The sequence below is a fragment of the Hibiscus syriacus genome, unplaced genomic scaffold (genome assembly GCF_006381635.1).
Source record: "Hibiscus syriacus cultivar Baekdansim isolate YM2019G1 unplaced genomic scaffold, ASM638163v2 tig00016212_pilon, whole genome shotgun sequence".
NCBI classification, from domain to species: Eukaryota; Viridiplantae; Streptophyta; class Magnoliopsida; order Malvales; family Malvaceae; genus Hibiscus; species Hibiscus syriacus.
The window spans coordinates 339123-411211 of record NW_024062384.1 but is presented as its reverse complement, the minus strand read 5'-3'; the positions used below and the strand labels follow the sequence as shown (position 1 = coordinate 411211).

At 33.5% G+C, this 72089-nt stretch overlaps 1 pseudogene; it reads left to right on the top strand.

The window, feature by feature from the left end:
* The first annotated feature begins 61440 nt into the window (after nucleotides 1–61440).
* LOC120208302 lies at nucleotides 61441–64885 on the top strand (annotated as a pseudogene).
* Nucleotides 64886–72089: the final 7204 nt, after the last annotated feature.

The window sequence follows — 72089 nt, the reverse complement described above, 5'->3', positions numbered from 1 at the left end:
ATTTTATGTGTGTATATATATATATGTACTTTATATACTTTAAAGTATATATACCTTATAGTTTATATATATAATATATACTTTATACTTTATATATATATACTTATACTTTTTTATATATATTTAAACAAGTATATATATGTATATATACTTATAATGTATTAATGTATTAATCTATACATAAGTATAATGTACATTATATATACATGCATCATATTATCATAACATTCATTATACATATTATATATATATATTATAATTTTTTTAATTTTCCCCAACTTTTGAAATTAATGCTATTTAGTCCATTTTACAATTTTTCCTCACATTTTTACAATTTTTTTGATTTGATCGTTTTATGTTGTCTATTGTATTTAAATTTCAATTTGTAATTTAATATTTGTTCAATTTAGTCCTTCAAATTATATTTGTATATGAAATTGACATATACTTATTTATATTTTTGTAATTTACTTCAAACCCTATAAAATGTAAATCACATAATAAACTTCATTTCAAATTATGTTCGCCAACTTTTTAAATTATGCAATTTAATCCATTTTATATTAATATCAGCTTCACATTTTATAATTAATTCAATTTCATCGCTCATCAATTCGTGTTGTTTAATTTATTTAATTTTTTTTTTATATTAATATCAGCTTCACATTTTATAATTAATTCAATTTCATCGCTCATCAATTCGTGTTGTTTAATTTATTTAATTTTTTATTTCCAATTTCATGTTTGTTCAATTTGGTACTTCAAATTATATTTTTATCAAAATTGACACATAATTATTAATATTTTTGTAATTTATTCTAAATAATATACAATTACGAATTACAATTCAACGTTCTCACTCACGTTCATTAAACATTGAAATACAAAAAATAATTAACCAAAAAATGATCCGACATGAAGTCAATCTGTATCCGGTAAGATCCGACATGAACTTTATATGTCAATGATGTCACCCGATCTGAACGAGATCTTAATGAAATCCATCTGAACTTGAATTAACCTGGTATTTATGTCATACCCCAAAATAGGGCCTAAAATGCTCTTAAAATTTATTTCAGGGACTAAAGTGAAATTTTGATTAAATTCATATCCAAATTCAAAAAGAAACTAAAGATAGAGGACCTATGGCATGATTTTGTCATTTCCTTTTTTTAGGATTTATATAACCCCAAATCTAGAAAATTTTCTTTTAGAAACCAAAATTTTATCTCTTTTCAAATATTTCCTCTTATAGAAGGAAAACTTTGATCGTCGATTCGTCATCTACCCTTGCTCCATTTTCGACACCTCTCACACCATCGTGTTCCTTGTGTCGTCCCGAGTCCACCGGTGTCCTTCTTGTCTTCATTATCGTCGGCGTGTGAGGGGTGAGGAAAATAAAGTTTTTGACGTTTCGAAATCGAACTCTCTGTCATTCACCTTTGTGAACCGAGCTTGGTAAGTGTCTCAAAAACCATTAAAACGCACTTAGGAATTTTTTCAAAAACATTTTCGACTCCCTACAGCCCTACACGAGCCCCCACGCGTCGCCCTTGCGCGTGGGGAAAGTTCACCGCCTAGTGTATTGCTTAGAAATGGGTTGATCCGACCCGACCCGCTGACCCATGTCTGACCTGCCTGCCCGACCCGACCCATTGACTTACCGTTGACCGTTGACCTACCGTTGATTATTAGCTTTGAGCAAAAAGTTAAAATTTTCGAAAAGTTATATTTTATGTTTTTCAACGCCCTGAGTCTGATTCTGAAGTCTGTTTTGCCAAATTTTTACCCCGAAAGCCCCGGATCGAGCTCGTTAACCAAAAAATACTTAGTATTTTTAGCATTTTTGCTTTTTTATTTTAGATTTGGTTATGGAATTAATCCAAGAAGATATTTTTATGAAGGTACTAGTGTTTCACCTGACCGATGATCAGTTAGGTCCGGTGTTTTCCGTCCGTCAGACTCGCTCGATCCGCGTTCTACGAGAGTTACCCATAGGTTTCTGTAAATTATTTAAATAAAGGTTAATATTATTCATATTAGGATTCTGATATGGATTTTTTGATTCGTAAGATCTAGCACTGCCGCTAATCGTGATCGACAGACTCAGTAGTAGACTTCCTTATTAGATTACTCAGATTGATACATGTGTGTTTCATGTTGGTGTTACATTATTGTTTTCAACTATCTGTCTGAACTGTTTGAGATTTCTGATAATACTGAATATTCTTACGACGTAATACCTGATTTTCTAAACACGGTTTATCTGATATCTTATTTACTTTATATTTATGATATTATCTCTGGATTACCGTATTTTCGTATCTGATACTGAAAATGAAATATTTTCATGTTTTAATGGATTAAACTACAGTTTTCATTCGACTACATACATGTTATTTCTATCATTGGGGGTTTATTGGATGAAGTATCTCAGGACTAATCTATGACTTATAAGACCTTATCGCTTTCCGTAGGCTCCTCAGCTTTGTGCTCAGGGTAAGTCCTTACTGCAGGCTCCTCGGCTTTGTACTCAGGATAAAATATTATTGCAGGCTCCTCTGCTTTGTGCATAAGATAAGACCTTATTGCAGGCTCCTCTGCTTTGTGCACAGGGTAAGCCCTTACTGGGTGTACATGTGAGTGTATGGTTCTGGGGAACCTACATATTCTGGTGATTGGACGGGGATAGTGTTCATGTTTTAAAACATGTTTGATAAACTGATTTTACTGAAATATTTTATCTGTACGTTTTTATACACCGTAAGGAGCACACTGAGCTTTTTAACTCATTCCGTAAATTTTAACCTTTTCAGATAATAGCAAACTAGACTAACAGACTTGGCATCAGGAGGAGTGACTTCTCCTAATTTTGTACCACTGTATATTTCTATATTTCTTTCTGTTATATTTTGGTGACATGTGTTTTTCTATCGTCTTGATATATTTGTATTGCCGGTATTTTGTTCCGTAAATGTTTTATACAGTTTTTTGATATATGTATATATATGTTTATAGTATGAACCCTTATAATGGATAAATTTCATATTATACTATTATATAGATTTTAACATTGTTTCAAATATGAAAATAATCTTTGAATGCGATATGTGACCACCTAGATTTGGGCATAACGTCCAGGATGGGTCTAGGGGTTTACACTTGGTGGTATCAGAGCTTTCGATTTTAAACACTCGGATTGTGGATGAGTCTAAAAATCTGGATTTTCAAGATATTTTTCAAAAACTATATTACCTTATTTTATGAGTTTAAATATATTTGAAATCCCTAATGCTAGTGTGACTTAGGTTCAAAATTTTTGTAAAGCCTTATAGATTTATCCGATGAGTGCGACTAGAGGTCGTAGGCTAGGCCGTGGCCATGGTCGAGGGTAAGCGACTCGACTTTCTGTTATGATAGATAATCATATGTCACCTCGAGATCCTTTTGTCCCACATATAGATCCATATATTTCTAGAGATGATCCGGTTACTCCTGCAAGAGACCCTCCGTCACTGAGGACGAGGATATTGATATGGATAAGTATGTTATTAATAGATATGTCTTTCGTATGTTAAGGAAGAGTTGCTAGAGTCCCTGATAATATATCTACGGTCGACATTTCGAAGTTTTTGGTATTTCTGGAGTAGTTCTATTTCTGAGGGTCTTAATATCCCTATTGAGAATACTGAGGTGATGGTTCAAAGTCTCGTATGTAAGTACATAGAGTTAGATCATATTTATAGGGGGTGTCCTATAGAGATCCATGGAGAGATCTTTCTGGCAGACCTGATTGAGTTACCTTTGGAGGAGTTTGACTTGGTTATTGTCATGAATTGGTTGAACAAGCATCGAGTTAATCTCGATTGTGAGACCAATAGAGTTATTCTGAAGACTCTGTATAACTAAAAGATTGTGATGATCGAGGAACATCATGGATTCCTTACGAATATTGTGTCGGTATTGGTAGCTGAGAGAATGATCAAGAAGGGTTGCGAGGCATTTCTTGCTTATATTATGGACATTATGAGTTCCCGATTTGATATTGAATGCATCCAGATTGTTTATAAATTTATCGATGTTTTTCCTGAAGAGTTGCCTAGATTGCCGCCGGATAGAGAAGTTGAGTTTGAGATTGAAGCCTATTCCAGTTCCACCCTAGTTTCGATGGCTCCTTACCGTATGGCCCCAAAAGAGCTTAAGGAACTGAAAGTTCAACTCCAGGAGTTGTTGGATAGAGGATCTATTCAACCTAGTGTATCACCGTGGGGAGCCTAGTTCTCTTTATCAAGAAGAAAGATGAGACATTTAGACTCTGTATTGATTATAGGAAACTGAACAAGCTCACGGTTAAAAATAAATACCCTGTGCCCAAGATCGATGATCTGTTTGACCAATTTCGAGAGACTTCTATATTTTCAAAGATAGACTTGAGGTATGGTTATTACCAACTCAAGGTGAAAGATTCTGATGTCCCAAAGACTACTTTTCGTACTCGGTATGGGTATTACGAGATTTTAATGATGTCATTCGGGTTAACTAATGCCCCTGTTGCTTTTATGGATATGATGAATCGAATGTTTCAACCTTACTTGGACCAATTTGTAGTTGTGTTCATCGATGACATACTGGTGTATTCTCAAACTGAAGTAGAGCATGATGAGCATTTAAGGATTGTTCTATAGACTCTAAGAGAAAATAAGTTATACGCCAAGTTGAGCAACTGTGAGTTCTAGCTCAGTGAAGTGACTTTTCTTGGACATATCATTTTTGCTGAGGGTATTTGGGTGGATTTGAGTAAAGTGGAGGCTATTCTGATCTGGAAGCAACCCAAGAACGTCTCTGAGATCTGTAGTTTCTTGGGCTTAGCTAGTTACTACCGTCGTTTCGTTGAGGGGTTCTCCATTATTGCAGCTCCTCTAACAAAATTATTAAGGAAAGATGTTTCATTTGTCTGGTCTGAGAACCAACAAGCTAGCTTTGAGAAATTCAAGATTGTTCTGACTCAAGCCCCAGTGTTCATTCAGCCTGAGTCTGGGAAAGATTTTTTTGTATACAGTGATGTTTCTCACTCTAGATTAGGATGTGTTTTGATGCAAGATGGGAAGGTTGTCACTTATGCGTCACGTCAGTTAAAGCCGCACCGCATAAACGTAACTATCCCACTCACGATATGGAATTACATCACTGGTTAGAGCTTCTAAAGGACTATGATTGTGAGATAGAGTATCATCCAGGGAAGGCTAATGTGGTGGCCGACGCCTTGAGCCGTAAGATGATATCTGATTTGAGAGCCTTGTTTTCCAGCTTGAGTTTATTTGATGACGACATTCAGTTAGCAGAGTTACAAGTTAAACCCACATTGGCCGAGGAGATTAAAGCAAAACAGCTCATTGGTAGCTCTTTGCTTCCCATTATTGAACAAGTTTAGCAGGGATCGAGTTCAGAGTATACTTTGGATCAGGATGGTATTTTGTGCTTTCACGGTCATTATTGCGTCCCTAAAGATGATGAGTTAAGACGAACTATTCTTCAGGAGGCTCATAGTAGTCCTTATGCTATGCATCATGGCGGGAACAAAATATAAAAGAATCTCAAGGAGCGCTACTTTTGGACTGGTATGAAGAAGAATATTTCTGATTTTGTGGCGAGGTGTCTGACTTGTCAGCAGGTTAAGGTAGAGAACCAGCATCCATCTGGATTATTACAGTCAATTAAAATTCCTGAGTGGAAATGGAGCGTATTACGATGGACTTCGTTAATGGTCTTCCTCTGACTCTTTCAAAAAGGATTTTGCTTGGGTGATTGTTGATCGACTCACCAAGTCAGCTTACTTCATCTTTGTTCGGGTTAATTATTCTTTAGACAAGCTAGCTAGATTATACATTTATGAGATCATTAAATTTCATGGTGTTCTGTTGTCTATCATATCTGAACCGAGATCCAAGGTTCACTTTCAGGTTCTGGAAGGCTTTGCCGAGGCTTTGGGTACTCGTTTGAATTTTAGTACAGCTTTTGACAAGAAGACTGATGGTCAGTCTGAGTGAGTGATCTAGGTGTTGAAATATATGTTACGGGGTTGTGTGATTGAATTCCGTGGTAGTTGGGAAGATTTCTTATCCTTAGCCGAGTTTGCTTACAATAACAGTTACCAGGCAAGTATTTGCATGACACCGTACAAGGCTCTGTATGGACTCATTGTCGTAGTCCTATATATTAGACAAAGTTACACGATAGAAAGACTTTGGGTCCAGAGTTAGTTCAAGAGACTGAGGATACTATCTGATTGATCTATGATTGCTTGAGAGAGGTATTTGATAGGCAGAATCATAAACAGATCAACGACGGAAGGATATCGAGTTTGAGATTGGGGATCAAGTTTTTCTCAAGGTATCTCTGTAGAAGAAAGTGTTGAGATTTGGACGTAAGGGCAAATTGAGCCCGATATTTATTGGGTCCTAACGTATTTTGAAGAAAGTCGGTCGGACCTGTTACTTATCATCTTGAGTTGCCTCCCCAGCTCAGTCGCATTCAAGATGTTTTCCATGTATCCATGTTAAGACGATATCGTCCAGATCTAGGTCACATCATTTATGTGGAGGAGGTAGAGTTGTGACCTGATTTGTCCTATGAGGAGGAGCTCATACATATTTTTGATCGGGATGAGAGAGTTCTTCGGAATAGGCATATTCCGATGGTCAAAGTTCAATGGAGAAACCGTGAACCCCTCAGAATCTACTTGGGAGACATTGGAGTCAATAGTGGCTCAATTTTCGCATCTGTTTACATTAGGTAAATTTTGAGGACACAATTTCTTTTAACGGGGAGAGTTGTCACACCCCAAAATAGGGCCTAAAATTCTCTTGAAATTTATTTCCAGGACCAAAGTGAAATTTTAATTAAATTCATATCCAAATTCAAAAAGCAACTAAAGATGGAGGAACTATGGCATGATTTTACCATTTTTTGGGTTTATATAACCCTAAATCTAGAAAATTTTCTTTTGAAAACCAAAATTTTCTTTCTTTTCAAATATTTCCTCTTATAGAAGGAAAATTTTGATTGTTGATTCGTTGTCGACCCTTGTTCTATTTTTGACACCTCCCCCACCATCGTGTTCTTTGCGTCGTCCCGAGTCCACCTGTGTCCTTCTTGTCTCCATTATTGCCGACGTTAGAGGGGGTTAAGGAAGATGAAGTTTTCAACGTTTCGAAATCGAGCTCTCGCCATTCACCGTTGTGAACCGAGCTTGGTAAGTGTATCAAAAACCTTAAAATGCAGTTAAGAATTTTTTAGAATTCTTTTCTACCCCCTATAGCCCCGTAAGCGCCCCCACGCGCCGTCCTGCGTATGAGGAAAGTCCACCGCCTGGTGGACTGCTTGGAAATGGGTCAATCCGACCCGACCCACTGACCCGACCCGCTGACCCGTGTCTGACCTGCCTGCCCGAACAGACTCAACCCGATCCGACCCAGTCTGACCATTGACCGAATGTTGACCATTGACTGACCGTTGATCGTTAACTTTGACCAAAAAGTCAAAATTTTTGAATAGTCATATTTTATTTTATTTGACGTCCTGAGTCCGATTTTGAAGTCCTTTTTTTTTTTCCCAAATTCTGGCCCAAAAGCCCTGAATAGAGCTTGTTACCAAAAAGTGCTTAGTATTTTTTAGCATTTTTGCTTATTTATTTGAGATTTGGTTATGGAATTGATCCAAGTAGATATTTTTATAAAGGTACTAGTGTTTGACCTGACCAAGGGTTAGTTAGGTCCGGTGTTTTCCATCCATCAGACCTGCTCGATCCGCGTTCTACGAGAGTTACCCGTAGGTTTCCGTAAATTATTTAAATAAAGGTTAATATTATTCATATTAGGATTCCAATATGGATTTTTCGATTCGTAAGATCTAGCGCTGCACCTAATCGTGATCTACAGACTCAATAGGTGACTTCCCTATCAGATTACTCAAATCGATACATGTGTGTTTCCTGTTGGTGTTACATTATTGTTTTCAACTATCTGTCTGAACTGTTTGAGATTTCTGATAATACTGAATATTTTTACGACAAAATACCTGATTTTCTGAACACGATTTATCTGATATCTGATTTACAATATATTTATGATATTATCTCTAGATTATCGTATTTTTGTATTTGATTTTTTAAAATGAAATATTTTCATGTTTTATTGGATTAAACTACCATTGTCATTCGACTACATACACGTTATTTCTGTCATTGGGGGTTTTATTAGATGAAGTATCTCAGGCCTAGTCTATGACTTGTAAGATCTTACCGGTTTTCGTAGACTCCTCAACTTTGTGCTCATGGTAAGTCCTTACTGCAGGCTCCTTGGCTTTGTGCTCAGGATAAGACCTTACTGTAGGCTCCTCGGCTTTATGCTCAGGATAAGACCTTAATGTATGCTCATCTGCTTTGTGCACAGGATAAGACCTTACTGCAGGCTCCTCTGCTTTGTGCACATGGTAAGCCCTTACTGGTGTACAGGTGAGTGTATGGTTATGGGGAACCTACACATTCTGGTGATCGGGCGGGGGTAGTGTTCATGTTTTTAAAACATGTTTGATAAACCGATTTTACTGAAATATTTTATCTGTATGTTTTTATACACCGTAAGGAGCACAATGAGCTTTTAGCTCATTCCATAAATTTTAACATTTTCAGATAATAGCAGACTAGGCTAGAACACTTGGCATCAGGAGGATCGACTTCTCCTAATTTTGTATCACTGTAAATTTCTATGTCTTTCTGTTATATTTTGGTGACATGTTTTTTCTACCGTCTTGATATATCTGTATTACCGGTATTTTGTTCCGTAAATGTTTTATGTGGTTTTCTGATATATATACATATATGTTTATCGTATGAATCCTTACTATGGATAAATTTCATATTATAATGTTATATGGATTTTAACGTTGTTTTAAATATGAAAAGAATCTCTGAATGTGATATGTAACCGCATAGATTTGGGCATAACGTCCAGGCCGAGTCTAGGGGTTACAATTTAACTACTTTGAACCTGAACCGTTTTGGCCTGAACTGAAATCGATCTGAACTGAAATTAACCTGGCCTAAACCCGAACTAATATGATATCAAATCAACCTTAAAATGACCTGAACTGATTTGACATGAACACGACCTGATCCTAGTCGAACCATTAAATTGATATGAATCAACATGTATCTGATTTGACATGATCTGACAGGATCTGACTGAAACCTGAACGATTACCTAATTTACATCCCTAATTTTTATATCTCTTTTTGTTGTTTGTTGTTTGTATCTAGATTAGGTTTTTTAACGGAATAATATATGATGCACTTATAATTTATAATTTTATGTATAGCCAATTATTCAGACAATGACAAGGTGATAAAATAAATTTTAGAAAATTTTATTTTAAGATATTTTGGATTGTGTTTCATTATCGCGTTCAATAGTTATACATACAAAATTTATATATTGTCGATACATAAAATTAAATCATTTTTACTTATAAAAAACAAGTTATAACATTTTTTATGTGTTTCATTTTTAAAGATTGAGCTCTATGCAAGAATCAAACAGTTGAACTCACTCGATTAAACTTTATTTATTTAATAAAAAAAACTTAAATTTTTATTGTTGAAATTATCTTTCTGTGTACTACAAGAAAATGCATTTTTAATGACACAAAAATTATCATTAAAAGCATCATATTTAGTTATTGAACATTACAGTGATAAAATGTTTGAGTCGTCACTATTATATTAATGTCAGCTTTAATGAATTTTGTCACAATTACTTTTGTTTTTTTGTGACTACATTTTTTGACACAAAATTAATAATAGTGACGAAAGTTTAGACACTAATATTATCCTTATTATTGATAAATATTTTTATCACAATTACATAATTAAATTGATTAATTAAAAAAATCATTATGAAATCAATTATAATAGATATTAATTTTTAGTTGTATCAATCTTTTTTTAGGAACTTGCATTAAAATTATTGTCATCACTCACTTAGTTACTAGTTAACAATAAATAATGTAACGTCTCCACATGTTAATCTTTTGTATTCTCACCAATATCAAGCATTTTATTAGTGACCAAATAGAAATAGAACACAATTATTCACTTCAATAGTGACAAAATTAATTGTTGTCACAAATCACCAACTAAAACTAGTGATAAAATATTTTCATCACAATTATGAATAATAATAGTTACTACTTAATATGTTGTCATTATTATAATTTTCCCATGAAAAATAAATTAACTCCAATTTGAAGATTTTATTAATAACTAATTGATAATGACAACTTATTTAGGTCACTTTTAGTTACTTATAATGTGCCTTAAAATTGTCACATTTATTACCTAAAGAATAATCAAATAAAAATAAGTTGAATTACTCATTTTAAAAATGATAAATTAATTTTCATCACAAATAACGTATTTTTTGTTACAAAATTCTTCATTTTCACAATTAAATGATTACGAAAGATCTTACTCCTTGTAGCGGTGGTTCGAATATATTCAGTCTTTGAAGAGCTCGTCTCGTGGATGAAATTACTATCAATCATTTTAGCTGGATACAACCAAACATCCTTCTTCACCAGAATTATAATTAAATTCAAGAATAAGCTATACATGCCAAAAAGTTGAAACATCTCACCGCTAAACAAATGATGACATTAAAACAAAAATAATAGAGAAAATAACCTCAGTGACCAAAAATCTTAGATAATATACGATTTTGACCAACTTTTTTTGGATTTACGAAAATGACCAACAAAATCACAATGCGATCTCTAATTCGCATTGCGATCTCCACTATCGCAAATTCACGTTGCATTTCGCATTGCGATAGTTGAAAATCGCGTTGCGTTTTTTCATTTCGCGTTGCGATAGTTGGAGATTGCGTTGCGATTTTCCATTTCGCGTTGCGATAGTTGAAATCGCAACGCGATCTCCATCATCGCAAATTCGTGTTGCATTTCGCGTTGCGATAGTTGAAAATCGCGTTGTGATTTTCCATTTCGCGTTGCGATAGTTGAAAATCGCGTTGCGATTTTCCATTTCGCGTTGCGATAGTTGAAAATCGCGTTGCGATTTTCCATTTCGCGTTGCGATAGTTGAAAATCGCGTTGCGATTTTCCATTTCGCGTTGCGATAGTCTACAGTCGCGTTGCGATTTTCCATTTCGCGTTGCGATAGTCTACAGTCGCGTTGCGATTTTCCGTTTCGCGTTGCGATAGTCTACAGTTGTCGTTGCGATTTTCCAAATTCGTTGCGATAGTCTACAGTTGTCGTTGCGATTTTCCAAATTCGTTGTGATAGTTAAAAAAAGATTTTGTTTCTTAAGAATTTTCTCTAAAAAGATAGTATCCGCGCGGACGTGTCGAAGACACGTATTACCACGACCACGACCACGACCACGACCCGAGACGAGACGAGACGAGACGGACGGCAGCGGCGGTGCGCGAGAGTCCCCCTTGTTCTCTATCACTCAACAAGGAAGTGAGAAAGCCAAGCCTTAAATACCATTCCCAATAGTGTTTCCAATACAATGTGGGATTGAGCATTACCAACACTTGTTTCCAATACAATGTGATTATTCTGAATCAACAACCAATTACATTAGTATATACGATTAAATATGTCATATTAAAAGTCAATCTACAATCAATCGCAATTATTGCAATTTAACAAAACATTCAAAAATAATATCACTATTTTAAGGCTCAATCCCACATAGTATTGGGAACAAGTGTGGTAATGCTCAAATCCCACATAGTATTAAACACTATTGGGAATGGTATTTAAGGCTTGGCTTTCCCACTTCCTTGTTGAGTGATAGAGAACAAGGGGGACTCGCGCGCCGCCGCGTCGTCTCTCGTCGTCTCGGGGTCGGTCGTGGTCGTGGTAATACGTGTCTTCGACACGTCGCGCGGATACTATCTTTTTAGAGAAATTCTTAAGAAACAAAAGCTTTTTTTTAACTATCACAACGAATTTGGAAAATCGCAACGACAACTGTAGTCTATCGTAACACGAAACGGAAAATCGCAACGCGACTGTAGACTATCGCAACGCGAAATGAAAAATCGCAACGCGATTTTCAACTATCGCAACGCGAAATGAAAAATCGCAACGCGATTTTCAACTATCGCAATGCGAAATGGAAAATCGCAACACGATTTTCAACTATCGCAACGCGAAATACAACGCGAATTTGTGCGATAGTGGAGATCGCGAATTAGAGATAGCATACGATTTTTGGTCATTTTCGCAAATCCAAAAAAAATTGGTTAAAATCATATATTATCTGATATTTTTGGTAACTGAGGTTATTTTCTCAAAATAATATACAACAATTAATCATGCATGTAATCACCAATTTTCACCCCTATATATATATATATATTATACTATTTTTATTATTTACATAAAATAATAATACAAAAAAGTTCAACAAAAAGCAAACAAAACAAAAGAATGGGAAATCGCTTAATATCTGTTCCCACCACTGCTGCTACCCGTCTGACTCGCCGATCCACGACAGCACCAGCACCAAACGCGCCGACCACCACCAAGCTTCACGCCAACTCCTCTGATATAACCTGCAAGAAAAGAGGAGAAAAAGGGAGAGGAACATTTTTCTCATCAACCAAAAAAAAACAAAAGAGAGAGCACTTTGAAAACCTTTTTTCAGACGAGAAATCAACAAAAAAAAATCAGCAACGATTAGAACGAAAAAAAAGAAATCAAGAGCATGAAATACCCACACGGAGAAAAGATAGAAAAAAATAACCCAAAAAAAAAATCCTACCTTTTGCTGTGAAATCCCTCGCCGTTATCTTCATCGAAGCAAAGGGGAACCTTCTCTTCAACTGAAGGTATCCTTCCCTTCCTTTTAAACCTAGATCGAACCTTTATGTGACTAAAAAAGGGGGGCTGTTTTGAATTATTTTTCGAAAGAGATTTTTATCGTTTTAGGTTCGAAGTTCATGGGTCTAAAAGATGCTGTCTAGGGGAAGTTTACCTGTCATAGGCGTTGAGAACAACGGAGGGGAGGGCCTTTAGTTGGCCTTCTCTCCAAAGTGGAGGAGAGAGAGCATAGTAAGATTTTATTTTTATCTATTACAGAGAAAACTTCTCTTCAACTGAAGGTATCCTTCCTTCCTTTTAAACCTAGATCGAACCTTTATGTGACTAAAAAGGGGGGCTGTTGAATTATTTTCGAAGAGATTTTATATCGTTTAGGTTCGAAGTTCATGGGTCTAAGATGCTGTCTAGGGGAAAGTTACCTGTCATAGGCGTTGAGAACAACGGAGGGGAGGGCCTTTAGTTGGCCTTCTCTCCAAAGTGGAGGAGAGAGAGCATAGTAAGATTTTATTTTATCTATTACAGAGAAAAGCGGCGAGAGTGAAGAAAATATAGGGTTAGGTTTAAGTTAATTCGAAAAGTAGGTTAATTGCCTCTTAAGGGTTTAAAGTATTGTCTTGTGTTTTAGTCACCTATATTATTAATGAAATTCTTGATTTCATCTTTAAAGTTCAGTCATATTTCCTTTTAGTCCTTTCTGCTCATTTGGTTCTGTTTTTGTTATTTTTACATTTAGTACTTCACTTTACATCATTTCCGTTTTAATCCTTATTTTTGTCATGTTTACATTTGTGCTTATTTACTTTCTGCATTTTATGTTTACTCCTTTTATTTTCTATATTTATTTATGCCTTGCATCTTGTACTCATTTTAAGTTAGACCTATTTATGTATGTTTAGTTAATTTGAAATATGTTTTTGGGGTTTTTATTTCGGTTTTAATTCCATTTTGATTCTTGTATATAGTTTAGACTTGCATGTTAGGATTACACGCATGTAGCTTGATTATTTTGGTCCCCGTGTTACCATTTATTTCATATGTGCATATATATATATATATATATGCTACATATTGTATTATCTAATTATGTATTGTATATGTGTATGTACTGTATTTTTTTCTACGTTTTGCATCCCGCATATATATATATATATGTAACAAATATATTTCTTACCTTTTTCACCTTCTTTCATGTATGTGTATTATAATATATATAAATATACCTTCTTTAATTAATTTCCCTAGTTTAAGCATAATATAATATATTTCTTAATTTATTGAGATTAAATATAATATTTTACATATGTTTTTTTAAATATTATTTATATAAGTACGTTTATTTGTAAATATAGGTATAGACATTTTATGTATGTTAGCCTCATAAGCATAACTTTGATCGACTACATAATTTAATTAACAACAATATTTATTTATTTCAAAATATTGATAAATTGTTGTCTTAAGGTAACTAGATGTCCTATTTCGATATTTTAAAATAAGTAAACACCCTACTAGTGAAACCTAAAAATCAATTAACTTAAAATTAATCAAGACAAAAAGAGAAAAGGAAACGTTTCTATATTTAAAGTTATGGAGATAATTCGTTTAATTCATATTAAGGACTTAGTCTCAATTCTTTTAAATAATTGAACATTCTTCATCTCTTGTAATTGGATAGGTGATTGTGATTAATTGGCTTAAATTCTCATTTGATTTTTGACTTGATCAAATTGCTTAATGTTGAGTTCTTAGGAGAAATTACTATAATCCTTTTGTTTCAATTGGAAAGAGAAATGCTCATCTTAATGTATTTTAGGGATTATTTTCTTTTTGAATGGAAATAATGGAATGTCTTCTCTTTCTCCTAAGAATTTTCTGCTAATAAAGTTGTGTCTAGAATAAGAGGATCATAATTTAAATTTATATTTGAATTCTTAGACTTCCATTATTAGAGACAACGTATAATCGATGAGATACCAATTTTGGTCGTTGTGGGGTGCTCATCATTCCCCATGCATAATCGACTCATGAACCACTTTTTTAAAAAGAATAAATTTCTGGTTACATGTAGACTGGTCTTATATTTTAAAATGATGTTTTCTTAAAACCCTTTTTAAAAGGCGATTTTCAAGTATTCGACCTACCTTTTTGGGTTGATGGCGACTCCAAAATATTTTTTTTACGAATACCAAAATTTCAAAAAATAGTCAAGACTCGTTCCAAGCTTAAAGACTGTTCAAACAATGCATAGAGCTTAATTACGAATGATTTATTATTGTGATTAAAAATGTTAAGAAGTTAAATTAGGACCAAATTGAAATATATTAAAAGATTAAAGTTTTTTTCCTGATAAATATGGGGTGAATATAAGGTAGTATTTGCTAAAGACTTTCAAGTCTTTGACAATGAACACTCATACAGCAGTGCACGAATTCGGGACCTTAAGATAATCCTTTAATCGCCAAGATCGCTTAATTCGTGCAAGATAAAAGTTAAACTTGTTAACCAATTTTGAATTATGATTTAACTTGAAGTTAATTAAGAATTTTAAGCCAAATTATTAGTTAATTTCATGCATCATTAGTATTTCGTAAATATTTAAGGTTTGACCATCGTTAATTTTTTAAAATAAAATCAAGTGAATTAGATCGTTTTTAAAAGGAGTCAATCGAGATTTTTTAAATAAAGTTCACCCGTTTAAATTAACTTGCATGAATAAAGATTCAAATTTAAATGAAATTCAAACTCATAAATTCTAACAAAACTATATACTAAATTGGGTATTGAGACTTCTCCTCACACATAATTTTTTGTTTTCGAGTTTATTACTCTCGTTCCACCTTTTTGTCGAGGCATACACAAATTACTCCAACTTACACGCGTAAGCTTTTGTTTGCCACCGTACTCCCTCACAAGAAACATTGCATTTATTACTCCAATTTTTTGTTTTAGTTAGATGTAAGCATGGTTTTTTAGTCATTTTGTGTTATAGTCGTGTGGAGTTGGGCGTTTCTTTATTTTACTCTTGTATTGTCTTCGTTGCCAGAGTGTAAATTGTTGCCTATGTTTGTATTCTAGCTTCTCTCAAGCGTTGATTGACCACCTTTTTGCCTTTACTCAATTTTACTTCTATTAATAAAATTAAATTTGTTGTGCGAAAAGAAAAAGAAAAGACAACATTGCATTTATTAGAATCACTCTTCTTCATAATTATAATGAAGTTTAAAATATTTCACTAAGATAGATGTGTTTTTAATTTCCTCCATATTTTATTTTATGGTCCTACTAAAAAAATAAAATTTTAAATTATTATTTTTACTAATTTTGATGTATACTTTTTAAATTTTATATATTAAAAGTAATTATATTTTCACAAATTTGATGATATTCATATTAGATATTTAAATAATTATTTTTAATATTATTAGTATTATTTTATAATTTATATTTTTTTTAAACTTGTGAAATTTTAATAACCTATTTTTTCTAAATATTTATTAATGATGAATACTAACATTATGAAATAATCCATTAAAAATATTTTAAATTTTAAAATTATCCGTCCAAACAAATGCACACTAATATATTAATTTAATCATGACCTAATAGACTTCAATGGTTAAATGGATGATTATTATTCTTAAAGGTCTCAAGTTCGAGCATGACATCTGCAGAAGTATTTGACCGCTCATTTTCAAATGATTGAGAGTGATGTAAGGTATGGTATCTCTACCATATGATTGTGGATCTAGTGAATCAGCAACAACATGCAATAAGATAGACTTCACAAAGAAGAATGATTAAGAGTAGGTTGATATAGGCGATAAGGGTGGGTTGTTATAAACTTGGAAGAAAAAGAATTGGTTGAATAGTTTAGGCGTGATGATGGCTATGAAAGAATGGAATGGATGGTGAATTGTATCTTGAATAAACAAAGAAGAAACTAGGATATAAAGATCCTAACACCTTTCCTTACAAGTTTGAACAAAGGATGGTAAACAAGGAATTGGACCCTCTAGTTATATAACAACTAGGAAACACAAGTATCAAAAGAATGAATGGGGGTTAACACCAAAAGCACAAGTGCTTGATAAGTCGATAAAGTTCTTGAAAGAACTAAGGAAGAGTAAAACCTCACAATGTACTAATTTAGCAAAGGATTGGATGCCTTACAATAGCCAAGGTATTGGCTTTAAATAAGAAATGAAAAGGAAGAGCCAAAAGGTTACATGATGTTTCGGCCACACTAGGTTCCTTTCCATAAATACATAATTTTTTGAAATAAATAAAATGAATAAGTATGGTGATGTTTCGGCTAAGATGAAGGGAATTGATGTTTGATCAAATGGTTAAGTGTTGGTTCAAGTTGGCTCTTAAATGGAGAGGTTATAAGCATTAGCCGAATAGTTGGCACCTTTTGGGATTTGACGCCTAGATGATGCACATGGATTGGGCTATTTGACATAACTGACACCGTTTTTTTTAAATTTTCCCTTTCTGACACCGTTTGACCAATATTTCCAGAAGTAGCACCCTTTCTGCTGAGTTGGCAAAGGCGCGTCCCTGGGGATGCGCTTTACCCGTTTTCGCTGAGTTGGATGCCACGTGTGGAAGGCGCATCCCCGGGGACGCGCCTTTGCCAACTCAGCAGACACGTATTTTGTTTAATAATAAATAGTTTATTTTTATTATTATTATAATTAATAATAATTATGTAAAATGTTTCGATTATAATGTAAGAATTATCAAATGTATTTTGTTAATGTGTTTAAAGGTGGAGTGAATTATCTACATTAATATGATATACCAATATGAAAACCAGTTTTGACTTTATTGTAGTTATAGGAAAAATGTATGAAAATTATAATATTACACATATGGTTATATTATTATTTTTTGATTTTGATTATTGATCTATTAATTTATCAGTTAATTATTTAAATGTTATCAATCTCATCATCTCATCAATATTTAACGAAAATATTGATGTATAAGTTAATAAATTAGTATAATTACATATTTAATCTTCAAGACTTACATTTTATAAAATTAGTCTTATTGAAAATTTAATTTAATAAATTTAATCCTCCAATCAGAACATGAAATGTGTCATCGTATACATAAATTTTTTAATAACTTTTAATTTGTTTAATTTAATATTTCTCTACTTAGAAGTGGAATTTATTATATTTTAAAAAAAATTATAACTAATAATATTAATTATTATATTAATAAATATTAATATATTTATGTATTTAAAAGTTAAAAAAAAATTATTTAGGTGTATACATTGACAAATTATATAAATGCAATAACATTAAATTATTAGAAACAAAAACATTCATTTAAATACAATATTAATAAGAGTTAACGGTTATATGATGATATCAGAGCTGGACATTTTTTTCTATTGTGCCCGATGTTTCTACAATGCCCACATCGTTTTTGTTCTGTTGACTTCTCCCGAATATCCATATCACAATGTATTCTAGTAGATTTTGGACGACCTGAGTCCCTCAATAGCAATGGATCTGGTACAATTGTAAGCCAAGTTTGAATCTCATTTGGGTCTCTTTCGTTTCCTATGGGTGGAAACTCAAATTCATATACCTTGAATACTTGTGAAAGTTGGTATACGGGATCAACATAATTTTTGTAGTCCAAATGCGAATGTGAGCAAGCAGCAATGACATGAGAGCATGGATATTTGAGTGCTTGAAAGAAACCATAATCGCACCACCTCTCTTGCAAATTAACTCTGAAAGAGTTAGCTTCAATCCCTTGCAGGGGACGTGGCATTTCGGTTACACGAAACAATTCACGGGTGCGAGAAAAATTTGTAACTAACATCCCATTTGATGCAGCCACTTTTTTCTGTAAATCAACTACTAGTCTTGGGTGGTAAATATGTCCGTTTTGCATCCAAGTAAGAGCTTTGCAAAGAGTTGACCCAAATGAAAATAAGTCGTTTTAACCAACGCCGTGACTGGTAAATGACGCGCCCCCTTTAAGGTTGAATTTATTGCTTCAGCCAAGTTTGTTGTCATATGACCATAGCGATACCCCCCGTCATATGCATTTGTCCACATTTCTTTGCTGATGTCCATAATGTACTCGCACCCCTTCTTATTTTTGCCAAACAGCTCTTGTAGCATCGACTCAAACCTTTGAGGTAAGAGTTCGTAACCTAAGCCATTAGGAATATGTAATAGTTAATATGAAGTATAAATAAGTAATAAGAAATTGATAGAAAAATTGGGAAAAAGTAACATACCCATCCGCACGACTAACTGACGTTCATCGTTATTCTTGTATTTTCCGTAATAGTTTGCAGCAATATGACAGACACAATAATGATGTTGAACATGTGGAGGTCTATACATTGTACCCAAAGAGTCCATTGCTGCTTTTATCCCGGCTCCTCGGTCTGAAATAATGCATACTCGTTCCCTGGTGACAACATGTAAACGTAAATTTTTAAGGAAAAAAGCCCAAGACTCAGTGTCTTCTCCTTGAACGAGGGCAAACGCAACAGGAAGAATATTGCGGTTTCCATCTTGGACCACAGCCAATAATAAACTTGCTTGTATTTCCCATACAAGAAAGTACCATCAATTTGGACAATTGGTTTACAGTACTTGACTGCATTAATACACTGAGGGTAAGTCCAAAAGACTCGGTAAATTGGCAGCGATCGCGAACCATTCGATCATTCACGTAATGATGTTGAGTTTCGAACTCAACAATTGTCCCGGGATTAAGTCTTTGCACAACATGAAACCAACTGGGCACTCGTTGTAAGAGGAATCCCATTCGCCATGAAGTTTGCAAATGGCATTCTATTTTGCCAACCACGCTTTTTTATATGAGACAGTGTACCCATATTGTGACTGTATAGCAGAAATCAACACTGCAACAGCTATATGAAGCTTTGCTTCACAATGGGCATGATTGCTTGACAAATAATGTTGGAGTCCAAGTTGGGATGATCCTGGTTTATACCTGTTGCACAACATGTATGGACCGTTGTATCTGGTTAGTTCCCATAAGTTGTTCTTCCTCTTCCTCTTTGATACACGGACCATCATTGACATCCGTTGTCACGTTGGACGCAGTAGCAGACATATTTCTCCATGTTAGATCGATCAACTCGGGACTGAACTGAGTTACGAATATTGTAACTCTTTATTGCCATCATTGCTTCCTCCTTCGATACGAACTCCATTCCAATATGTAAATTACCGTCATTGACTGATGATACCTGGCTCCCGAAGAGGTTCTTCTGGTGGAGATGAGGGTTCCTCCGATAATCCAATGTTGAGGTCAAATAAGTTCCCGCTTGCGTGTCCTCCCCTTGAACTTGAGGCCATTGTATCATGTGGGATGTGAATAGACTGTCGTCTCATTGGCATTTCCATATGTAAGTCGAAAACATTGGCAGATGAATGTCTGCCCCTTGAAGTAGAAGAGATGTTGACATATGGATTATTGGTGAAGCCACGTGGGTTGAGATCATAAGCAGTTGCAGATGAATGCCTTCCTATTGAACTTGATGGCATGGTATGGCGTTGGATCCGCCATTAATGTGAAATCATTACAGATCAGTTGTGTCGGGCTATCAACTTGATCAGTTTGATATGCAATGCCAAAGTGAGAGGAATATGAGAGACCACGAGTTGTATGAACCTCAATAAAAGTGGCATACATTTCAATAAGAGATTTTGAACTCCCCATATGAGCATCAACCATCATAGAAACATCATCATCGTTTGAAAGCTGAAATGATGTATACGTGAGCGGAAAAGTCAGTAGGAAATCTGTACTGAAGTGAGATAGTCTTCTCTGGCCTGCTACACGAATCTTTAACGAAATTTTGTGATTAACTCCTCAATTGTGATGTTTCTCTTCAAGGTTAAGGGGATATAATGATCTGACTCAAAAACAACCCCCTCTTCAGCTTCCTTAATTTCTTCATCATACAAAACAACAGCAGAAAGATGACTCATTTTCAGAGAATTTGAGAATTTAGAGTTTGGGAATTTGAGAATTTGAAAGATTGTGAACTGAAGTTTGTTTTGAAAGTTTATAATACGTTGCATAAATAATGTCTATAATCGGAGTACTATTCACATGAAGGCACGTTCCCGGGGGCGCGCCTTCCATTATTTCGTCAGAGAATGTTATCATTGCCCTATTATGTCACTCATGTCCCCTCGGGACACTAGATATATCAGTACCTATTATTTCACTATTCACATGAAGGCGCGTTCCCGGGGGCGCGCCTTCCATTATTTCGTCAGAGAATATATCATTGCCCTATTATGTCACTTATGTCCCTCGGGGACACTAGATATATCAGTACCTATTATTTCACTATTCATGAAGGCGCGTTCCCGGGGGCGCGCCTTCCATTATTTCGTCAGAGAATATGTTATCATTGCCCTATTATGTCACTCATATCCCTCGGGGACACTAGATATCAGTACCTGTTATTTCACTATTCACATAAAGGCGCGTTCCCGGGGGCGCGCCTTCTATTATTTCGTCAGAGAATATGTTATCATTGCCCTATTATGTCACTCATGTCCCTCGGGGACACTAGATATATCAGTACCTATTATTTCACTATTCACATGAATGCGCGTTCCCAAGGGCGCGCCTTCCATTATTTCATCAGAGAATATGTTATCATTGCCCTATTATATCACTCATGTCCCTCGGAGACACTAGATATATCAGTACCTATTATTTCTCAGGGGACATGAAGGCGCGTTCCCGGGGGCGCGCCTTCCATTATTTTGTCATAGAATATGTTATCATTGCCCTATTATGTCACTCATGTCCCTCGGGACACTAGATATATCAGTAAATCAGGTAAATTATAACCAAAATTTAACTTCTTTGAAAGTTCAGCAAGTTAAGAATAACTTAAATTAAAACGTTATGTGAAGTTTGAATAATTAGATAAAATGTTATGGATAAATTGAATAAATGTGAAGTGATAAGTTGATTGTGACATTGAAATTGTATGGAATGAGCATTGAAATGTGACATTGAATAAATTGCCAATTCACCCCCTCTTGGCCGATTCCGTCGATCGATGAACTCAACATAAGATGATTTTAATGTATACGTTTTAATATATATGTTAATGATAAAATCATATGTATGGATAAATTTAATTTCAATTTAAGTATTGTGAACTATAATTGGAATATAACTTTTAATTTCGAATACAATTGGAATAATAAGTTGAAATTTAATGTTAAATTTTGAATACTATAATTTATATTTTAAATTTAAATTTGAATAATATTATTTTTATTTTTATTTTAAATTTCGAATAATATAATTTGTATTTTAAAAACATTTATCAAACATTTAATGTTAAATGTGAATAAAAAATAACATTAAAAAATATGTATGTAACAACCATGAAACATTTAAATAACATAACCAAATTACATAAAATTCTGAAATATAATTATTTAAATAACATTAAATATAACTGGATCACCGATGTCGTCTTCTCGAATGAGTTCCACATGGCGGTGGTTGTCTATTTCGTGGAGGATTTCTTCGTGGAACTTGTTCTTCAGTCTCCTCATCTTCACTATCATCATTAGCAGCATTTTCTTCATTTGGTGTAGATGGCGCTGAAGGGGCTGTATAAAATAACGACCCTGGAGGAGTGCTAGTAACAATCCCACCGCTCCCCGGGAACTGTGAAAACTGTGGAAACATTGGTATCGATGTCTGTGATCCAGATGGAGATTGAGGTGTCTGCGGAGAAGTACCACCAGCCAAATAAGATGCATATGAACCATATGCTGGATCATTAAACATAGTCGTATATGCACCTCCATATGGTATAAAACCCTGCAGGCTAGGCATGTAACCTGGCGGGCTAGGAATGTAACCCTGCGGGCTCGGAATGTAACCCTGCGGGCTCGGAATGTAACCCTGCGGAGATGGCATATAAACTGGTGGGCTTGGCATATGAAGTGGAGGGCTGGGCATGTACCCCTGCGGCATCGACGAATAAGGATGTTGTGGTGGGACTGATGCAGAACCGGTAGCGCCTTCTCTCCATCCACGCGTCGGGGGACGATGATATTGAGACGGTTGACGTCTTTCTCGGCACCTAGGAATGTTAACCCCTCGTTCTTCCGCCGAAAGTAGAAACGGCTTCCCATTTTCATTAAACCAGTCCATATAGTTATCCGTAACCATATGACCAGTTTCAGCGTAATATTGTCGAGGGGCCACCAGTGTATATCGGTTCTCCCAAAGCGCAATCCAATCTCTGTGTCTCACCACCCAGTTAATATCTTTCTTTCCTCGTCTATCTATGTTATGCACGTCGTCTAAATTCCTAGGAGCTCCAGGAATATATTGCGTACAACCATACTGACGGAGCACGCGATCAACTGGATGCCACTCAATAATAGCATAACATATAAGAGGTATAACCGATATCCATACCTCTAATGACCCACTAAGGTGGGGTGGGATGCAAGCTTTCACTTCATCGCTCGCATAAGGTATCCACTGAAACTGAAATATAAATATACAATTCAAATAAATAAAATATTCTAATTATATCTAACATTTTAAATTAAAATATTAATAATTAAACAAATTTAAAAACATACCTCAGACCCAGCTTTCGTATCAATAAGTAAACGAATTTCCTCTAACCCAGTAGGTATACTTTTATGGTCCTTTCTTTTCATCGACCACCTATGAAATATAATATAAACTATATATCACCCTATTTAATTGAAAATATTTAAATCAAAATTTAGTTCGAAAATTACCTCAACAATAAGGGGAATACGTATGGTTCATTCACGATCGGGCATAAGAAAGGCATGTGGAACCACGCCCATGATTGTAGAAGCAGAAGACATCCACCGATAGCAGTTTTCTTATAATTCGTCGCCCGACACATTTCTCTAAAGAGAAATGCAAAAACTGCAACACCCCAACTATATCTTTCAGCTTCATCAAAATCGATCAGATGCCGCAACCACATACAATGCACCTGGTTGCGAGATTTGTCGGGCATCAATATTCCTCCAATTATTCGTAGAATATATGCCCGAGCACATGCCTTTGCTTGATCCTCTGAAGCATTTTCATTTAAAACCTCAAAATTAGCTTTCAACCAAGATAAAGCTATTCTACCTCCATTAAACTCTGGCGGAGCAGCTCCAAGATAATCAATGCACATTGATTGCCAATCACCATCCGCCATACCACACATCATATTTCCGTCGACGGGAAGCCCCAGATGCATAGAGACATCCTCCAATGTAATTGTCGCCTCTCCACATGGAAGGTGAAAAGTGTGTGTCTCGGGCCTCCACCTCTCAATCAGTGCAGAAATTAGGACAGGTTCGAGTTTGCAACCGCCTATAATTGTTGTAATATACCCGAACCCGGCAGAAGCCAAATATGGCAAAATACGTTCCGGTGTCGGTATACGTGGATTTTTAATAAAAGTCTCTAAAATACGATCAACATCCTAATAATATACATTATAAAAAATAAAAATTAATATAAATTCATAAAAACTTTAAAATAAAAATAAATTTAAATATTAACATTAATTATAAAAAATATTACCATATCACTAAAATGTCTGGAGATATGATCAATATCCAATCGCAACAGCATTTCGTTTTCCATTATAACTGTAGACAAAACAATATAATTAGCAAAAAAAAAAATAATAATTCTAAATAAATAATAATTATATAAATATTATTTTAATAAAATATAATATTTACATAAATATAAATAAAAAATAATAACTATTTAAAAAATACTAACATAAAAATAAATTTCTTACCACTAATAACAAATTTAAAACTCAAATAGTTGGAGAATTTGAGTTATATAAGAGAGGAGAAGATGATTTTGGTGTGAAGAATGAGGGAGGGTTGAGGGGGTTTATATAGGGGAGGAGGAGGGGTAGTTAGGAAAAACGGATGGGGGCATTTATGACATTTAATGGAAGGCGCGTCCCCGGGGATGCGCTTTCCACACGTGTCTGCTGAGTTGGCAAAGGTGCGTCCCCGGGGATGCGCCTTCCACACGTGGCATCCAACTCAGCGAAAACACGGGTAAAGCGCGTCCCCGGGGATGCGCCTTTGCCAACTCAGCAGAAAGGGTGCTACTTCTGGAAATATTGGTCAAACGGTGTCAGAAAGGGAAAATTTAAAAAAAACGGTGTCAGTTATGTCAAATAGCCCATGGATTGTACATGGGCTGATTGTGTGGTTACAACTCCTCTCTTGAAAGCATAGGTCTCCACGCCAAGTGATGTGATGATTCGGCTAAGGTAGTGTGCTTTTCACATGGCCGAGTGATGTAGCTTGCTTGGAAGGTTCCTAGGTAGCTTGGTAGGTTAGTAGCTAGCTAGGTACCCAGTGTCACTCCAGCTGTCTCTAGCTTCCATAAGTCTTCAGCTCGGCTTCTAGCTCCTCAGCTACACTTCAACTAATGTCAGCTACTCTCCGACTCCTTTAGCTAATCTTTAAGCCCATTGAGCTCCCTTAAGTGATCGTGAGTTATCCTTTGATGTTCTTGAGCTCCCACGAGCTGGCAAAGAGATAGTGAGTTATACACAATCTTCCATATTCATCCCTAGCTTATTGTGCACCTATATATGATAAGAAAACAAGGAAATAAGTTATAGAATTATGAAAATGAATGATATAGTTACTGCAACACTTGAATGAGCTAGAAAAACAATACAATGAGCTAGGAACTTGAGGAAATTCGGAGAAATGCCTATGATAGTGCTAGGATATTTAAAGAAAAAAACAAAAGAATTCCATGATAGTAGAATTTCTTTTAAAACATTTTTTGTCGGTCAAAAGGTTTTATTGTTTAACTCTAAATTTAAACTTTTTGCATGAAAAATCAAATCAAAATGGCTCGGACCATTTACAGTAACTCAAGTATTTCCTCACGGTGCTATTGAAGTTGAAGATAACTCGGGAGTTCGATTTAAAGTTAATGGTCAAAGGTTGAAGTTGTATTATGAAAATGCTCCGGTTGGTCTAATCAAAGAAATCGAATTGGAGGAACCCAAATACTAAAAAAATAGGTCGTCGAGCTAACGACGTCAAAAAAAATCGCTTTGTGGTAGGCAACCCATTCAATTTTATTTATTTATCACATGTTTTATTTAATTCCATTTAATTTCCAATATATTTTAATTCTGTTAGATGCTCATTTTATTTTATTTTCTGAACATGTTTGAATTTCGATCGAATATATAACCAAGGAGCAGTGTTTCAAGTATGGAGACAAGAGGCGGTGCATGTTAGCATAGCCCACCCCTATAGGCGCACTATAGCATTCCCCAAATCAAATTTTCCCTCTATTGTGGAAACTTCTAATTGGGGGGGCGGGGCGGTTGAAAGTTTTATTTTTTCAATTTTCGGCAGAACCCACCTTATCTTTTCACCTATCACTATCTAAACCTGATATGATCTCGATTATGTGTTTTGAGTCATATACGATGTTACCTGATCATGATTCTATTAAGAACTTCACAATGCTTTGATTGAAGACTGAAAATGCACAAACAACGTTACAAGAAATAAATTGATATAAGTAAATTGAAAATGAAAGGTTGTAGGTTATGATAAAGTGGTTTGAAGGTGATGAAAGAGTGATGGTTGTTGTGGTTTAATGAAATGAAGGAAAGTGGTGAAAATGTAGTGGTGGTAATAATTTATAGTGTGAAAAGAATAAAAGTATGGTGAAGGTAAAAGATGCTATGGCGTGTGAGATGAATGATGAAATAAAAAGTACGGATTGTGACCCGCTAGCTATATGGAGCTAGGAACCAACAATATACAAAGATGGAATCGAAGTGATAGAGGGTGGAACGTGACCCAATAGCTATAGGTGAGCTAGGACCCAATGTTATAAAAAAATGAAATGGAGAAAGGCTTCAAGACTGACAAGAAACCGATAGAGTTCTAATCCAAGAACTAAAATGAAAGCAACCTTTCAAAGAGTATATTATACAAAAAGTTCTAAGTACAAATGCCATGGAGGTACCTATTTATAGTGTTCATAGGCACCAAATGAAGAGTTTTTACAATGAAAATAAAACAATCACCTAAATGCAATTGAATTCAATTAAATGACTTGTCATTCTTCTTATCCTTTGATGGCTTGCCATGTAGATTGAAATTGGATGAATTAAGCTTTAATTTGAGATAATTCTAGCCTTAAATTCGTCCAAAAAGGAGGGGTGACTCTTGGGCTACCTTGCTTTGCTTTCAAATGGGAGAAAAGAGGATAAATGAAGTCATAGGATGAATGTGGACATCCTACATGTCCAAATCAGTTTGTCTCTTCAAATTCCTTGCTGATTTTATCACATAATTTGGTGGTTAAATGAAATAAAATCAGCCTTCATTGCTTGTTCCCTTGTAGAATATGATCAGCCTTCAAAAGATGATAAAGGCCTTGAATGTTGGTTATTGCATGTCCCCTTGCTTGAACATGAATGTCCTTCAATGGGTGATAACATCAACCTTGAATGACTTGAATTGGTGAATTAAGATGGCCATCAATTGGTTGTCTCTTGGTAGAAGATGAAAAGACTCTTCCTTGGCTCAAACTCATCCAAATCATCCTTGTATAAAATTCCCGTAATGAAAATTCCAGCCTGTACTGTCTTTAGTAAATCGATCATATCTCAAGCTACCGATATAGGATTGAGGTGATTCAAAAGGCGTTGGAAAGATAAGAGATATAGGAATAATTTCCAATTGATTTATGGACTCAAATATGTTTGTATCCTATCCAGAATTAGAAGACATTCTGACTGATATTCTTGCATCTGTTGAAACCGTTCAACTTCTCTCATGCACCTAAATACAAAGGTGAACTTTATCCAATCTTTAATTAAAAAATGCATGAAACAATTAAGAGTTAGTTTAATAAATGAACTAGTTTGATGAATGAACTAGTTTAATTAATGAACTAACTTTATTCAATGAACTATATGCATGAATGAAGTAACTTACTAAATGATCTAAATATGCATAAATGAACTACACCCAAAATGAACTAGATGCTTTACATGCAATGCATGCTTAAATGATCAGTACACTTATTAAATGCAATGAATGTCATGCAACTAATACAATTCATGCAAATTCATGCAATGAATGATATCATATGATAAGCATATCCTAAGAGGTAAATACAAACATATGATAAAATATAGTGCATAAATAAGCAGATATAGGATGAAGTAAGGTAGAACTCCCTTTGAATCAGCCTTGGCAAACTTCAATGATTTAATCATATCAAGATGAAAGTTAGGGCTGATTGGGATCACATTATTTTCTCCCTCTTTAATGTGATTTGTCCCCAAATCGACGCTTACTACAAAAGGAAACAATCTCGACTTCCTTTTAGCTGGGAACTTCTTCATTCTTGTTTTACACAAACACCATTCTTTGGAATTAAGTTTTACTTGTACGTTCATACGAATAGGTATATGTTCTTTGTACTCCTTCTTTGTGTTCCATTGAATCATCATGAGGGTGGGTGGAGAGTCTTGACCTTTGAACTCTTTCAAGTAGGTAGGTTACACTAACTTCTTTAATCTTTATGTCCTCCCATATGATGGTTCTTGAGTAAGTGGACGATGCTTGCTTCATACTCTTAAATCGACTGATTTTGGGCAGAATATATACTTGTAGAGTTGCCTTGTTTTTGTTGGGATAATCTTCCTCCAAATGAAAATGAAACTTATCCTCGTAGGTAGGTAAGATAACTCCACGCACATGAATTATTTTGCTGCTAAATAAGCCAAAATTAGCAAATGAAAAACAATTAATAGAATGAATGAAAATAGAAAACCTTGGAAGATGCTTGATGATCTTATTGGGCACCGGTTCCTTGGTGATATAAAACTTCATTGGATCATCCTTTGATACATGATTAAAGCATTGACGATGTTGGATCATCTTTAGGATTGTCAATGTGTTTGAAATGTCTCTTGAAGTGCTCTTCTCGTCATCCTGCAATAATGAAAATTCAAGAATAGAAGAATAATGGTTAAGGTTGTTAGTGCAAAATGAAATTTGACTCTCTCTCTTTTGCACAAACAATTTATTTTTCAAACTCATCCTTTTCACTCTCATATTCTTTTTGAATTTCTTTTTCAATGTCAATCTTTTTCTCTTTCTCTTCGAAAATCTCCTCTTTCCCCATTTTTTCACAAAATTCTTTTTCTCCGCTCTAAATGCCTTTTTCAACTCTTATTTCTCTTTATTTTTTGCAAATATTTCCTTTTTCTAGTTGTTCTTACAATTTTGTTTCTTTGAAAAAATTGTCAAAAAACTCTTGAAGACGAGCTAGACTAAAAGATGCAAAATTGCTTAGCTCACTCTACGTTGAACTTCTGAAATTGCTTCTTTTTCGAAAATTCAATGCTTTACATGTGATAAAATACAAAAATATGATAAAATATAGTGAATAAATGAGCAGATATAGGATGAAGTAAGGTAGAACTCCCTTTAAATCAGCCTTGGTGAATTTCAATGATTTATTCATATCAAGATGAAAGTTAAGGCTGATTGGGATCACATTAAAACCTTTTATAATTTAAAACCAATCCCAATACCCTCTCTTTTTGTCGATTATATCCTAACCAAAAAACCAATCCCACATTATTTTATTGTTCTACCTTTTATCCATATTTTTTAACCATCTATTATAGCTTGACTCAATGTCAAACTCTCACTTTTTCTTTTTATAAACCATGTGACCTAGCCCCTCATTAAACAAAAACAAATTCTTTTCTTTTTTCCCCCAGCCGCACGACAAGCAACCATCTTCTTTATTCTTTTCACCGATCCGCCTCCATACCTATCATGCCACCGCCCGTCGATTCGTTGTGCCATTTCCCCCACTCTGGTCTTGTTTGCCTTCTCCTTTATTCAAGATGTTGAAAACGCGTAACCAAGCCAACCAAGGTACTCCTCTACCGCTCAACCTTAGAGGACGTCGTCGCCATACCGCTCTGGCCTTCGTGACCATTCCAAGTGATTCGGACTCGCTGCCCACTCCACGCCCTCCTCATCATGGTAGGCGACGGTCGTAAGGGTCTCTACCGAGAACTCCAATGCCTACGGATGAACCCACCGTCGTTCCTCTGTTTAGCGACCATTCTGCATTCTTTCATCATCAGACTGCCGATCCAAGAAATCCACAATAGCCCATACCTTCATCATCGGCCACCCTAATGTTCAACTATATGCCGTCGGGTTTTACTTCCCAATCGATACCCGATGTCATGACATCATCATATGTTATCCCTGAACATCCCGAGGTAAACTCTACCCTTTGGAAATTGAACCTTTACTGATGTGGAACCCTACTTTTTGTTTTAAAAAGGACTTTGAACAAGCTTTTCCCATTTCGCTAGGTGCTACAGCTTCTTCCTCTTCTCATCAGCATGTTGCGCCACCACCATCTCCTTCATTTGTTGTAAGCTTTGCAGTCGATTCTGGTGAGTATTCTGCTCACAAGGGTGATACTGATAATGACGGTTCTTCTCAAAGACACCACAGGGGCCGAACTTATTTGGTTCCAATTAAAGAAGTTTTTCAGGGATATCTACAATTTGATGATGATAAGTCCTGGAGGTTTGACAACATCCGACATCAGCGATTTCAGGTTTGCAAATATATTCCCTCTCGTACTCTTGATACTTTACATTTACGAGATTATGTCTCTAATTGTTTTGCTGCCATTGGTTGAGAATTGTATCCTGAAATTAGGTGTAGCACATACTATGAATTGGTGTTTGAATTTTATGCTATATTTACCTTTTTACATCATCGAGTCATTTCTATCGACTCCCCTGATGTTATATCCTTTCAATTGCTTGGCCAGTACTTTAGAATGTCTATGAATGATTTCTCTTTTTCTATGGGGTTTGTGACGGATGTTACGGATCATGGATATCTGACTACTATACTTGAGATGCCTCAGGATTTCAACACTAACATAGCTTCTGAGGCACTCACAAGATCGACGGGAGTTTAATACAATGCACGCACTACTAAAGCATATTACATTCGTGATCCCGCTCTCCGATATATCCATGGGTTCTTAGCTTACAATTATTCTGGACGTAATGATACTAAGTCCACACTAAGTAAGGTCGAACTGTTCTTTTTATGGTGTATGTAAATCGATACTAAGGTAAATTTGGGATTCTGGTTTGCCTGCGCCTTTGAGCGGGTTGTATGATCTGATCACCCCTTATTCTCGGGCCTTATATTACTCACCTTGCATCCCGTTTGTTTCCATTGATGTTAAACACTGCCCAGTTTACTTATGCTTTTGCAATGGATGCTTTGGATGCTAGGTGTTTGGACACAATGGGCCTCCTTTCTGGTACCCCTGATATTTCTCACATAGTTCCTTCCGGCACTATCACTCCTCACAATCTGTGTATTTTTGTATCACCCATCTCCCGTATACCCTTCCATACACAAGATATGTATGTCACATCACTTTTAGAATAATGTTTATCATTTTAAAACCCTTAAAAATTTGTTTTAATTTGATTAACCACAAAATAGGATATTTCTAAAAGCAACATTCTAAAATTATTCCTTAATTGCATTACAAAATGGTTACCATAGTTTAATTACATGCCAACTAAGGTCTTAAATTGAATAAGATTGTCATAATATTACTGATGAGTTAACCTTTAATTGAAGAAAGCTGCTGCTACTACTACACTCCTTACGCACAAATCCTTGTCTTTATCTACGTATAAAATAAACACACGTTAAGTAATTACTCAGTGAGACATAATATTGTAACGTAACCTTTGAATATACATAAATATGTCACATTTATTTATTTCGTACTAACTCGTATATTCTTTAAATATCCCATACTCCTCCTAGTTTAAACCATATTCCATTCACAATTTTCTTAATTCTTTTTCGTATGCCTAGCATACATATCTTCCTTTATATTTTTCTTTTCCATTTACCTCTTTAGTCATTATTATTTATTTTCATTGATAGCATTCATTCATGATTATAATGCACCTATATGCATTTCAATTATGTCATCCTTACATGTCTTTTATACACTATTATACCTTTCATTTATGGTATCCTTTAATACAATTATGCATTGTTGTACAATATATATATATCATCACTTCATATCACAATACATTAAAATTCCTTTATTCACTTACTCAACAGTATTTAACGTTCGTCTAACTGGCATAATTGACAACTTTCTGCCAAATGCATAGCTAGGCCATTATTCTTTTACTCTAAAGTACTTAAACGTTCATCTAACTGGTTAAATTGACATCTTTCTGTCAAATGCACAACTAGGCCTCAAAGACACTTAGTCTTTCATCTCACTGGCATAAATGACACCTTTCTGTCAAATGCAGAGTTAGGCCACAAAGACACCTAGTCTTTCATCTAACTGGCATAAATGACACCTTTCTGTCAAATGCACAGTTAGGCCTTAAAGACACTTAGTCTTTCATCTAACTGGCATAAATGACACCTTTCTATCAAATGCATAATTAGGCCTTAAAGACACTTGGTCTTTCATCTAACTGGCATAAATAACACTTTTCTGTCATATACACAATTAGGCCCCTTGATATTTTATTTTAGAGCAGTCTCTACTATATTAATCATTCATCATATCAATTAACCCTTTTCATCATTATACATTCTATGGTTTATACCCATACTGTCAGTACAATACTACCACAAATTTTCTATAATTTACATGGATTACTCATCCTATACAATTACGATAATTAACCATTTTATTATGAACTTTTAACAATTTCATCTCTCACATGATTTTTCAATTCAGTAAGTATTCCATAATTTACATCCCTAGTGCTAATATCATCATTTATCAACCATTTCTAAAATTTGTGTGGTTTGCATACCCATTACTAATAGAAAGATCCATTTCCTTGTTATGTAGTTCTTATGTTTATACCCATATATTTCCCATAAGGAAATTCATACACTTAGTATGAATTTCTTGTCCTTTAGCACACAACATGCCCAATACAAAAATTCATACACTTAGTATGAATTTCTTATCATGTTAGCACACGAAGTGCCCTATCTGGAAATTCATACACTTAGTATAATTTCCTTATCATTTTAGCACACGAAGTGCCCTATCTGGAAATTCATACACTTAGTATGATTTCCTCGTCATTTTAGCACACGAAGTGCCTTACCTGGAAATTGATACACTTAGTATGATTTCCTTATCATTTTAGCACACGAAGTGCCTTATATGGAAATTCATACACTTAGTATGATTTCCTTTTCATTTTAGCACACGAAGTGCCCTATCTGGAAATTCATACACTTAGTATGATTTCCTTGTCATTTTAACACACAAAGTGCCCTATCTGAAAATTTATACACTTAATATGATTTCCTTGTCATTTTAGCACACGAAGTGACCTATCTGGAAATTCATACACTTAGTATGATTTCCTTATCATTTTAGCACACGAAGTGCCATTTGGTAATCACCATACATACATCAATAATTCATACCACTATAACTATTATATCATATGCGTACATAATTAAATTCCCTCACCTGACTTTCATTGCTAAGTATCCAAAACGTAAGGTGGATTACTCATGTACTTTGCATTTGCCCTATGTTTTGCTAGGCTCGGAAGCTTGGTTCCGATCTGACTCAAGCATCAATTAAAACATGTACCATACCCAAAGTTAGTATATTTTCTAACCATTATACTTAAACAATACTAAAAAGAACATATCATTAACTTTCTATAACAATATCAGCTTATTTTTAACTTTTATGGCTCTATAGTATCGATACCCCTACCATGGTATCGATACTACTACACTATGGTACCGATACCCCATTCTGGTATCGATACCAATTTTTGATTAGATGTTGCTTGGTATCGATACCCTTACCACGATATCGATATTACAATATATTATGGTACCGATACCCCTTTCGGTATCGATACCCATTTTAGATTCGATGTAGACTGGTATCGATACCCTTACCATGGTATCGATACTACCTTGTTAGTATCGATACTACTCAAGTATTTCATTCCATTATAGCTTATAGTATCGGTATTGTTCTATTAGTACCGATACCCTTGCCCATATTTTCCAATTTTCAACCCGATTTTTACCTAATTATGGTCAAATTTTGTTATACTTACACCATACAATATTATCAAACTATTCTTTAATTAACCAAACTAATTTTCCTTCATTTTGTTTCTTAACACATCTAACGTCATCCAAGAACATTAAATTCTAAGAATCACACCACTTTTCCTAATGTGTTCTTAATCCTATCCAATGCTTATAATATCTCATTTGCCTCTATGAAAAGTCAATTCTACCAATAAACCTCAATAAACGCTTATATTTGAGCATATCACTTCAAAACCCATTTTCATAAATTTCCCATATATCCTCCATTTCATAGTTTTAACCTTCTTTAATCCTTCATTAAGCGTACATATCACTTAATGTTACTAAAGGAACCTATAACTTAAAGAAAGAACTAGCTAATAAAAGTTTACCTTATACCATGGATAAGAGTACCACTCACGTGAAGAAGAAGAAGAAGAGAAGAAATGCTTCACTTTCCTCTTTTTCCCTATTTAAAATCCCTAACTAGGATAAATTTTTAATTTCATTTATCTTCTTAAAAGACCAAGATGCCCTCTTACTTTATCAAGTGATACACTTTAGTCTAAACACTATTACAAATCTTTCTCATCTTTTTTTATTTACTTGAATACATCCTCATATTTTTAAATCCTTTTAATAAAGTCCCTAATTCAATATCTGGGGTATTACAATTTTTCTCCGGAGGACTACTTCGCAGCCACCGCTGGCCGAACATCCGCATAGCAAGATCCATGAAGTTTATGGGCACATCGATTCCATTGAGGCTAACTTAGCTGAGATCATATCCTATCTTCGACCGGGTTCATCTTGTTATGGTCGTAGTCGCCATTAAATCAGGGGAGTAATTATGTTCCCTCTCTTGTACTTTTATAGTCATATTGGGACAACATGGTATAAATGAGGGGGTATAATTTGCTATCAAATTATTTGCTTGCTTGTTTGATTGTTTGGAATTAAGTTCTTTTGATATTGATGTGTTGGAATCTTTAGTTGCTTATCTTGAAATTCACTTTATACCCTTGCTTCCTTTTGGATTGTGACCATATTTTGATCGAATTTATTTTGCTTGATGGTGATTGGTATAGCTGGTGATTTTCTGCTAAGTATTGATATTTCATACATTTGTTGATGGAGATGAACTTGACTCAGTACATATACACTTATTCTTATGAGATTCGAACCTAACGAACCTACATTTTCTTTCTTGCTTATTGGTTGACTTAAGTGTACCAGACTAGTTATGATATTCTAGAACTTGTAATCACAATGCATATCGAGGCTACATGTTGAACATAATATTTTAATGTGATAGGGGCACTTAGGATTAAACCCACTTTTCCTAAAAAGCCTACCCCTTTATATATCCACAGGTGAACCACTTTTTAAGCCTTTGTCATTCTTCTTTGTTTTACACCATATAATAAACCCAAGGCTTTATTTTTATCCATCTTTTCTACCCTTATCAAGACAAGTAGATTAGTTGTTTACATTGATATATGTTCTTTATTTTTTTCATTATTTTATTATTTTTTCATATTTAGAAAAAATGGTTCGAATAGCAGTACAATGCAGAAAACAACAAGAGGAAAATAAAGAAAACGAAAAAAGAGTGAAAAATAATGAAAAAAAAGGAAAATATTGAAAAGAAAAAAATGTTCATGTTCATGTTTATATGTTTACTTTTATTTTATTTTATGAAGATTTGTAAATCTCTTGTCTTGGTACTTAAACCGATCATCATGACCTTTTCATTGCCCTAACCTAAGCCCCATTACACCCTTGATTTAAAGACCCCTTGATAATTTCATTATGTTCACTTTTAGTAGTGAAAACTTGATTGGATTCCAAGCCTATGGTAATATCTTGGTTAGTTCCGATTTGAGCGATTTCATTTTACCCTAAATACTTTGAGCGGATATGTATGAATCTTTGTGAGCTATTAAGCTATGTTTTATTGATGTTAGCAAATAATATGATATCTTTATTGCTTAAAATTTTTCTTAGTTGTGTCTTTGCTTGATTGTACCTTGAGTTCGACAATTTTCATGGACTTAGTTTGATTGGAAGTTTGAGGAATAAATTGAAATTGAAGATGACAACTTGTAATTTTGATATGTTAATTGAGGAATGCTCGAGGAAAAACATTGAATAAGTGAGGGGGAATTTGATAGGTGCTTTATTTAGTTATTATTTTGCCTTTAAATCGCTACTTAGTTATTAGTTTTTATGACTGATCCGTTCGTTTTGATTAATTTTTTGTACATGACACTAGATTCTGGAAATTACACTAAAAGGACAAAATTATGCAGTTTTTTTATTTTCAGAATCAAGGATGAATTAGTGGGGATGACTCTGGGCATGACAAATCAAACGAGGCGATGAGTCAGTACCTTCCAGAAGGTCCATTCAGTGCTTCTAGAAGGATGAATGGGTCTTCCGCATTTTTGAAATTTAAATTTAAGTCAAACTCATTTTTAGGATTTTAGTTTAAATATTTTAAGAATTATTTTTAGGAATTATATTTTCCTTGTTTTTAGGATTTTTGAAGGCTATAAATATCCTCTCAGGGTAAGCTTAAAAACACATTCAGAAATCATTCTTCTTTCCTAAGGTTTTATAAAAGTTTTCTTTTCTTTTTCAAAGTTTTACTTAGTTTTTATTTTTATTTTTATTTTTAAAGATGCTAAGTATGACTGTCATACTTAGCTAATTCCTCAATAGCCAAGGGCTGAAACGATGACTCAATCCCTATTATGAGGATTGAAAACCACTAAAATAACTTCGAGTTATTTTCTCAATTTTCTGGAGGAATAAGACTGGTAATCGACCTATCTTTTTTAAAATCAAAATACTTTTTAATCAAAAAGTCGACATTGGTTTGAAAGTTGATCTGATTTATAGTTAGGAGGAAGAATCAGCTGGTAGCAAGTTCGACTTCCTGTGAACACACTTAGTGGCGGTCCGCTAAGGGAAATTGAGATTGGGCTTGATTCTCATTGAGGCAGCATAGTCTGAGTCCAGTTTTTCCAGATCTATAAAATAGTTTGGTGCTGACGACGATAGTCGTAGTTAGTCTCCGTAAAGTACTGATATCCAAAAATAGATTTTGGGTTATCGGTTCACAAGAGAGAAAAATAAGTTACAGGGATTGGGCCCTGTAGACTGTAACCGGCGAATAACCGAAGCAAAAAATTATTTCAAGTTTTAATTGGAATTTGAGGAAAAAGCTGAAGCCCAAGGCTAATTTCAGTATAAGTTTCTCTTTATATCAACCACTTTAAATTTATTTATTTAATTATTCTCTTTTATTTAATTCTTAACTTTTATTTTAAATACAACTTTTAAACCCCCTATTTAATCTCATCCAAAACTCTACCTTATCTCATCCTTATCTAAATCAGAAAGTTCACTTCATCAGAAACACCAAAGTCCCTGTACCGACCCTGCTTGCCTACTTTACACTCTCTTTATTTATTTGTTTTATTATTAAGAAGCCGAAATTATTTTGATAGTAAAACGACAAATGTCAAAGATATATAAGATCTCTTTTCTCCTTCCGCTATCGTGATTGAGTATTGACTCGAGTACAATATGAGGGGTTTTAACGAGGCCTCATTTACTTTTCAAAAACAATTGTTAAACTTGTTAACCAATTTCGAGTTATGATTTTACTGGAAGTTAATTAACAATTTTATGTCAAATTATTAGTTAATTTCATGCATCGTTATTTTCATTTATTGTACTGAATTTTTATATTTGTTTCATTCATTATATTTAAAAACTGAATGCATTGCATATTTTAATTTTTAAATTTAAAGTAATGTTATCTTATTAGAGAATTAACGAGATAATATTCTAATAGTTGGTGTGAAACCATAGTTGATTTTTGAAAATGAAAAGACATCCATTCAAGAAATATCGAGTCAACTAGGTCGTTTTTCAAAGTAGTTCATCGAGATATTTAAATATAGTTCATCCGTTTAAATTAACTTGTATGAATAAAGGATCACAATTTAAATTAAATTCAAACTCATAAACTTCAATGTTAAAGATAATATATAATTGACTAGGTATCAAGTTTAAATGTTGACAGGTGCTAACCCTTCGTCACACGTAATTAACTCTTTAACATATTCTTTTTAAATCTATGATTAAATGCATATTTAAAACAGCCTTTAAGAATAGGTTTTTAAAATTTTCTTTTAAAATGCTTTTTATAAGTGTTTGTCGACACTGGTTTTCGCCTGGACGGGGAAAAGACCAATATCGACTCGGAGGTTTTCTCTTTTGAAAATGATTTTTTGAAATGTGAGGAGTCGGCACCAATCATTTATGGTGCGATTGGGATACCATGAAAACAGGGTGATTTTAATAAAACATTTTATTTTTATAAAAATACCAAGTTTTAAGGTCTGCAAAAATCTAGAAATCGGGTTCGGGAGTCAGTTACACGTAGGGAAGGATTAGCACCCCCACAGGCGCCCAAAGATTGGTACCTAGTTGATTACCTATATTTAAAATTGGAAATTTTGAGTTCGAATGTTAATTTAAAAATCATTACGGATGCAAAGTTGAAAAGAGTATTTGTTTATCAAAGCTGATAGCATTTGCCCCTAGCATAAATGCGGAAGATCAACTATTGTGCTTGATAATCGAATATTGCATCGTTTTTATAAAACTATGATGCATTCTTTGAAGAGGATGTCAACCTATTTCGGGAATCACCAGTAGTCACCCCCTGAGCATACTTGTGGGAGATATACAATTAATTCCCTAAAAAGTGAACATTGCCTTAGGTTAAAAAAAATCCAATCAAACAAATTTTTATTTAATCCTAATTAAGCTAAGGTAAATTAAAGATTTTTTCTAGCTTAAGGTGTCAAATTATGAAATTAAATGAAGCTAGAAGCCCAAACCTAAAAAAGTAGGTTCTAATATTAATCCTATTTGATTTTAATCAATCATCGAATCGAATAATCGAAGTTCAAACCTAAATTAAGAGGGCTATATTGAAATCTATCTAAAAGTGGAGGCTATATTTAACCTACTTAATTATGAAAAAAATTAAAACATTAATCAAAATTCGCGGACTAAAAAGGTCAAGATCTAAAAATACTGATTTCTAAAAGATCTAAAACCTTAGGGACCTAAACCAATGATTTCTAAAGTTGGGGGCTAATTAAAACCTAATTTTTATCTAAATTATTAAACCTAAAGTTTTTTTTTATAGAAAATATTAATTAATTTCAAGAGTTGAGCAATCAATTCGAGTAATTGAGCATCTATTGTGAAAACTCGACTCAAATTGTTCCCTAATTAAAACTAATGTAAAACCCTAATTTCTAATCTTGATTCGAATATTAATCCAATTTAAAACTAAATCTAGAATTTAAACTTTGAAACAAATCAATTAATAATAAACTTAATTAAAATAATTAAAACAACATATAAAAAACAGTAAAAAATAAAATAAACATAATATAAGAACCTAATTGCAAAAACATTAAATTACTAAACTAGAAGAGAATAAATTAAACATATAAAGGCTAAATTAAAACAAATTAAAATTTAAAGTCTGATTCAAAATAAAATAAAACTAAAAGGATTAGTGACTAAAACATAAAAAGCGCATAACTTACAGGGACCTAAGAGTAATTTTTTCATTTTATATAAGCATAAAAAGTAGTCTGTTAAATAAAAAGGGAAAATTACAAAATCAATCCACATATATTTAAAAAAAATTAAATAGTCATTACACATGACTAAAATGCAAAAACATGGGTAACTTGCAGGGACTAAAAAGAAATTTCACAAAAATAAATAAAAAAAGCAAATAAAAGGGAAATTTACATATTTAAACCCTACAAGACCAAAATGTAAAAACACGCTAAAATGGCAGGGACCAGAACATGAATAAATAAAAAATATAAAAGCATGCACAATAGAAAGGTGAAATAGTAGTTTTGGTCCCTTCAGGGACCAAACTACAAAAATACAACAATTTTTTAGGGCTTAAAATGCAAATAAACCCTTAAGTCATCCTATAAATACCAATTGTTTGGTTTATTTCATTCATTTGCAACCGAACTAGAAAAAATGGAAAAAAGCTTAAGGTACTCTCTCATTTCCCCGGTCGGCAGTAGGTCAGCCACCGTCTTGCCGCCGTACACGGCAGTCGGAAACACTCGAACGCTCCCAAAAATTCCCCAAAGCTAGATCTAACCCCCTCTAAAGCCTATTTCAGGACCTAAAAAACCAAAATCGACCCCAAACTACCCGAAAACAGCCCTAGACCATTCGACTACCTCAAACTCCAACGACCCTGGTATGATTCTGATTTTACTCTCTTTTATTTTTGTTATTTACTGGTAAATGGGTCATTTATTGGTTTAGTCAATTATGTTCGAAATAAAAATAATATATATATATATATATAACTTATCTGTTATTCGTTATATACGTGTTTAGAATGAAACTAAAAAATGGGGAAAGGCTGCTTCGAAAATAAAAAAAATGATACTTTCCCTCTATTAAGATTCAAACCGAGAGCTTAAAAACGAAAAAAATAAAAAACACGAAAAAAGAAGCTATACCAATATTAAAAGAGATAGATAACCTTGTAAAAACTATTGTTTATTACCTCTGGAAATTGTTTTACAATATTTTTTTGGATGATTTTTTCAAATGGAAATTGAACCCCTTTTACAAATTTTCTCCGGGTTTAAATAAGCCCTGATTTACATACACATTTTACTATTTTTTTATCTCAAATGATTGCATAAAACCAATGCATGTGGACTTGCGTTTGCTTGTTGTAGGAGTTTCTGATATAGTAGGGGATGGATTGGTGGCAGGTGTAGTGGCTAAAAACTGGAGGAGATGGGCGATAACTAGGGTCAGAACTGAGTCAGGTTTTGAGTTCTCGGGTCGGGTTTTGGGTAATTGGGGTTTGGGCTTGAAGTCCGATTTATGGTTTTGGTTTGGTATGGTTTTGGGTTTGGGTCAGGTTTTTTAATGAGTTGAATTGAGGGAAAAAATGGTGCTTACAGCTGCCCCTCTTTGCTTATTGCTGTGAAACGAGAATGAAGCAAAGATAAAAAAGCATCATTTTCATCTTGATCTCTTCTTGTCACGCTGCGAACTCTTCGCTGGGAATGTCAATTCACATATTTTCTTTATGTGGAATCGTTGAGTCCTTGCTGCAAATGATGTCGTCTTTGCTTCATTCTCTTGACTGAGTCTCCATCTTCAGTTCTTCAGGTTATGGGTTCTTCTCATCATGATCTTTCCACTAGAAATGTTGATCCCTCGAGTGATGCGTTGCTGATTCGAAGTGTTGTGAATCGAGCACCAGAAATGTTGAAAACATCCTGCCCGAAGGTCATATGGATGGCCCGAAGGACTTATCATCTTTCTTGAAAGACTTATAAATGACCCGAAGGATTTAAGCATCATGCTCGAAAGACTTACTGATGGCCCGAAGGACATAAGCTGATTCAAAGTGTTCTGAATCGAGCCATAGGAAATGTTAACCCCTCTGGTGGGGCATTGATGATTCGAAATACCGTAAATTGAGCAATGGAAATTTTAACCCCTATGGTGGGGTGTCACTGATTCGAAATGCCATGAATCGAGTGAATGAAATGTTGAAAACACCCAGCTCAAAGGTCTTTTGGGGGGCCCGAAGGACTTATCATCTTGCTCGAAAGAGTTATAGATGGGCTGAAGGAATTACGCATCATGCTCAAAAGACTTACTGATGGGGCAGTGCTGATTCAAAATATCGTGAATCGAGTAAAAGAAATGTTAACCCCTTTGGTGGGGCATCATTGATTTGAAATACCGTGAATCGAGTAAAGGAAATGTTGAAAACATCCTACCGGAAGGTCTTATGGATGGCCCAAAGGACTTATCATCTTGCTCGAAAGACTTATAAATGACCCGAAGGATTTAAGCATCATGCTTGAAAGACTTACTGATGGCCTGAAGGACTTACTCATCAAGAAACCATTGAAAATCAAGCTTAGTTTCTTAAAATCTTTCATTTTCGGTTGTCATCAAGGAACCCCTAAAAATTAGGCTTAGCTTCCTTTAAAAATTCTTTGGAGATAATCATCAAGAAACCCTTGAAAATTAGGCTTAGTTTCTAAAAACTCATTTGAAAACATCAAGACCCCCTAAAACTAGGCTTAGCTTCATTTAAGAATTCATTAAAAATCATCATCAAGAAACCCCTAAAAATCAGGCTTAGTTTCTTTAAACTCATTTGAAAACATCAATAAACCCCTAAAATTCAGCCTTAGATTCTTTTAAGAATTCATTGAAAATCATCATCAAGAAACCTCTGAAAATCAGGCTTAGTTTCTTTAAAAATTATTTTGAAAATATAATGTTGTTTGGGTAACGTGCCCCCACATCAAAGTAATGATTCTTATTGGATTAGGTTCCTCAATTCTTGAGGTTCTATCACTCGGAATATAATTCCCTTAATTCAAGGCATGAGTTATGTCTTTTCCTTCTATTCTTTTCTTGAAAAATCTGTAAATATATGCTTTCATGCATGAAATGTGAATGAAATATGTATTTATATGTAATGCATGACCCTCTTATATGCAAAAATGTTTATAAATAACCCTCTTTTAACTTCTAAATGGATATCTTTATATTTTTTCACTTGATCACTCTTGTATGGAGTTTGCCCCCAACATCAGCATGGTCAAACTAATCCTCTGGAACAATCACGTCCCTCCCATCTTATATCTTTTGTCTTGCTTTTTCAACATGATTCTAGAAGAAGTACTTCCTCCCTTGAATTCTCATTGCGATCAGGTAGATGATTGGGCACCTTACATGTCTTTGACTCGACCTTTCAATTAGAATTGTTTCTCAAGAGTCCTTTGCTAACTGAAGTGCGAATGGTTCAATTCAAGGTGAGCTCTTTTTGTTGTTAATCTTCGGCCCTGGCACTCCAAGTAGCGGAGGTCATTCATCATGTCTGTTTAATTCAATATTGTTATCTTAACGACATTTGGTTTTAATAATGCCCCAATGTGGGTACTCATGGCTCTCTTCGTTCGAAAATCTTAATTTCGAATGGCCTCACTCTTGTGTCACTAATCAACAATGTTAACGAATAGCTTGAGGGCTTCTCTTCATGATGCCACAACCAGATAGACATTTAAGAAGTGATTAATTCCTCTAACATGATTGTCTTTCATCTTTGCTATGAGCTGGGATATGTGCCACCTTCAATTAAGGCGATCATCTGCTTCTGACAACGTCACAATGAAGTGTTAAAAGTTCTGTCCTCTAGTCCTTATGATCTCTTGGACTTTTTTCTTTTAAGAAATGCTTCATTATTATGACATCATTTTTTCTTTTTCTTTGATAGAGGCAGAATGAGCCTCACCAACCTCAAAGACCTTTTTCACTCGAGATTGTCCTGTTTGAAAATGTTTTTCTCTATTATTTTATTTTAGAAATGTGAAAAAATTGTTGAATAAAATTCAAAAGTGTTGTCATTTTCTTCCGTCTCACAATCAAAACAAATTGTAAAACAAGAGTTCACTAAATATCAAATAAGTCAAATTTTCTTTTAATCTTTCAAAAATTATATACATTTGAAAATTGTAAAGATTAATGCTGATAAAAGGCTTAGGCTAACTTGGGAAGGTAATATGTTTCAGGTTGGCTTCTTGCGTTCTTGATTCTGGTGTTCATTGATCTGATGAAGCAACTATCATGCTTCTCTTCTGGAAAATGTGCAGTGGTTGACAATCTTCATGTTCGAGCTGCCTTTTCAGGTTTCAACTCGAATTCTCCTTTGGTTTCAAGACGTTATCTAAAATTTTACGTCTTGAACCCTCTTTTTAATATTTTTCTATCATGCATTAAAGATTTTATAAACCATTTTTTGCAAATAAAATTAACCCTGAGGGGCGGAATGAAATCTGATGATAGTCTTTCCACTTAGAAATCCATGTATGATTAGAAGAGACTTTTCAGGCACGTAACGTAGGCTGGGGCTCACGGTTATGAAAGAAAGGGATAAATAGGCCCAAAAAAGTGTTTAAGGGTTAACGAACCAAGGATCAATTGTTGTCTTCAATCTTTTCTTGCTTGATTTGAATATGCTTGTGCATCTTTTATTTTATTTTCCTTTGCTGCTCCATGATCTTCGAGTGAATTGATTATAGATCTTTGAATCACTTGTCTTGAAGCATTCAATCTATTTTCTTTTTTTTTCTTTTGTGTATTTTTTCGTTTTATTCTTTTTATTATTTCTTTCTTTTTCTCTTTTTTGTGTGTTTTTCTTGCTATATCTTTTCTTCTTTCTCTTTGTGTTATCAACTCGATTTGATCTTTGAACGCTTTGTATATGGTCCAGCTTGTAGTATCTTATTTTTTCTCACCTTATTTCATCATGACTTGCTTCTGTAACAAAATCTGGATTGATGATATTCACTCATGCAAGCAGATGTCCTTCACATTTTCCCCCTACTGTGGAGGGTGATCCTTGGTTAGGGTTGAAAGGATAAATGAAACAAATTCGTTCATCATCTCATACACGAAAGTTTTTGTAAAAGAGGTATCCCCAAGGGCACACGTTTTCAAGATTAATCTTATTTACATGAAAATAATGTAATTAATGCATGATAGAATTACTTCAATGATTCCCTTTATTTCTTCTTCTTCCATTCGTTCCTAGTATGCCCCAATTATTCGAATTCTGTTGCAAAAACTTGATGCATAACACTCTCTCTTGTCTTTCTTGTAGGAATGGTTCTTGTTATGCCCCCAAGATTTATCGAGGTTGGGAAATGAATGTTGGTTCTGTGTCTAGAAAGGCAAATGTGTGACTTTAAAGTCATAATTCTAAAAAGAAAGTAATGTTATGGAAAGGTTATTTCTGTTTGGGAAGGTAAAAGTACATGTTTTGGTGTCTCAGGGGATAAGGGCATGACTTTATTGTTTCGAAGGGAGGTGATATCAAATTTTGATCTTTTGGTAATGAACACAGGTTGTGTAGGGAAACGGGTAAGGGTATTCAGCTTTGGAGGGAACACGAAAGGTTTAATCTTGTCCCTTGTCAACGATCTATAATTAATAAAGTAGTAAAAGAACCTTTAATTCATTTGATATTCAAAGAATTACAAGATTAAAACTTGGTTTATTGCTCATAACCTAAAAAAAGCCATAAGTTCAATCAATAAAATATTTATCGAGTATGCAAAGAACAAAAAAACGTTCAAATAGGACAAAGCCAGTGCATAAGGCTTCAAGGTGGGTGGAAGAACTTCTTTTTAATTGGCCTCAGAATGTCTCATTACGAGTTAAAGGTCAATACCACTGGGTCAAACAAAAACTGGGCATTTTTTCTCTGTGTCCCACGGATCTCGATGATGTGCCTCGTACTTCAGACGATGCTAACATCACATCCATACCTCTCAATCCTTTTTGGTACGAATGGGGTGACTTCTTCTTATCTCAAAACTTTTATCACAAGATTCTCTGCAAGTACTCCTAGGGTCCGTGATTAATGCACGTTGAGACGCAACGTATAACATGTAATGTACAATATATATATATTAATGTAAAAATGCACATGCAAATGCAAAGAGGCAAAAATGGGAGTGCAAAATGCGAGATGTAAATGCAACAAAGAATTGATCCCAAAAGTAACTGTTCCTTTAACAATTCTTGAAAAACTGACAATGTCTCGGTACACTGGGGAAAAGGAAATCTGGTATATCAGTAAGTTGTCCAACTCCTGCGAGTATCTTGGTACTGCATCGTCATCAAAGCTTCTACTTAATCTTCTGTTTTCAGAAGTCTTTCGAGCTGGTTTGTGATCTTCAACTGTTGGCTTCAGCGTCGAATCTTCTTGAACCCAACTTGTTACCTCAGCAGGTATACATCCAGCTTCTCAGTAGGTAGACTCTCCCTTGACGCTACTCGATCTACGTAGAGCATATTCGAAATTCTATCGAGCCCAACGAAAGGCATTATTGTGGCATTGTCTTTCAAGAACCTATAAACGATCAATTATTTAAGGGATCAATACCTTTGAATGATATGTCATGTTCATGCAAAAATGAAACAAGACCAAACGAAAGGAAATCAATGTTAGTAGAAACAAAAAGAATCAAGTTAGTTGAAATGATTAGTTAAAGAAATGTAATCTTAGTAAAAATAAATAAATTCTACTCAAAGTTGAGACTGAAAAAAGACATTAAAAAATTAATAATACTAACGACATGTTTTCTAGTTCTCCTAGGTTAATCATATGGCTCTAGCGGGATAGGTTTACTAAATTCTCTATATGAGGTTCAGTTCTAGTAAAAGTTCCCAACCATCTTTACAACCTGCTAAGGTTAACTCTGATTCTGGCCCATTACAGACTTACGAATCGGATTTAGCTCAAGGGATCACACCACTAAAAGTGTACCTCAGATCTGATATCCGAATAGGCAACTTAGGATGCTTTCCAGAGATACTTTGTCAGACCCACACAAGGAAGCCCAATGCTCCTCGTGAGGTGTGACGTTTCTCCCTACTGAGGTAAATCGAGTTTTAGCTCGGGTTTAGAGCTATGATATGCAACAATCCAAAATTTTCACAAAAGTATAAACATTAATCAGAGAGAAAATCTTTTTTCTTTTGAAATAACATAATTAACTGTAAATTAAAACAAGATCGAACTCGTAATTTCCCAAAATCCTAAATTAGGGTAACCAATTCGTGCTCAAATCTCAAGTTGTTTTAAAAATAAAACATTCCCAGTAGAATCTCCGAGATGTCGACACTATATTTCCCCAGGGCGGGGAAAATACCTATACCGACTCGGGGGTTTTCTCTTTTGAAAATGATTTTCGAAATGTGAGGAGTCACCACCAATCATTTAAGGTGAAATTGGGACAACATGAAAACCAGGTGATTTTAATAAAACATTTTATTTTTATAAAAATACTAAGTTTTAAGGTATACAAAAATCCAGAAATCGCGTTCGGGAGTAAGTTACGCGTGGGGAAGGATTAGCACCCCACAAGCGCTCAAAAATTGGTACCTAGTTGATTACCCTATATTTAAAATCTAAAATTTTGAGTTCGCACGTTAATTTAAAAATCATTACGGATGCAAAGTTAAAAAGTGTATCCGTTTATCAAAGTCGATAGCATTCTCCCCTAGCATAAATGTGGGAGATCAACTATTGTGCTTAATAATCGAATATTGCCTCGTTTTTAGAAAATCATGATACGGTCTTTGAAGAGGATGTCGACCTATTTCAGGAATCACCAGTAGTCACCCCCCGAGAACACTTGCGGGAGATATACCATTAATTCCCTAATAAGTGAACATTGCCTTAGGTTAAAAAAATGCAATCAAACAAATTTTTATTTAATCCTAATTAAGCTAAGGTAAATTAAAGGATTTTTCTAGCTTAAGGTGTCAAATTATGAAATTAAAGGAACCTAGAAGCCCAAACCTAAAAATGTAGGCTCTAATATTAATCCTATTTGATTTTAATCAATTATCGAATCGAATAATTGAGATGGTCCCTCTAGTATTTAGGCAAGGGTCAACTCGAATTAACCCCTAAATTAAGAGGACTATATTGAAATCTATCTAAAAGTGGAGGCTCCATTTAACCTATTTAATTATGCAAAAATTAAAACACTAATCGAAGTTCGGGTACTAAAAAGGTCAATATATAAAAATACTGATTTATAAAAGATCTAAAACCTTAAGGACCTAAACCAATGATTTCTAAATTTGGGGGGCTAATTAAAACCTATGTTTTATCTAAATTATTAAACGTAAAGTTTTTTTTACAAAATATTAATTATTAATAAATTACAAGAGTTGAGTAATCAATTCGAGTAATCAGGCATCTATTGCAAAAGCTCGACTCGAATTGTTCCCTAATTAAAACTAATGTGAAACCCTAATTTCTAAGCTTTATTCGAATATTAATCTAATTTAAAAATAAATCTAGAATTTAAACTATGAAACAAATCAATTAATAATAAACTTAATTAAAATAATTAAAGCAACAAATAATAAAAACATAAAAAAATATAAAATAAACATAAATATAAGGACCTAATTTCAAAAACATTAAATTACTAAAATAAAAGAGAATAAATTAAACATAAAAAGGGCTAAATTAAAAAAAATTAAAATTTAAAGCCTGATTCGAAATAAAACAAAACTAAACATATTAGTGACTAAAACACAAAACACGCATAACTTACAGGGACCTAAGTGTAATTTTTTCATTTTATTTATGCCTAAAAAGTAGTCTGTTAAATAAAAAGGGAAAATACAGAATCAGACCACATATATTTAAAAAAAAATTAAATAGTCACTACACATGACTAAAATGCAAAAACATGGCTAACTTACAGGGACTAAAAAGAAATTTCACCAAAATAAATAAAAATTGGCAAATTAAAGGGAAATTTAAAGATTTAAACCATACAGGACCAAAGGTAAAACATGCTAAAATGACAGGGACCAGAACATGAATAAACCAAAAATATAAAGCATACACAATAGAGAGGTGAAATAGTAGTTTTGGTACCAAACTACAAAAACATCGCAATTGTTCAGGGCTTAAAATGCAAATAAACCCTTAATTCATCCTATATATACCAATTATTTGGTTTATTTCATTCATTTGTAATCGAACCAGAAAAAAGGGAAAAAACTTAAGGTTTTTTCCTCTTTCCCCGATACATGGTGGTTGGAAACACTCGAACACTCCAAAAAATTCCCCAAAGTTAGATCTAACCCCCCCAAAGCCTATTTTAGGGCCTAAAACACCAAAATCGACCCCAAACTACCAAAAAACGACCCTAAACCGTTCGGCTACCCCATACTCCACCGACCCTGGTATGATTCCGATTTTACTTTATTTTATTTTGTTATTTTTTTACTGCTAAATGGGTCTTTTATTGGTTTAGCCAATTATGTTCGAAATAAAAATAATATATATTAAAAACACTTATATGTTATTCGTTATATACATGTTTAGAATGAAACTAAAAAATAGGGTAAGACTGCTTCAAAAATAAAAAATGATACTCTCCCTCTGTTAAGATTCAAACCCGAGAGCTTAAAAAATTGAAAAAACATAAATAAAAAACATGAAAAAAGAAGCTATACGAATATTAAAAAGAGATAGATAACCTACTAAAAAATTGTCGATTATTGCTTCTGGAAATTGTTTTACAATATTTTTTTGGAGGATTTTTTTAAATGGAAATGAAACCCCTGTTACAGATTTTCTCTTGGTTTAAATAAGCCTTGATTTACATACATATTTTACTTTTTTTTATCTCAAACGATTGCATAAAACCAATACACGTGGACTTGCGTTTACTTGTTGTAAGAGTTTCTAACATGGCATGGGATGGATTGGTTGCAGCTGTAGTGGCTAGGGAGTGGAGGAGACGGGCGATAACCAGGGTCAGATCTGGGTCGGGTTTTGGGTAGTTGGGCTTCAAGTTTTTGGTTGTAATTTGGGGTTTGGGCTTGAGGCCCGATTTATGGTTCTAGTTTGGGTTAATTTTGAGTTTGGGTCGGGTTTTGTAATAAGTTAAATTGAGGGAAAAAAGGAGCTTACTGTGTTCGATAATATCTAACATCAAATTATCAATGATAATTTCAATCTATTTTTTAAAAATTGATTTTCTAAAGTTTTGAAAACATTTTGATATTTTGATATAATAAATAAATGTGTTAAATTAATTTTGAGATTTTATTTTCAATTTAAATATTATATTCGATTCAATTATTGGAATATTACAAATATTACTCCAAGTTTTCAAATATCAATTTTTAGTCTTTACTTAAATTAAAAATTGAGATTAACACTAAAAATATTTTTGAAATAATCTTTACAAAGCATTTTGAACTTCAATCGAGTCAAAATTGAGATTTCAATAGGGTAGTACCGATACTGCCTTATCAGTATCGATACCCCCTTACATCAAATGCAAAAGTGGTACCGATACCCTACACGGTATCGATACCATTGCCTATAGTAGTACCGACACCATGATCATGGTACCGATACTACTCCTTTGGCTTTGAATCCGAGATTTAATAGAATGCAAATATGGCACCGATACCATTTTCGGCATTGATACTACTATACATAGTAGTATTGATACTCATTGGACGGTATCGATACTACTATACATTGTAGTATCGATACTCCTTGGACAATATCGATACTGTTGGGTTGCAACGATCGAAATATTTGAATTTATAACAGGAAGTATCGATACTCATGAGTGGAGTACCGATACCCATACGGTCCCAACAGCTTTTTGAAGTGGAAAACACACAACAACGGCTCTATTAACTCCATGATCATCTCCAACGTTCAGAATTCATTCATGGGGTATTTAAACAAGTTTATAAAGCCATTGGTGAACAAGAGAAGCTAGAGAAATAATTGAGAAATCCTTAAACAATCAAGTTTGACCAAATCAAGCCAACATTATTTTAATATTCATTTTACTTTCCAAGAACACAATTTGTGCTCATTTGTATTTATTTATTGAGTGTTCTTGTTTATTCTGAATTATGCAAACAATCTTACCTTGTGAGGTTTTTTTTCTAAGTTTGCGAAATTTGTAATTCTCTTTGAGAGAGAGTGTCTCAAGAATTTGGGGTATAATTATTGAGGGAGTTGTAAGGTTACTCTTTATCCTCAAAAGAAAGAAAAATTAGTGAATTTGTGGAAAATCCTTAGTGTGGATAGTTAAGGTAGTGGACGTAGACTTTGGTTGAGAAAGTCGAACCACTCTAACTCGCTGTGCAAATATTTTTATTTTCTGTCAAGCTTCCACCAAAATTTTAATTGCCAATTCACCCCTTCTTGGCTATTTCATCTGATCAATTGACTCAACAATTGGTATCAGAGCTAGACTCATTTGAAGGTTTTACCATATCTTGAGAAGATCCGGGAAGAATTCAATCGTTATGTAAGTCATCCATGGCCTATACATCAAACTTTGAGTTCGTTCTTGATTCTTAGCCTGTCAACAAGCCTTCATTCTTCAATAGAGCCAACTACGTCTATTGAAAAGAATAGGATGAAGTTATTCATTCAAGCTAGTGACATGGGAGCATAGAACATTATGATGAAAGGTTACTTTGCACCATCCACAAAACCAGAGATTTGGAGTGAAGAAGAGATGAGATAATTCTAGCTCAATTCGAAAGCTATACATATTCTATTTTGCACACTTGGACCAGATTAATACGAAAGAATATCATATTGTTCAACCACAAATGAGATATGGGATAAGCTCCAAGTCACTCATGAAGGAACTGACGAGGTAAGATAAACTAAAACTAGTCTTCTTAATCATAGCTATGAAAATTTCATGATGAAACCAGATGAAGATATCAAAGCTGTGACGGATAGATTTTCCGTAATTTTCAATGGTCTCAAGGAATTCGGAGAAATAATCTCTAATGAGAAACTTGTGAGGAAGATAATTTATTCTCTTCCAAAAGCTTGGCAATCAAAGAAGACTACAATTATCGAAGTTAAAGACCTAAAGTCTTTAATCCTCGATGAGCTAATTGTTTCTCTCCTCACGCACAAAATGATGATCAAATATGAGGAAGATCAAGAGAAGAAAGACGATACAAAGAAGGAGATGGAGAAGAAGAAGAACGTTGGTGTTGCTCTCAAATCAACTAAAGATGAGAGTGACTCTGATGATGAAGAGGATGAAGAAATGGCATTGATGACCAAAAGACTCAGAAGATTAATGAAGCCCAATAGAGGAAGAAAATTCTAACGAAATGAAGGCTTCAAAAATGAGTCCAAGGAGAATGACCCAATAATATGCTATGAGTGCAAAAAGCCTGGGCGTGTTAAATTTGATTACCCATAATTAAAGAAAAATGGTCTTTCAAAGAAGAAGCATAAAGCACATGTGACTACTTAGAGCTATGATGAATCATCCGATGAAGAGGAACAAGAAATACCAAACTTGTGCTTAATGGCCATTGAGGAGGATTCTCAGGTAACCTCTAACTCATCCATAGTAGAAGATTATTGCTTTGATGATTTATTAGAGGCATATTATGAGTTGTCATCGGTATATGAGAAGTTATTTTCAAAATACAGGAAAAGTACTTCAAAATTGAAAGATGAAAAGATCTCATATCCAATACCAATAGTAAACTCGAAAGTAAGATTAAAGACTTGCAAGTCAAAATAGAAGATTTTGAAAATCAAAATTATGATTTGCAAAACTTACTTTCTAGAATTAATGATAATCATGAAAAGAAAATTGATGATCTTAAAGATTCTTTCGATAGAGTTGGATCAAAACATTTTGAAAAAGGAGAAAATTCAAAATCCAACTATTTTAGAAAGAAATTTAAAACTTATAATCATAGAGGTCCCCAAAGAACCTCGAATGGTAAAATCATTAGGGGTATATGGGTTCCTAAAGAGCTCAATTCTACTAAAGATAAGGATATCCTAAGCAAATGGATACCCAAGGGGACTAGGCTTTTAGGGACTAATGAATATGGATCCAAAAGAATTTGGGTACCAAAAATCAAAATATATTCTATATTTGTAGGAAAAGGAGCATCGCTTCAAGGCACGAAATACAAAATCAAATTCATGGTACCTTGATAGTGGATGCTCAAGACATATGACCAGAGACAAGAGCTAGTTTATAGAGCTTAACGACAAAATTAGTGGAGTAGTAACCTTTGGTGACAACTCAAAAGGTTACATAGAAGGTATATGTACTATAGGTAATACCTCTTCCATACAAATAGAAATTGTGTTATATGTGAAAGGATTAAAGCATAATGTTTTAAGTATTAGTCAATTATGTGACAAAGGATACAATGTCTTGTTTGAATCAAACGGTTGCAAAATTGTTGACATTGCATCTAATAGGTTTATGCTTATTGGTCATAGAATAGGGAACATATATATGGTGCATTTAGATTCGATCAAAATGACAAATTTATGCCTAGTAGCCAAAGGATGAGCATGATAGTTGGTTATGGCATAGGAGACTAGGACAATATGAGTGTTTTGCAAAGACTTATTCAAGGAAATTTAGTAAGAGGTTTGCCAAAACTAAAATTTGATAATGATAAAATCTGTGATGCATGTGCAAAAGGAAAATATAAGAGAGCTTCCTTTAAACCTATTAATGATGTATCAACTAGTAGAATATTACAATTGATCCACATAGATCTTTTTGGGCCAATTAGAACTACTAGCTAAGGAGGAAAACAATATGCTTTTTTATTGGTAGATGACTATTCTAGGTTTACTTGAGTTCTTTTCTTAAGTACTAAAGATGAAGCTCTAGAAAATTTTATCACTTTTTCAAAAGTAATCCAAAATGAAAAAAGGTTACTCAATTTCAAGTGTTAGGAGTGATCATGAAACTGAATTTGAAAATCTTGGATTTATTGATTTTTGTAATTTAAATGGAATTAGCCATAATTTTTTAGCACCTAGAACCCCTCAACAAAATGGAGTTGTTGAGAGGAAAAATAGAACTTTAGAGGAAATGGCTAGAACCATGCTTTGTGAAAACAATTTGCCAAAATAGTTTTGGGCGGAAGCCACATATACCGCTTGTTATGTGATAAATCGAGTAATGATTAGGCCTATTTTAAAGAAAAATCCATATGAAATTTCCAAAAATAAAAAACCTAACATTAGTTATTTTCATCCTTTTGGATGTCAATGGTTTGTTTTAAACAACGATAAAGACAATCTTGGCAAATTTGATTCTAAAAGTGATGAAGGAATTTTTCTGGGTTATTCCTTAAATTCTAAAGCATATTGTGTGTTTAATAAAAGAATTTTAGTGATAGAAGAGTCTATCCATGTTTTTTTTATGATAATCCCCTTCCGAGGAAGGATTCTTGTGTTGATGATGACGTAGGTATATTAAATGCAAATGACGTGGAAGAATCATCATCAAAGGAATAAGTGAAGGATGACGAAACTCAAGACACATTCGAGAATCTAACCATTGAAGAAAGGGAAGTCACATACCCAAGGGAGTACAACTATGTCAAGGATGGTGAGATTTTAGGTGATCCATCCAAAGGGGTAACTACTAGATCTTCTCTTAGAAATATTTGTAATTATGTTTCATTTATCTCATGCATAGAGCCTAAAAATGTTAAAGAATCATTAAACGATGAAAATTGGATTAGGAATAAGTTTGATGAAAGTGGTAACATAGTGAGAAACAAGGATAGACTTGTTGCTCAAGGGTATACTCAAGAAGAATGAATATATTTTGATGAAACATATGCTCCAGTAACTAGAATGGAAGCAATTAGAATGTTATTAACATTTGTATGCTTTAAGGGATTTAAATTATACCAAATGGATGTTAAAATTGCATTTTTAAATGGTTTTATAAAAGAAGAAGTGTACGTGGAACAACCTCATGGTTTTGAGAATTCAAAATTTCCCAATCATGTTTTTAAATTGACAAAAGCTTTATATGGTTTAAAACAAGCTCCTAGAGCTTGGTATGAAATATTGTCAACTTTTTAATTGAAAAAGGTTTTTCAAAAGGAAAGGTTGACACTACATTGTTTTTAAAACGGAAATGTAAAGATTTATTAGTAGTACAAATTTATGTTGATGATATAATTTTTGGTTCTACTAATGATTCTTTTTGCCAAGAATTTTCTAAGCTAATGCAAGGTGAATTTGAGATGAGCATGATGGGGGAGCTTTCGTTTTTCTTGGGGCTCCAAATCAAGGAAAGAAAAGATGGCATATTCATCAATCAAGCAAAGTACGTCAAGGATATGCTCAAGAAGTTTTGATTGGAAAATATGAAACCCCAAGCTACTCCGATGAGCCCATATACAAAGTTTGACAAAGATTAAAAAGGTAAATATGTATATGTTAAACTATATAGTTCTATGATTGGTTCTTTGCTTTATCTAACCACAAGTAGACCCGACATTATGTATAGTGTTTGCTTATGTGCTAGATTTCAATCATGTCCTAAGGAATTTCATATACAATCCATTAAGAGGATCTTTAGATACCTTAAGGATACTCCTAGTATAGGACTTTGGTATTCTAGAGACTCTAGCTTTAGCTTGCATGCCTTCTCGGATGCAGATTATGGAGGATGCAAAATAGATAGGAAAATAACCTTTGGAACTTGTCAACTCCTAGGAAACATGCTAATTTCTTGGTTTTCAAAGAAGTAAAATAGTGTTGAATTATCTACCACTGAAGCGGAATACATTTCAGCTGGTAGTTGTTACACACAAGTTTTAAGGATGAAACAACAACTTTTGGACTATGGAATTGAAGTAGGTACCATTCCTATCAAGTGTGACAATACTAATTCTATTTGTCTCACTAAAATTCCCATCCAGCACTCTAGAACTAAGCATATTGAAATTAGACATCATTTCATTAGAGATCATGTCTCAAAAGAAAATGTAGTTCTAGAATATGTAGATACTTTGCACCAATTAGCGGATATTTTTACAAAACCTATAGATAAAGAACGATTTTGGACACTTATAAGAGAATTAGGTATAACAAACCTACCTTGATTTTTTGTTTAAAATAATTTTAGCACTTTTATGAATAAAAGAAAAATGTATGTAAAAATGACATTTTTAAATGCCTTCTATGCTAATAGTTAGGGGGAGTTTATGATATTTAGTGAAAATTAATAATATGTTCAAATTAGGCTTAAGTGTGAATTGATTAATTGAACATAATTAATTTTTGTAATAAGAATTGCCTATACCACTATAGTTAATAACTTTTGCATGCAAAGTGTTTAATTATAGATTTTTGACCATTTTGTGCACTTGGTATCGATATTGTTCATCCAATACCGATACTACTCTTGCTAGGTATCAATACTACTAGCATAATATCGATACTGCTATCATCGAGTATTGATAATATTCTTATAGTATCGATACTATTTGAATGGGTATCAATACTACGCATAAAGATATGAAGTATCCATACTCCTCGAGGAGTATCGATACTACTAGTCGGGTTTAGGCTATTTAACCCTAAAATATCATCATTTTACCAAAACCCCAAAAACAAAACACTTCGGTCGTTCCTTCTCTCTCAAACCCATATCTCCACTTTGCTCAAATCAAACGATTTCAAGTCGGAAATCAACTGTTTTTCAACTCCAAACCTGCTAGTTACATCAAATTCGTGCATTCAACAACACATTCCTCTCAATCCGAATTTTCAAGGTAGTTTTTTCTAAAACATTATTTTATTGATTTTTGAATCTAGAACTAATTTTAGTTAGTTTTAGATTAAATTAGTGAATGGGCATTTCGTAGATTATAGTTTTACACTAGAATCTACAACTAATTTTATCAAAAACACAAGAATTTCAAAAATTTCGAAATTAAAAAAACAATTTGATTTAATTGTTGTTTTTGATTTAATTATATTGTTTTTCAAACTTAGTTTTCAAAATAGTTTTTCAATTCTGCCCATTAGACACTAGTTTTTTTTAGAGAACCTTGAATTGAGGACTCATATTGAGTTTTGGGAATAATTGTTGCATACATATGTTGTTTTAAATTGCAAGTTTAACATTCTGATTTCCTAAATCATGGCTCCTAAACGACCTATGTCTTCCTCTAGTAATTCTAATCAACCACAAAACCCACTTCCTATTCCACATCCAAATCCAAATCCCAATGAACCCGAAATGACTCTCATAAATTCCTGTTTTAACGAACCTAACCATAGAAACCTCTATAATAGGTACGTTAACTATTTCGAGTCATACAATATTAGGGAAGAACGTCTCTCATCTCTACAGGCTATGGAAGAGATGAACTTCAAATACCTCCCTACCCTCAAAGCTTGGAAGTTTGATAACCTTTTTAAAGTAAAACCAATTGTCTATCAGCAACTAGTACGTATTTTCTATTCCAATGTCGTACCAAAAGTATTCGTTCGTATTTATTAGGCCAATACATTACTATAGACTCAGACTCTATTGCTAGGGCCTTTGAATTAGATAATAGAGGGATAGATAATGAGCGAGATTTTGTGTCGTCCCCATATGAGGTCAATAAGAGTACGAGTGTATTAGACTATCAAGAACGTTTCCTTCACCTAATGATCTCTTGGTAGTTTAGACCATCCGGAGGAAAATACTCCACATTTAGAGCTATTAACATATGGTGGATCCATTGCATCCAAAACAATAAGAAAATAAATCTCCCTCAAATTATCTTTAGGGAATTAGTAGAAACTGTAAACAACGGGCCTTCCAAACGAGTTGAAACTTTAGTTTATGGTTGTCTGCTTAGCAATATGTTCATCAAATCCGGTCTTAGGGTAGACCTTAATATAACCATCCCTCTAGGCATCAAAATCAACCTAAAATCTCTATAAAAATCGGGATGGACAGGAGACAAGGACAATTGGGTTCGAACTACAAAGAAAACTCCCGGTGCTAGTTCATCATGAGCAACTCCGACTCCAAAACTTGAAGATCTTTTACGGGATGTCGACGATCTTGTAAACCAACACGATGACGAGCCAACTAGGCAAGGTATTACGATGCCTCCATATTTTCAGTCCTTTATGGAGACATTCAACTTAAGGTTTTCATCCTTGGAGTCCCAACTCACGGCTCAACATTTAGAGCAGCAATGGGAATCTCGAGCTCACTACGACGAACTAACTGCTAGGATCGATGCACTTGCACGAGATGTTGCTTCTTTAAGAGCACATCAATCTCATCCTGATCCTCATACGGATGACTAACCTATCTTGCTAGTTTTCTTAAGTTGAACTATGTCTTTGAACCTAAAAATTGTCTAAACATTTTGATACTTTCTGGATTTGGTTATAGTTGTTTGAATATTTGGTTATTTTGGATATTTGTGTGAATTTGATTGGATTATTATGAATGATTGATATTCTGAACTTAATTGTATATTTATGTTAATTTCATTAGTTCTTGCATATCTTATCTTAGTACATTTATGACCAATCCCAATTGCATATTAAATATGAACATTGATTATGTTGACTAACATTTCTCTTGGCTTTCATGATCTTAGCAGCTATATATATATATATATATATATATATATATATATATATATATATCAATTTGGCTATCTTGTTTATAATATATATAGTCTTTTTGATTTAACAAAAAGGGGGATAAATCTTAAAGTAAGGGGGAGTAATTTTTTCAAAATGATTTTTCAACAAAAAATCTTAAAATTTCTAAAATGTTGTTATATCAAAAAGGGGGAGATTGTTGAAAACATTTTAATATTTCGATATAACAAATAAATGTGTTAAATTAATTTTAAGATTTTTATTTTCTATTTAAATATTATATTCGATTCAATTATTCGAATATTACAAATATTACTCCAAGTTTTCAAATATCAATTTTTAGTCCTTACTTAAATTAAAAATTGAGATTAACACTAAAAATAATTTTGAAATAATTTTTACAAAGTATTTTGAACTTCAATTGAGTCAAAATTGAGATTTTAATAGGGTAGTACCGATATTGCCTTATCAGTATCGATACCCCCTTACATCGAATACAAAAGTGGTACCGATACCTACACGGTATCGATACCATTGCCTATAGTAGTACCGATACCATGATCATGGTACTGATACTACTCCTTTGGTTTTGACTCTAAGATTTAACAGAATGCAAATATGGTATCGATACCATGTTCGGTATCGATACTACTATACATAGTAGTATCGATACTCACTGGACGATATCGATACTACTAAACATAGTAGTATCGATACTCCTTGGACAGTATCGATACCATTGGGTTGCAACGGTCGAAATATTTGAATTTATAACAGGAAGTATCGATACCCATGAGTAGAGTACCGATACCCATACGCTCCCAGCAGTATTTTGAAGTGGAAAACATACAACAAAGGCTCTATTGACTCCATGATCATTCCCAACGTTCAGTATTCATTCAAGGGGTATTTAAACAAGTTTATGAAGCCACTGGTGAAAAAGAGAAGCTAGAGAAACAATTGAGAAAGCCTTAAACAATCAAGTTTGAGCAAATCAAGCCAACATTCTTTCAATATTCATTTTGCTTTCCAAGAACACAATTTGTGCTCATTTGTATTTATTTCTTGAGTGTTCTTGTTTGTTCTGAATTGTGCAAACAATCTTACCTTGTGAGGTTTTTCTTCTAAGTTTGTGAAATTTTTAATTTTCTCTTTGAGAGAGAGTGTCTCAAGAATTTGGAGTATAATTCTTGAGGGAGTTGTAAGGTTACTCTTTGTCCTCAAAAGAAAGACAAATTAGTGAATTTGTGAAAAATCCTTAGTGTGGATAGCTAAGGTAGTGGACGTAGACTTTGGTTGAGAAAGTCGAACCACTCTAAATCACTGTGCAAATATTTTTATTTTCTGTCAAGCTTCCACCAAAATTTTAATTGTCAATTCACCCCCTCTTGGCTATTTCATCCGATTGATTGACTCAACATAAAGAAATTTGAATATCCATACATAATTTAAAAAATTAAAAATCGTCGAACTTAAATACCATTCTTAAAAAGTTTAGGTATCCCAATCTAAAATAGAGCCTTAAAAAGAAAGAATTAAAAAAAGAAAAAGAAAAAAAGAATAGAGAAGCTTATGGTTTGAAGCCGGTTTGCATCATTTTCCTTAGCCGCTAGCCCATGTTATAGATTATTAAGCAAATATGGTGAAGGGTTCGACAAAAATATTATGTTGTGTATATTCTACTAAACACTTATGATTTGTCATATCCCATTTGAAATGATTGATGCATACTGTACCCAATTTTTTTGGGAAAGAAATAAGAGTGTCGTTAAAAAAAATTTATCAATTTTTTATCGGTCTAAACCGAAGATCAAAATCGAGTACATACCATCTCCAATAGTAAATACATCAATCAATTGTCCTTTTCTTAGGATCATTTGGTTTATAAAATATAAGATATTATTGACAATAAAATTATTGAAATATTATATTACTTAACATATTATTAGAACTGTTATATTACTTATTCTGGAAATGTTATATTACTTAACATATGTAAGATTGCATAAATGTATGGATTGGGTCCTTTTACCTGGTAAGAGTACTCTTTCCTCCATCTAGGTTTAGGGAGGTTTTTAATGAAGTTCTAAGTTAGGTTTGCTGAGCCAAATATATATATTACCAAATTGTCTTGAGATTTATTTTATTTTTAACAAGTTTTTTAACTAGTTGATTTCTCAATATTTAAGTTAAAATATTTTCATGAAAATTCATAGAAAATATAATTTTCTATTATATCTAATTTATATATTTTTTAATAAAATTTGTACACAAATAACTTAATATATTTTTTATTTTTTATTTCTTTGAAAATACAGAAACATACTTACACTAATATAATTATGTGTTTATTTTTAAGTACCATGATATTGAGAGATGTACATACTTACACCGGCATAAGTATGTGTTAATTGCTACATTTTTTTTATTTTATTCATGTTACAAGTGTGAGTTGTAAAACAAAATATCACATCGAATTATTTGATAAAATTAATAAAAAAATATAAAAATTACAATTGGAACCGAACAACTTCAACGACATATTTATTGGAAAAGTTGTGATAAATTGAACACTCTGAAAAATTTATGATAAATTGGAAACTTTGAGTCATATTTTCTATAGGTAAAGGGGGATATTCGAATAATAAATTTACTTATTCATATTTAATTCCATGAGATCTTTACAACGGCATCTTATATGCTCAAAACTGATGGCAATAACTTGTTGTTTGGTGAATTGCTCTTGGTTTCTCTTAGCTTCTGTCTTGTTTTCATTTAATTGCTGTTGCCAATAGGTTATTGTTAGTTTTGTGCACTATATTGCAGTGGAGTGAGGTGTAGTTTTATATGGGCGTTGTTTTTCTTCTTGGTGGTGGCTTTCGGTCCTAAGTATAATTCACAAGGGAGTGGTCGGCTTAGCTGGGTGATGTGTTTTTTCGGAGGGTTCTGTTTTTTTTTTTTTGCTTTCTTGTATTGTCATATAAAATGTACTCTTTTCTTGTTTAAGTTTAGGGAGATTTTTAACAAAAAAATTCTACTTTGCCTTGGCAATTTAATTTTAGCAATAAAAATCTTATTTGCCGAGTAAAAAAAAATTATAAAGTAACATCTTTATGCTATAACTAAGATCCTAACCTTTGTCATGCTGCAGGTGGTGGAATGATACATGCCTAGGAGAGAAGCAAAACTTTGCTAGGGACAGGTTGATGGTGAACTTTATGTGGTCAGTGGGGTATATATTTGATCCTTAGTATGCCAACATAAGAAGAAATTTAACAAAGGTTAATTCATTAATAACAACAATAGATGATGTGTACGATGTGTATGGTACATTGGACCAGTTAGAGTTCTTCATTCAAGCTATTAAGAGGTGCGTTTATATAATTTGCACTATGTCTATGCGGTGTCGTACTCGTATTACATGTCTTGACTTTCAGGGCGAAGCTAGAGGGGACAAGTAATAGCCTAAAATGGAAAAATTATCATTTGGTCCTTTAAGAAAACATATTGTTAGAAGATAACGAAAAATATAATGACTGCACAATAATATAGACACCAAAATTTTAGGTGGAAAATTATTTCGAGAAAAATCACAGACAAAAAAATAATAATTTTCACTAATGTCGAAAATAAAAGAATACGAATTCTCATGAACAACTTGGCTTCTAACCCTAATCCCAATGATCTATTTATTGTGATAGTTACCTGATTACAAAGAAAACTAATTTTGTAGAATCTTACTCAAACTAGGTTTTCTACCTTTAATAAATATAAAATATAATACACTTCTTACTTTTAATCAAACTAGGTTTCTTATTTTCTCAATTTTCTCTTAATTTTGTATCTTTATTAATTTGAGTCAAATAAATTTTGGGATAAACTCTAATAATCTTCACATTGACATGAATTCTAAAAGTACAAGAAGTTCGGGACAAAATCTCAAATTCTATGATATATTCAAACTCAACAAAAAAATCAATTCTTCACATTGTTGAATAAGTTCTCCACCTTGAGAACATATTCTTCATCTCTTCACAAAACCCCTTAAAATGATATTCTTCAACAATGATTGTCAATCGAATTTAAGTCTTACCCAAACTTGGATGCACGAGATAACCTAATCTTCTCATCAATAAAATCATTATAAGTATCAATTTTCCTTATAACAATATCATCTCGAGCCACTCAAACACTACACAATTCTCTTATATTTTTAACCACGGACAGCACATTTTCATTATTGAATCTCTATAGGGTTTAATTTTTTTTTCTATTCTTATTCCTAACAGTAGAACATTGTGAATAAATAATTTTATTCTTAACATTATTAATCCATGTGGGAATTTGAACTCTCCTCTACTTCACAAATTCATGCTCATGAATTTGAACTATCTTTTGTTTCTCCAATTTGTTATATTTACAAAACTGAATTATGTTTTACTTATCTGAATTGTTATGTCCACGATTTCATTGTTTAATACAAAATCATCTTTCGTTTGATTTAATCAAAACATATCTATCAATAACATCATCATTTGATACAAATAAGAAAATAAAAAATTAATCTCCTAAAATTGTTAAACTTTGCAGAAAATAAAACTTGATAGTCTTACTCTACCTTTTATCACAATGGGGAGTCCTTGCAAGTTTTCATGTCTCCGCCTATCACAACTTGATTTTGGTGTTGTGATCCAACCATAAAATTTCATGCTTGAAGGAAGTTATTATCATGACCAAGACAACACAAATTCCCTAATACGAATTTCTTAGAAGACAACGGTAAATATAATGAGCACACAATAAAATAGACATCAAAATTTACGTGGAATCCTTTTAGGAAAAATTATGGGTAAAAGAGAAGAATTTTCTCCAATATCAAAATTAGAAGAATACAATAATACACAAAGAATCCCTATGAATTAATTGACTTCTAACCCTAATCTCTACTATTTATTTTTAAGGATAGTCACTTGATTATATAAATGAAACTTATTTAGTTCAATCCTACTCAAACTAAATTTTCCACTTTTATCAATATAAAAATATAATAGACTTCTTACTCTCATCAACCCACATAAAATTCAGAAAAGAGAGTTACAGAGAGTTCAAAAGGATTATATCTCTCAAAAATAAATTTTATATCATTACTCTTAAGGCTATTTCTATTTATAGAGCCAAATACACAATCATCAAGAATCTTTATTCCATAAGAATTCTTAACTAAATAAACTTAATCACCAAGTAATCTTCAACTAGTAGAATTAGAAAAAAATGCAACTTAATTTCTAATTACAATTTGAGTACATACAATCATAAGTTAGTTCAAATGAACATTGGAGTATAACTTTATAAAATTTTATAAATTCATTATTGTCTTCTAAAAAGAAAAATCCTAACTTCTCCTATGCTAACTTAGAATGATGTAATTTCAGATGGGATATAAATGCTATGGAGCTTCTCCCAAAGGATTTGAAGATATGTTTCTTTGCCCTTTTCAACCCCATAAACGAAATGACTTTTGATAATATAAAGTAGTATATGTTCTAAATACTCTCGATTATTTGACAATGAACATTCAATCAACATTGCATACGTTGGTGCTCAAACCCATGACCTGTAGGAACAACAATGATTCCTTTAGCTATTGAAATAAGTTGATCCATGCCTTCATACCATTACTTTCTTGAAGAAAGCGGTACTATGCTCTAAATCTAACATTTTTTTCTTCATTTTTCTACATCATAATCACAAGCATAATAAAATCAAAATACATTATTATAATACACAAAAGAACGAATAAATAGTCGAAATATATACAGATCTAAATCAAATCTTAGTGTTATTACGTGTTTCAGTGGGCAGATTTATGCAAAGCTTTTCTATTGAAGGCAATGGTTTCATTGTTGATACATACCGACCTTTAAAGAGTATATCGATAATGCTTGAGTTTCTATTGCGGCTCCTGTTGGACTATCACATGCTTTTTCCTTAACTTTAAATTCAACAACAGAAGAATTCTTGGAGCATTGGAAGGAAAATTCCAAAATAATCTATTGCTCGTCCTTGATTTTTCGATTTGCTGACGATCTTGGAACATCAGTGGTATGCAATTTACATAAAGATTTATAATCGTTGATAGATCCATTAACTCTACGGTAGACGATACTTCAAATAATTATTTTGAAAAAGTTGGAAATCCCTCCACGATAATTGTATCATATGTAATTGATTTTCTGTTTGATTCACATTATCTAACACTTTTTCCTTTGTATTTGTTTTGGTTAGTATGAACTAAAAAGAGGCTACGTTCCAAAATCGATTCAATGTTACATGCATGAAACTGACTCATCCGAAGCGGAAGCCCACAAGTACGTAAGGAGGTTAATTGATGCGACGTGGAAAAAGATGAACGAAGAATATCTATCAATGGAACATTCCACCTCCTCTCCTACATTCATACAAATTGCGATGGACATAGCGAGGATGGCTCAATGCACGTAACAATATGGAGGCGGCCATGGAGCTGCTGATCAGGAGACTAAAGATCGTGTAATATTATTATTTGTTTCATCTATTCCGTAGTTGAAACATGTTATTTCAAGTAGTTGTGGGCTTCGACTAGGTTTTTTTTAATGGAATAAATAAAAAAATTATTATATAATAGAGGGATCAAAATCGAAACTAGACCATCACTTCTCCACAACTCAGGCCGTAACATCCAGGGATGGACATAGAAGGTGGCAGTCGCCACCCTAAAAATTTCAAATTCGTATATATTTTATATATTTTATTTATATTTTCTATTGAAAATATATTTCGGCCCCATAAAATTTTATAAGTTCTCTCATACTTAAGATTTTATAAGTTCGTCCCTCCTAACATAAAATCATGCGTCTGTCGCTGGTAACACCTCTAATCCGGCTTAATAAAAAATTAGATCGAAAATATCATATTGACCGAATAAAATTTAATCAAGTTAAAATAGAACTAAATTAGATAAATAAACATTCATACAATCATTAATGATTAAATTAGGGACTAAATTATTAAACATATAAAATACAGGGATTACAATGCATTTTCAATCATTTTGAGATTTAAAACAAATTTTTTAATTATGTGGTTTTGGAACCGACTGATTTTGAAATCCATCCAGTATCGAAATTCAGCATTCAGTTTTAATATTAAAACGTATACTGAAATTTTGATATCGAAATCGAATTGTTGAATTTTATAACTTAATATCTATAATTGTAATATCCAAAATTCAGATTATAATTAAATTTAATGACTTATAGTTGTATCTGTACGTATCAATAACCTATTAACAGTTATGATAATTCTAGACCTGAAATCAATCATCTTAACGTTAAAATATTTTTGTTCCGAGTAAGACCAAAAGACTCCTTTTTCCTCCGGCATCATTCTACCCTATGGAAAGAGATATCTTCCTCATTTTTCAATAGGAAAAATACTAATATTCTTTCACCGATCAAAATTTTTCGTTTAAATTAGAAGAGATAAATTATTAAAGACTGATGAAATTTTTTGTTTCCGTCACCAATTTATATTCAGTATTTCATTTTTTAATATTTAGTTTTTCAGATAAATAGCATTAATACATATGTGGTAGCATGCGTCGGTTCTTTTACACACAAAGTTTATTCAAATCTGTTAAGCCAAAATGAGAGCTCTTCACCATGGGCCTTCGTCTTCTGCCTTCAGTCCCTATCACCAATTTGATTACGAAACGAAAGCCACAAATTTCGATAATACGTATAGATAGACTGTCACACCTTAATTTAGAGATTATGTTTCTTCTAGATTAAATATGAAGATCAAAATAACAGTTTAATTAAAGTATCGAGTTCAAAAGAATTATGGAAAAAATTCATAGACTTTAGTTACAATTTTCCCCTCCCTTGATTATGATAAATTTAAGAGATTTCTAGAATACATTAGTTTATTATTGTGAAATGATATGAAGTTTGGTTGGCAAATAATTTTTTTATCAGACAACTATTTCATTAAAAAAAATTTAGGGCCACTCAATAAGAGATATTGGGCAGTTTGGTTTTAAAAACCGGGAATAAGGATAATGAAGTAGGAATCTTTAACCTTACTTCATTGGTTCTCCAAAACGGTGAACCGAAGTAGGAGATTGACCAAACCAATAGAACTATTATTGTGAAATGATATGAAGTTTGGTTGGCAAATAATTTTTTATCAGACTACTATTTTATTCAAAAACAAAATTGAGGGCCACTCAATAAGAGATATTGGGCAGTTTGGTTTTAAAAACCGGGAATAAGGATAATGAAGTAGGAATCTTTAACCTTACTTCATTGGTTCTCCAAAACGGTGAACCGAAGTACGAGATTGACCAAACCAATAGACTATCAAGCTAAACGTCCTAAGTCATCTCGTTGAACCACATTATCCTTTGATCAGCATCCTTGCAGCAGTCGAGATGCAAATTACCACCAAGCTTAGATGAGCTCCAACAGTACCAATGATCGACGATGTGAGCTCCATCATGTGTACCATTTCATCATCTGCAGAACCACCATTAGCAACTATAGTGTATCAACTCAAGCAAAGAAAAATAAAGTTGAATGTCGGAAAGAGCTGTGGGGTTTCATTTTTGATGTTGTAGGCATTATTTTTGAGATCCCAACGGTGAGAACACTTCTCTTGGTGATGGGAAACACATATCTCCAAGCCAGCTTCATCAGAAGGTGAACGACGGCAATAGAGGTGTTTTTAGTTTGTGGGAACCAAATCATTTTTTGGTAGATCTGCAACTATTTATAAATATTCTCGATGACCAGAGGCTAGATTTGTGATAAGGAGAATGAGGCGATTTGAAGGGTATAATTTGTGTTTCGACCGATGCTTAGTGACGAGGGCCGAAGTGGTTGCCATCGGCAGTTAATGGCATCCAATGATTGGCCGTTGGAACATCCATGCTTGAGATATGAAGAGCACATGAGAATAAAAGAAAAAAAAAATAGAAATGGTGGAAGGCTGCGTGAAATGAAAAAGTGATTTCATAATTACTTTTGAAAATCACGTGTTTGTGGGGTGTTAGGAAAGTAAGATGGGCAAATCATAGCTTCAGTCCTCTATATTTGGTAAGGTTCTAACTTGTCCTTCAGTTTTAATAAAATTTCAACCAAGCTATGATAGTTTAAATTAATTCGATTTAGTGCCTGATTTTAGTTCTTAAATATTTTAACGACTCTAGAAGTTTTTAGTTTTATCATTTGGGTTCCCAAACTATTAAATTAATTTCTAATAATCATTTTTTTATCACGAGGGGAATTATATTGTATTTAAGTTCGTATATTTGACGGTCCGAGTTTGTGAGAGAAAAATTGGAAGCTCGACCTAGTACCTCCCGATCCATCTGTATGCTTTTCTATGTATCCGAGACGTTATGGGTCGTGGAATTAAAGTTTGAGACGATCGAATGGAGTTAAATGTTCGATCGGTGGAGCACAAAAATTGAGGTAATACATTACTACATTTTCATGATTTATGGAACATGTTGGTATTGGTAAATGCATGAATGAAAATGTTTGGTCTCATCTGGGTAGTTAATTAATTCCTACACTCGATCCGAATACGGTAAAAATTCAGTAACTGAATTTGGCTCAGATGCCTAATATAATAAATTAAGGGACAATTAGAATTAAATTTTAAGTTATGTGATTAAATGATAAAGCAACCAGCCCATGGATCAGTAAATTATAATTTATCTCATTAAAAGTTAAATGCCAAAGGTACTTGGATGAGAAATTATGAGAATACTTCGGTTCGGTGAAATTACAAAAATACCCTTATGTTGTAAAAAGTCAAGAATTGTCCCTGGAAGTTGAATAATAACTCTGAAAAGACATATTGATCCGATGAAACTACTGATGTGCATAGAAAATGCTAGTTTTGCTTAAAATTCTGGATAACTGATTTTTAACCCCAGGATGGCTTATACAAGATACTAGACGTTCGATAAGGAATTATTTCAAGTTTAGAGATTATCCGGGAAAACAATTAACCCTAGGGTCTTTAAATTATAAGTATCCTTGTTAAGAGTTTTAATACCAAAATTACATGGTTAAGAAATCACGAAATTTACCCTTGAGAGGTAAAAGTAGCCCGAATTAACCCTGAATGAGAAAATACCCGAGATGTCAAGCCTAAATCGATGAATTACTAATTTCATCGTTAATTTCACACTTTTATACATAAAATTCCTAATAATTCGTTCGTAACATCTGGGAACGATGATGAACTTACATGATGTATTGTCCCTATGGGTCATGAACCACGAATTAAATATATTGACAATTCTTGATATTGTTGCAATTTGGAAAGGAAATATAGATTATTGGAATATCTGCTAGTCTCCTTAAGATCTATTCAGTGATGATTCTGAAGATGATCTGTGGACAAGAATTGTTTTTGCTAAAGAGTGAATACCTTAGAAGGGAAATGAATTGACCAGTCAACAGACATTAGTTATAGGAGTTGTTCAGCTTGAGTTGTTCGATAATCCGATCGATCGAAATGGATTGTAAATGTACTGAATCTTCGTTTTCCCTTATCAGCTCAACTCACTTCGATCATATCTGAAAACACAATTAACTCAGATGCAAAGGATTATGAATACCCTTGATTGTTTGGGTAATGGAATCACTCTCAGTATATCTGAATCTAGAATTATTCTGTATAAAGGTTCCTGAGCACTTTCTTGATGCACCTAAATCATAGCGGGATTCTAAGGTATCAACTTTAAATGTCTAATTAGATCAGTTAGTAATCTATTCCTTTCAATAGGACCTCGTTCCTGGAATCCGATCAAATAGCATAAGTTTCATGTTATCCATACCGATAACAACCAAGTGCCTCTGAAAAATACCTGGATCCTCTAGTGTGTTCCACATGTACTACATGACGGTTTTATATGTTTTGAAACGAGTTTTAATGAAAGTATTGATTTACTGGTTTATAAACCATGTCAACATGGTATGTATTCTCCGATTATGGTTTTCACCGAAAAATATGAATTGTTCCTAATTTATGGAATCATTGATATTATTGGTTTATTAACTATGGTTTTATGTTTTCACTGGTTATACTCGAAATGTTTTATTGGGATATTATATGGGTATAATGGAGGCCTATCTATGATCAATCTGGTAAATCCTTACAGACCTAAGGTGATCCTTGGGTAGGCTCTCAGGCCCCAAGGCACTCCCTTGGGTTAATCATGGGACTACTTATGGTGTACAGGTGGAGATCAGTTATACGGTTTATTTCATTATCACGATTATGACATATTACTGGATCACGATCCAGATATTACAATTTATGGCTAAAACTGATTTATACTGGATTTTTATATGGGTAGGATTATGGAGTATGGAGGTACAACCTTGATCCAGCTAGTAAATCCTTACGAACTTAAGGATGCCATTGGGTAGGACCATAGGCCACAAGGCATGCCCTTAGGTTGGCTCCCTTTGCTATGTGCTTAGGGAAGCCTCATGGACACAGTTCTGGGGAATTGCATAATGGAGTTTGGTTGGAGGGTTTTGTTATGATTGGAAAAGATTTATATCTTTTCACTGGTTTTGAATGGAACATGCTATACATCCTATTCGATCTCCTGAAAACTTGATACTATGAATACTTCATATAAACTAAGATCTTCATGGCTTCTACACTATGAATTACCAGTGGAACCCCAGCTTATCCCGAAAACCTGTATATGTAACTATTTTAAAGAAGGAAATTCTATGGCTTTCCATTTATTTGCATGTCTTGTAGCATCATCTGGTAGTATAGTATTACTGAGCTTCCCAAAGCTCACTCTATTATTCATCATTTCAAGTTAAAAGAATCGTACCAGTGTAGCTATCGAAATCAGTAAGGGAGTTCCTCAGGCGTTACTTGCAGAGTATGATACATGTGATTAGGGGGCATGTAGGTTGTATTTTATTATATATACGAGTCTGAAAATATGTTTTATTTTGGAATACTGATAAATTTTACTTGTGTATTCATAAATCATTTTATGAGTTTACATGTTTTAATAAAAGTTTTAAATTTTCTGAGATTTTTACAATGGGTTGCTTCGGTGGCCCTAATGTGACACCCCTGATTGGATCGGGGCACCCGCATTGGTCTGGGGGTGTTACATTTAGTGGTACGAGAGCTTAGGTTGAGTTAAAATTTTCAAGTAGACCAACCAATCGAATGTCAAAAGATGTTTGATCAGTACATGCCCCTAGACTACAACCGTACTCTCTGAGCCAAAACTCTGATGTTAAGAAATCATTTTGTATTAAGTATACCAAAACATCTTATCTGTTATGACTCAATCTGAGCAAAAATTGAAGTTACCCCGTGAGTAATGTGGGAGATTAGTCATTTTTGTATTTTGAACTGACTCACAACCTAAATTTAAGTTGTTAAGCTCAAACGCTTTGTAATAATAAACCCATAATCAACCTTTAAAAGTAAAATTTTGAGATTAAGATATGTTACTAAGTAGATTGGAGAATAAGGTATTTGGTTCAAACCTAAACAAGGTGTTATGCCTCAAAAGGTTATACACTGATGTACTGAATTGAAGAATTTCTAGAATAATTCTTGTTATGTTTTTATGAGATTGAAACCCAATAGATATAGAGTAATGTGCCTCAATGATTTGACTTGTATGAGATTAAAGTAAATGTTCGAATACTTGGTAAAAGTGTATATCTCGAGGTGATGCTACTAGTATAAAATAAAACATTTATGTTTGCATGTTGCACTAAAAGTAAACATGTATTATTCTGATTAAGGATTTATATTTAAGATAAGTTTGGTTTTGCGAGGATAATTCTGTACAAATTTTAGAACTTTGAAAAGAAAAAGTTCTACCTGGAACTCTTATTCAGCTGGTTAAGGATTAGTAGAGGACTCGTAATTTTGCAAAAGCTACCAGAAGATATTGAAGAATTGTTAAAATCTTCACTTATGCATGAAGAAATTTTTTTAAGGGAAGGAGAGTTGTCACACCCCAATTTAGAGGTTATGTTTCTTCTAGATTAAATATGAAGATTAAAGTAACAGTTTAATTAAAGTATCGGGTTCAAAAGAATTATGGAGAAAATTCATAGACTGTAGTTATAATTTTTCCCTCCCTTGGTTATTATAAATTTAAGAGATTTATAGAATACATTAGTTTATTATTGTGAAATAATATGAAGTTTGGTTGGCAAATAATTTTTTTATTTGGCTACTATTTTATTCAAAAAAATTTGAGGGCTACTCCATAAGAGATATTTTTCTTAAGTAAGGGGGAAGTTTGTTTTAAAAATAGGGAATAAGGATGATGAAGTAGGGATCTTTAACATTACTTCATTGGTTCTTCAAAACGGTGAACCAAAGTAGGAGATTGACCAAACCAATAGAGTATCAAGCTAAACGTCCTAAGTCACCTCGTTGAACCACATTATCCTTTGATCAGCATCCTTGCAGCAGTCGAGATACAAATTACCACCAAGCATAGACGAGATCCAATAGTACCAACAATCGATGATGTGAGCTCCATCATGTGTACCATTTAATCATCTGTAGAACCACCATTAACAACTATAATGTATCAACTCAAGACAGAGAAAAATAAAGTTGGATGTCGGAAAGAGCTGGGGTTCTATTTTCGATGTTGGAAGTATTATTTTAAAGATCCCAACGGTGAGAACACTTCTCTTGGTGATGGGAAGCACATATCTCC